The sequence below is a fragment of the Psittacula echo genome, assembly GCF_963264785.1.
Source record: "Psittacula echo genome assembly, chromosome: 4".
Lineage (NCBI taxonomy): Eukaryota > Metazoa > Chordata > Aves > Psittaciformes > Psittacidae > Psittacula > Psittacula echo.
Window position 1 is genome coordinate 17,338,603 of NC_137738.1, and position 72,089 is coordinate 17,410,691.

The following is a 72,089-nucleotide window of genomic DNA, read 5'->3' on the forward strand; positions in this document are numbered from 1 at the left end:
ACAGGGTGTTCCATACCACAGTAGGTTACCTTCCAGTTACCTGGAAGGGCTAGATTGCTGCTTGGGTCAGGCTGGGTATCAGTTGGTGTGTGGTGAGCAGTTGTATTCTCTTCCCTTGTTATTTCCCTTATCATTATTATTATTATTGGTGGTAGCAGTAGTGGCTTTGTGTTATACCTTAGTTACAGGACTGTTCTTATCTCAACCCATGGGAGTTACATTCTTTCGATTCTCTTCTCCATCCCTCCAGGAGCAGGGGAAAGAAAGGGGGAGGCAATTTCTGAGCAGCTGCATGGTTCTGAACTACCGGCTGGGCTTAAACCACGACAATAAACAAGATTAGTTGTCCTTTCATTTTCAAGCTATAGACTTAGTTTCTATACTAACTAGTCTCGAGTTCAACAGCAGCATCAGTACAGACAGCTGAAATTCAGTAATCCTTAAGCTCCTGCTAACAATGGTTGTGTGTATCACAGGCTAACAAACAGAAATCTGGAATCCCTTAAACCTTATTTTTCTATCCTCTTATGTGATCTGAAAGTATGAAACAGCTGCTCTCCAATGTCCCACAATACATCAAGTGTGTAATTAATCATGTTTGACATGTGACAGCAGGCACCACAGAAAATCTGACCATAAACCTAAGTTTTTTGGTTTATTTACCTTTTTCTCTGCCCCTCCAAATCCCCATCCTTAATTAAACCTAAAAATGGTACCTCAGTGGCCAATACCTTCACCAAATATACTGATCTAATTGACAATAATTTTGAACTAGGAGAATTAAAATAAATTTTATTCCCAAAAACAAGTACTCAAAAAAACTAGTTTTGAAAGACCTTCAGTCAGGAAGGTTAGCTGTGAGATTCAGGAAGTGAATAAAAATTTGCTATTGCATGCCTATGCATAGATATGTTCCAAGATGTTAAGATACACTGAGTGGTAGCCTGCTTCGTGGGAAGAAACGCTCCTCAGATTTCAACATGGTCTTTAAGCTTACCAAGGGCTAAAAACAAATTACCAGTGCCTTTACTTTTCTGGTCTCTGCTGCCAGAAATCCCCACTTCAGGTAAGCTGGCAATGAAAATGCAAGGTGAGCCCCCAGCTACTCAATCTTACTGTTTGTGTGCCTACCACAGGGCTCATTCTTTACTTGTAATGTAACTACATGTAGGTTTTCGGGTTCTTTTCTTTTATCTAATTTATGCACTCACCTATGTCCCTGTTTTCAGCCTGGCTGAGGTTTTGTAATCTATTAGTTTTGCAGGAGTACACAATTGCACTTTTGTTGACTTACAGCTTCAAATACCATGGAGCAGCCTAGGGACCTGCCTCGTAGAGAGAAAGACCCCACAGAGTGAAGGACAACGGGTCATTTTGAAACCAAGCGTGATGGTCCCTGGAGGGTGTCTGTTTCTGCTTAGAGTAGTTTTGGCATGGGCAGGACTGCAGTTATGTATGAACACAAAGGGGAGCTGAAATATTTCAAAGAGAAAGCCAGAAGTACATCAGAGCCTCAGACTTCTTTCCATTTCCTTTGATTAACATCTTCATTGCACTGAAGCCATCAATATGCTAGTTTGGGGGAAAAGAAGGGCAATTTTCCATTCAGAAAGACTTCAGAATGAATGATTACAAGTTCAGACTGAAACTTTCATACTCTAAATGTCATCTTGCTTCATTGAGAACAAAGTGAGATGCATGCACATAATTAATGAAGTTAATAGAATTTAGTGCCATTCTTAATATTAGAAGCAACTTATCTATAGATGTTACATTCTATTCCTTGTGTTTCTTTTAATACAGGTACACAATTGATGTTATTATATTATACCTAATTTTATAATGTTAACAATTAAGAGTGCAGTCATGCAGTAATGTGGTTATAAACATTTATGTGGAATGTTATAGATATAAACTGCAATGAAAAGGCAGGGAACCAACAGCTGAACCTGATTTACATACCCACATACACACACAAAGACAAAATGAAAAAAGAAAGAGTTGGGAATGATATTGCTTTTCAAAATGGAACTAATGTTAGTGTGCAGGTGTTATCACTTATAAAATGTAAATGACGTTGCTGACAACATACAGCTCCTATCCTAGAACTACATGTGCTTTTCCTGAAGTCAACAAAATCCACAGAGCACTGGCAGCTAATGCAGAGCCACTTGCAAGGACTGCACACTTTACAGCCTTCCTGGTTAGACTGGTATGTAGCCACAGAGCTTGTCCTCCTGAAGAGCCTTACTCCACACTCGGTCAACTTTTTTGGCCAACTCCCAGTGGGAAATTGGAGTCCTCCAACAAAACAAGAAGGGTAAAATCTCCAAGTTGTGGATTAACTCAACTGAGACTAGAAGCACATCTGAGAGACAAAGACTCTTTCATAAAGTTCATTACTAATTCCCCAACCTCCCTTGGGGTGAATTTGCTTAAATTTCATCACTCCTGCTGAAAATTATCTTGACAAAGTGATCTTCCAGGAAACCATGGCCCAAATTATCAAGAGATTCAAGAATTAAAAAAGCAGCACTATAAATTCCCCCAGATCCAAGTAGGGCTTGAACACCTCCTGGCCAGTGTCAGAACACTCAAAAACCCTTGGGAAAAGTACCCACCCCACAGAAGATCAGTTCCTGCTGAGCAGAGACCATCATGTAAGACCAAATCCAAGGGGCTTCTCTCCCAGGTCTTTATTCCTTCTCTCTGCTCTGCTGGAAAAGACCTGCTTAAAGCCAGTTATAGAGAGGAGGAGGAGGGGGAGCTGATGTCAGCCATGCTAATCAGGCTGATTTATATTCTGATGCAATCAACCACAATCACAAAATCCACTTTGCTGGGTGAGGACTCCAGCTACTTTGTTCAATTACTCAATTATCATATTCCATTTAATCCCCAAATCAATTCCTGTATTTAGAATTATTAAGATGCTTCAGCAATTATACCCCATTAGGTTCTATCAGTAAATTAAATAAACGATGCGATGTGCCAATCAGATGGCTGCAATGGTAGCTGAAGGAAAAGGAGCTCCTTCCTAAATCTTCTGCTTCAGCTGAAGATGCAAATGATTGTTTGGGTGTTACAAAACCATTTGTTATTGGATTGGTGAGATGAAAACCACACAAAGCCAGATCTGTTGTTAACAATACAATCACTTGAGGGCTGTGCCACCTCAGACAACTGCAAATATAACGACTGCTCCTTTTGTCCATTTCATTTCCCAGCTTAATATTTATAAAATGCTCTAAAGAGATAAAACATAAGAGGTAAGCCTCTGATTTTCCCATTATCAGAAACCTCTATCCTGTGTGTTGGGGGAAGAGAGGGGAAATGTGTTTAGACCAGTTTCAGAGGAGAAAGGGCAAGCAAGTGTAGACTGGCTTAGTAATAGAGAAGAAACTTCCCATTGGAAGAAGAGGCAGCGTTCCCCATCCCCACAGTGATGCCGTGCAGGCTCACTGGCCAGAGGCATATGACCGCATCCCCTCCAGCCTTGTGCAACCTTTTTCCACAGCCAGACTGGGCTGTTTCAGGGTCTCCTGACTTCACTAAGCCCACAGTTTTGTACAGCCTGTCACCATTGTGAGCATGCTTTACTATAGGAACAGCTTCCAATTTTGAAAATATCAGCTCTTCTTTTTGGCCATTTTACTTAATTCTCATAGCCTTTACTTTATATCCAGTTTGGATATCTGGCTTTCAGGCACAGAAAATGATTTATATAATTCCATCCCATGTCACCTTGTAAAGCAACAGGTTTTAAAGCAGGGACCAATAATGCCGAAGTGCAGCTTTCTACAGCTTGAATTGAAAAGCAACTCCGTTAGCTGGTAGCATGAGCAGATTATTATCTACCACACATTTTAAAAGAAACATGATGTGGCATACAAAGCTATGACGTTTCTGTTAAAAAAGAAGCTTTATTTTAAAAAGAAGGTTGTTTTATCATCTGTCCCCATGTTGCACAGAAAAATGGTAGAACTGAATGACTGGCCAGCATCTTTTTCAGCTGCTGAGCACAAATACCATGCAAAAATACTCACATGTAGAGACTCTGTGAGGGGATTACTGGAGAACATCATGTAATTACTAGCTGCAATAATGACAGAAATTCGTGAGATTTGGCAAAACTATTACAGTTGGTGGCTTTAAAAGTCACTGTGAGGTAGCCTTTTCTCCCAGTTAGAGAGCATAAAGTGTCAGCCTGGGGAGCTAACCCCACAGCAGCCACATGCACTGTCTAGTGGATGGTGCTTGGCTCACATTATACAGTGAGTGCTGGGAGAAAAGGCTGCCTGGATCCCTTTTTTATCAAGCCCATGTACATAAAAATGCACTTGTTCCTTTTTGGTGCCTGTATTTCCCCTAGAAAAAAGCAAAAGAAGCCTGAAACTCTTTTCATTTAGGCTTATATAGGTCAGGAATGACTCATGGGGCTCAGTGAGGTAAATGGTATCAGCAATAAACCTCCTTGTACACTGACCAGAGCATGTAATTAAATAGCTAATGGTTAGCTGTCAATTGCAGTTAATCTGTGTTCCTGTAATTTGAAGTGTTATTGTGGGGGAGATTGTCTTTTGCTATCAGCCTTTCAATTTGTCTTCCTGTTGGACATCGAGAAATGTCCTCAAGCGAATGCTCGGCTTGCAGCAGAATGAGCTTCCTTGACACGCTGCCCACCAGCTCCCAGCAGAGCTCCTACACAGCCCATGGCACAAAGTCAGCTCCTTGCCAGCAGCTGGGCACAAATATTTGTTCGTGGAAGTTCAAACCCAGGTGGCGGTTCCTTCAGCTCCTGTGTTTAGTGGAGGACTTACAAGAAAGTACATTTTTCTCAGGCTTTTGGAGCAGTATCCAAATTCACTTTGACCAAGCTGGCAAATAATGGGGTTGAAGCTAAGAAAACATTCAGACCACTTAAGGACAGGAAAGTACCTTGTCCATAGAAGCTGGTCCTCTGCAATCTGACTTGTGACAGGTCAGAGACCAAGTATGCTATCTGACCACTTCTTTTGACATTTTTTGAGCACTGATACAACAACACAGGGCAAAAGACAGATTTGCCAACTGAGAGATTGTTCAAAAGAAAATTGGTTATCAGTAATGAATGGCAGGATGGCTTTATATATATAGATAAGCCATTGAGTGTCAGCAAACTAATGAGATACTTATATCCCTGTACCATAACATTTATCGATGTGGTTGTGGAAAACAAAGGAGACTGTATTTTATGGTTTTATTAGAATTAATTAGAGTTTGTGAACCAGAATATCTCCCTCCACTAAATATGTCAGCTGCACAAATCAGATATTTTTGATGGCTTTTCTCTGAGGCTTTGTGGGAAAATCATTTAAGAAATGTAGAAATGACTGAGTAGTCAAAATTTAACCCATTTTCCTCATGCATATTCTTTCTTCATTCTGCATTACTTTGTCTTTTTGAAACAGTAATTGAGTTAGATGCTTATCTTCTTGTGGCATTGGCTAAACCAGTTCAGCTTTCTTCTTTCCTTCCTAAAAGCTGTTAGAAAAACCACTCCTGAAATTAATATACTATGTAGACCTATGGACTTCAGAAGTTTGTAAAAATAATCATCCAGGAAGACTGGCACCGAAGAACATCAGAGAAGTTGTCTTCTTAGATACCCATCAGCATCCTGAGCTGGACAGGCAGTATGCATCCAGAAATCCTTTCCTTGTTTTGTTAGGTCTTAGTGCCTCAGTGGAAAGAGGGCTGCTGGCATTAGGAAGGATTTTGAGTGCCTGCAGTTGCAGTCAGTTTTCATTAAAAGCCTGGGAGAACCTAGCTGTGAAAGGTTCTTGATGGTAACATCTGAACTGCTTAACTGCTAAGCCTGTTTATTCCCTACTACGCTAGAGCAGCATCACTGTCTGAGGGGAGATGAGAACCCCTGAGCTGTTTCCACCCATCACTTTCCAGGCAGCTCTCATTGTTCTCCTGTTACTAGCACAGAAGTCTGTAGCTGGCAGGTATGTGCTTCCTATGAAAGGCTTAAGATATATGAATGCTGTGTTAATGTCTGACCTTTATCTCTGTGTAAAGATGGGGACATTCATCCTCTGTACATTTCTATAAAAAATAATGGGTCCTCACACTGGCGCCTCTAGTTCTTCCACATATCTGAGAAGTGATTAACATAACAAAGTAGCTAATTAAACATTTTGTCAGTGTGGCATTCAGAAATAATTGAGATTTCTAACATTGGTGCTGTGATAAATGAAGGAGTTAAGGTATTCCTATGGCACCCAGACAATGCGGATGAAACTATCAACCTGCATCTTGGTTCCTCTTCTGAGCATCCATTCCGCTTGTCCTTCCCCCCCCTCCCTGAATTTCTGCTTCTCCTCAGAGAAGCTGTTATGGAGCTGAAGATGCTGAGATCTGCCCCAGCTGGGTATCTCAGTAGAAATAACTTGAAAATAATAGATACCTATTTGTGGTCCTCCTAAGCTCCCAGAGGATACTGCCCCTGGGAAGAGGCTTGATCCCATTGTACCTGCAGTATCCAGAACCCCCCTTCAAAATCATTTCTTTGTAGTAGTGTGGGGAGCAGGCAGAAGCAAAAGCAGGGTAGAAACAAGAGGAGAAGAGACACGAATACAGTCACACATATGCAGGAATGCACAAGCACAGCTCACCACACAGCCATCTAAATAGGAGGAAACAACCACTGGCTGGCTGGAGAAACATGAGGTTTTTATTGTTTTCCTCTGCTTCCAACAAGCTAAAGAAAACCCCAGCAAACCATGGGAGGGAAAGTACATCTGATGAAATTTAAGGGGGTAGCGTCTGCTTTGCTTTGTGCTGGTGCAAATACTGGTGTGGCCTGACTGAGCCACCTAGCAGATGCACCTGGTTCAACATACTGAGGACTTTGGCCCTGAAAGGCTGTAGGAAACCAGATTTTGCTGCAGCTGTGGGGCGATTGTGTAAAAAAGAGTACATTAATTAAATTCTGAATGGCATTTTTAAGAGTCTGTGAGTAAATGTGGTACTTTACCTCCCTTCTGGTGTGTGCATGAATTTATTGCTCACAGAGTGAGTGGGCAGAGCTTGAGGCTAAATTCTGTTTATTCATGATGTTCTAGTAACAACATCATCACCACTGCTGTTGTCCTAATGAGCCCTGTCAGCATCCTGGGACAAAGACATTTACCCACAGGATAAGCCTGGCCTATGATAGGATTATAACCGTGCCTTCATCCTTCCTTCTCTTCAACTCCCAGACACTCTAATTCTAGATTTCAAAAATGTTTTCTGTCCAATACTTTGTTGAATTCAAGCGTATCCCAAGAAGAATAGTAGTTTTGATGAATCAATGCTTTCACTGAAAAGCTGATTTCCAGACTAGCTGTAGTGAGGGCAAATTCATTAATATATTCCTTTGAGCCTGCTTTGTTTCAGGTGTCACAGGAAGATAAATGCTCTAAAGTTTCTCCTGCTTCAGGTGATGTGTACAGCTACTATTCCACCAGGGCCATGCTAGAATTGAGATGAAATGTGATTGTGGAGGTCCAGGCAGGAGCTGAGTAGCTGGAGGTGGCTGATAGTCACTGCTACTCTTGGTCAAATGCATGCTGGAACTGCTGCTGGTTTTGGAGGCATCAGGTGCGGGACTGTAATCTGTGACCGGACAGTGCATTCTGCTTTGAGCAGGGGTGGGGTTCTGTCTCATGCTTTTATCTGACAGAGGTGAATACAGATGCTGCTGTGATAGATGGCAGCTGCTGTGAACTGAATAACATTTCAGGTTGACACTTATTTCTGCTGGCTTTCCTATTAAAGATGAAGGTAATGGGCAACGACTGGCTCTTGCTTTGGTCTTCAGTAACACCTGGAGATCAGTGCAAGCTTGTGTGTTGTCATGGTTTGTACATTGTGGGCTGGGAAAAAAAAGATCATACATGATAAGTCACCCTTCATCTCCCTTGCACCTATTTCTAGATATTGTGATTATTGCAGTGTTGCTGCTAATTCTTTGCATTCCAGATGCAAAGAAGAATAACAAAAAAGAAAAAGAGCTGCCTCATGCAGACTCTTAGAATTTAAGCATAGCAGTGTTCACTGCTTGCTGTTGTTTGTTGTATTTCACATTTATGATTAGCACACAGCGCTGCACAATCAAATGCAGAATCTCAACAGAGGGTTTTCACTAAGCCTTGGACTGTGTGTGTAGCTGAAGACTTGACTCTGGGTAATCGCAAGCAGACAGTGTTTGCAAGGTATCACGTGAAGGGCTTTATTGAAGAAAATGCCTTGGCAGAAAAAATATAAGGACTCCCATTGTAAGGTTCAGGGCAAGAAGCACTTAGAACACACAGTAAAACTAAAGGAAAGCATTTATTGGAGCAACAAAAGCATACACTTTTATTCCATAGTATATAACAGACACATGGAATTAACTGCCTCATGATAGATAGGCAACACATTTCAAAGGATGGGTAGAGACATCAGTGAAAAACAGTCTGTTCTCCAGAGTTAAACTCTGTCAAAGGTAGCACCCACTGTTTATTAATCATTTATCAATGAACAACTTCTGTGCTTATCTGGAGCTTCACTGTAGCAGGTGTTACATTGATGCATGGAGAGACTTAGTCCCAGTTGCATTGTGTTAAAAATCTACATATGAATTCAAAGAAGGGATGGGTGTATTGGTAGCCAAATGTCATTGTAGTTCCACACTTTATGTATTGCTGTTTGTGCTTTATTTTTGAAGCAAAAAGGGGGTTGGGAAGAAACTTTCCTGAAAGAGAATAGACAAATAACATATCCAATAGGTATTCAGATATTGGAGAGTAATGGAAGGACATTACTTTTCCTATGATGTTTCAGGTGGTGGTTGCAAGACGCTGGACAAAAGACACTGTTGTCTAATACAGGCCTTCTTCTGTTTCTGTTGATAGAAATTGAACATAGCCAAAACTTGGAAAAACAAGACAAGAAGACGTAGTATTCATCAAATTGTCTTATATTTGCAATGCTAATTAATCAGACACTGTGAGATCAACCCTCTGTAATCACAAGACTACCTTTAACAAATCAAGAGGCTTTGAAATGATAAATGTTCACTTTATTTGTTTCCAGTTGTTTCATCCTTCAGAGTTCACACCCTGTATTTTTAGTCAAACCTGGTGTTGCCTTACTGTTCAGCCCCTGCTACATCAAACACTCTGCATGGGAAATGGCTGTGCCATTCCAGAGAGACTCAGGAAAGACTCAAGCTGTCTGGTGTTGCTGCATTTCCAGCTGCTGCTGAAGAGGAAGGCAGAGCTGTTTATCTATCTGTTTTTTGCCTTCAGAGCTAGCTACAGTCCACCATCCATCAGGCTGTCTCCCAAAGGGCTCATGTTCAATGTGAGCTGAGAACAAGCACGTGTATGGGGTAGTTTTTGGGGCTGTCTGATTTCATTGCAAGCAGAGGCAACACCAGACTCAGTAGGGAGCATAAGACTTGAAATGAATTGCTGGGGTGAGTAGCTTGAGAGAGGACACCTGCAACATCAGAGTGGAGCGTGGGGAGATCAGCCTCCAGAAGCCTCACCTCAGAGTGACAAGAGCCACCGAGGAGGGAGCCTGAAGTCCTCAACAGGACTTGCCCAGGAGCCGGCAGCTCAGCTCACGCGAGGAGCTGACTCACTGGGGACGAAGCCAGGAGGAGCGGCACCAGCTGTGAGTGGTTAAAAACCTGCCCAGGGAGCGCGAGCGACCAGGAGCGCGGCAAACAGAGCGGGTCGAGGCAGTCTGTGCGGCAGTTCTTGCGGGCAGGAGAGCAGGATAACCATCTGATCAAGAGGACTCGCCTGGAGTGCAGGAGGAGGAAGGACTGCTTGCTTGTGCGCAGAGACGTAGACGGACCGATCGACCAGATAGATCATGGTCACAACACGATCAAAAGCTGTAGTGAGGAATAATGTGGCTACCCAGACTGAGACCTTCCCGCAGACATGCGGCCGTGCAGGTCTCTGGCTGCAGCGAATGCCTGAGCCTGGCACTGGTGTTGGAGGGAGCCAGTGACACCGCTTGTGTGAGGTGTGAGCCAATAAATGATGTGCTCAGGCAGGTGGTTGAACTGAGGGAGGAGGTAGAAAGTTTGAAAGCCATCAGAGAATGCGAAAGTGAAATAGATTGGTGGAGCCACACCCTAAGGCAAGGGCAGAGGGAAGTGGCTGAACAAGTGATGGATCCCCTTCCCTCCTACCATCAGATAGAAGGAGTGAACTTAAGGGACAAGGAGGTATGGAGGGAGGTCCCTCCTTGGAGAGGTAAGCAAAAACCCTCGCAATCCTTTCCTCCCTCCCAGTTGCCCTTGAATGACAGGTATGAGGTCTTGGAACTACAGGGCCAGGTAAATGGAGATGAAGGGGTAGGTCTATCTAGTGACTCACCTAGGGCTTGTCACTCACCCCCATGCCTTAGAACTTCCTCAACAAAGAAGAAAAGAAGAGTAATTGTGGTGGGTGACTCCCTTCTGAGGGGAACAGAAGAGCCCATTTGTCGACCAGATCCATCCCACAGGGAAGTCTGCTGCCTACCTGGGGCTCAGATTAGAGATGTTAAAAGGAAACTCTCTGATCTTGCACAGCCCTCTGACTACTATCCGCTGCTGGTTTTTCAGGTTGGCAGTGATGAAATTATTACAAGGAGGGCAAGGGCAATGAAGAGGGAATTCAGGGCCCTGGGACAGCTGGTTAGAGGGTCTGGAGTGCAAGTGGTGTTTGCCTCCATACCTGTTACAAGCAAGGGTGAAGAGATAAATAGAAGAGTCTGCAGATTAATGTATGGCTATGTGACTGGTGCCAAAGATACGGGTTTGGGTTTTTCAATCATGGGCTGCTATATAAGACACCTGGTTTGCTGGTGGCAGGTGGGATACACCAGTCCCAGAGGGGGAAAAGGCTTTTGGGGCAGGAGTTAGCAGGGCTCATTGACAGGGCTTTAAACTAGATATGAAGGGGGAAGGGGAGATAACTGGGCCTGTTAGGGACAAGCCCAAGAGAAACATGCTAGGGCTTGAAGGATGGCGGACTAGGGAGGACTCTCAATCTATTGTTTCATTTGAGGGAAAGGATAGTTGTTTAGATCCTGTCCCGCAGGGGAAAAAGGGTACTAGGGCAAGAGTTAGCAGAGCTCACTCACAGAGCTTTAGGTTAGATTCAAAGTGCGAGGGGGTTGTAGCTGGGTTCGAACTAGTGGGGCATTGTTCTAGTATTAATGAAGACCAGAAGGCCTCCCGCCTCCCAAGGGTGCCATTAGCATGCTCTGCTCGCTCCCTGAAATGCCTGTACGCCAATGCACGCAGCATGGGGAATAAACAGGAGTTAGAAGTCTGTGTGTGGTCTAAAGGTTATGATCTGGTGGCAATTACAGAGACATGGTGGGACAGCTCACATGACTGGAATGTGGCCATGGATGGCTATGTCCTTTTTAGGAAAGATAGGTCAGCAAAGTGAGGTGGTGGCGTTGCCCTTTATGTGAGAGAGCAACTAGAATGTATTGAGTTCTGTCCAGGGGCAGATGAGGGGCAAGTGGAAAGTCTGTGGGTACGAATTAAGGGACAGGCTGGTACAGGTGATACAGTTGTGGGGGTCTGTTGTAGACTTCCTGATCAGGACGAAGGAGTTGATGAGGCTTTCTACAGGCAACTGAAAGCAGCCTCGCAACTACATGCCTTGGTCCTTATGGGGGATTTTAACTACCCCGATATTTGCTGGAAGACTCACACAGCCAATCATTCACAGTCTAGGAGGTTCCTCCAGTGCATTGATGATAACTTCTTAATGCAAATGGTGGACAAACCAACTAGGAGAGGAGCGCTGCTGGATCTAGTACTCACCAACAAGGAGGGTCTGGTTGAAGTGGTGATGATCAATGGCAACCTTGGCTGCAGTGACCATGAGATGGTGGAGTTTAGGATCCTGTGTGGGAGGAATACCTAGCAAGGCCACAATTCTGGATTTCCGAAGGGCCAACTTTGGCCTCTTCAATCAATTGCTAAGGGAAGTCTCATGGGAAAGGGTACTAGGTGGTAAAGGGGCTCAAGATAGTTGGTCAGCATTCAAGGACCACTTCTTCCAAGCTCAGGATCAGAGTGTCCCAATGGGTAGGAAATCAAGTAAGGGAGCCAGGAGACCAGCATGGTTAAACAAAGAACTGCTGGGCAAACTCATGTGGAAAAAGAGAATCTATGGATTATGGAAGGAGGGGCTGGCCACTTGGGAGGAATATAGGACAGTTGTTAGAGGATGTAGGGAGGCAATTAGGACAGCTAAGGCCTCCTTGGAACTTAATCTTGCAAGTCAGGTTAAGGACAATAGAAAGGGCTTCTTCAAATACATAGTGGATAAAACTAACACAAGAGGCAATATAGGCCCACTGCTGAACGAGGTGGGTGCCCTGGAGACAGAGGATCTAAAGAAGGCAGAGGTGTTGAATGCCTTTTTTGCCTCTGTCTTTACTCCTGCATACTCTCCCCGGGGGCCCCAGATTCCTATAGCCCCAGAAGGAGTCAGGATAAAGGAGTTTGCTTTGGTAGATGAGGATTGGGTTAGGGATCAGTTAAGCAATCTGGACATCTATAAATCGATGGGTCCGGATGGAATACACCCACGAGTGCTGAGGGAGCTGGCAGAGGTCATTGCTAGGCCACTCTCCATCATCTTTGGTAAGTCGTGGGAAACAGGAGAGGTGCCTGAGGATTGGAGGATGGCAAATGTCACGCCAGTCTATAAGAAGGGCAAGAAGGAGGACCCGGGTAGTTATAGACCGGTCAGTCTTACCTCCATCCCTGGAAAGGTGATGGGACAACTTATTCTTGACACCATCTCTAGACATATCAAGGATGAGGGGGTCATTAAGAGTAGCCAACATGGTTTTACCAAGGGGAAGTCATGTTTGACCAACCTTATAGCCTTCTATGAGGAAGTAACTAGGTGGATGGATGATGGTAGAGCGGTAGATGTGGTTTTTCTTGATTTCAGTAAGGCATTTGATACTGTCTCCCACAGCATCCTCATAGATAAGCTAAGGAAGTGTGGGCTTGATGATCAGGTAGTGAGGTGGATCAAGAACTGGTTGAAAGGAAGAAAGCAGAGAGTTGTGGTCAATGGGGCAGAATCTAGCTGAAGGTCTGTGACTAGTGGAGTCCCTCAGGGGTCGGTGCTGGGACCAGTGCTGTTTAATATTTTCATCAACGACCTGGATGAGGGAACTGAGTGTACCCTCAGCAAGTTCGCTGATGACACTAAACTGGGAGGAGTGGCTGACACACCAGAAGGCTGTGTTGCCATTCAGAGAGACCTGGACTGGCTGGAGAGTTGGGCAGGGAGAAACTTGATGAAATTCAACAAGGGCAAGTGTAGAGTCTTGCATCTGGGGAGGAACTACCCCATGTACCAGTACAGGTTGGGGGTTGACCTGCTGGAAAGTAGTGAAGGGGAAAGGGACCTGGGGGTCCTGGTGGATAGGAGGATGACCATGAGCCAGCAATGTGCACTTGTGGCCAAGAAGGCCAATGGCATCCTAGGGTGCATTAGAAAGGGTGTGGTTAGTAGGTCAAGAGAGGTTCTCCTCCCCGTCTACTCTGCCCTGGTGAGACCGCATCTGGAATATTGTGTCCAGTTCTGGGCCCCTCAGTTCAAGAAGGACAGGGAATTGTTTGAAAGAGTCCAGCGCAGAGCCACAAAGATGATTAGGGGAGTGGAACATCTCCCTTATGAGGAGAGGCTGAGGGAGCTGGGTCTCTTTAGCTTGGAGAAGAGGAGACTGAGGGATGACCTCATCAATGTTTACAAATATGTAAAGGGTGAGTGTCAGGATGATGGAGCTAGGTTTTTTTCAGTGATGTCCAGTGATAGCGCAAGGGGTAATGGGTGTAAACTGGAGCAAAAGAGGTTCCATGTGAACATCAGGAAAAACTTGTTTACTGTGAGAGTGACAGAGCACTGGAACAGGCTGCCCAGGGGGTTGTGGAGTCTCCTACATTGGAGATATTCCAGGCCCGCCTGGACAAGTTCCTGTGTGATGTACTCTAGGTTACCATGCTCTTGCAGAGGGGGTTGGACTAGATGATCTTTTGAGGTCCCTTCCAACCCTCGGAATTCTGTGATTCTGTGAGCAGAGGGGAGTCAAGGTAAGTCAGCTCTCTCTGGGACAGAAACCAGTACTCAGTACTGACATCCAACTGCTGCATACCATCCATTTGAGTGTCTCAGCAGAGATGAAGTTGTATTTAGAATCATAAAGTTATAGAATGGTTTGGGTTGAAAAGGACCTTAAGATCATCTAGTTCCAAACCCCCTGTCATGGGCAGGAATGCTCTCACAGGGTGGCAGTCTTGTCACAAAAGTGCCAGATGCCAAGATGAAGAAACGGGAAGAAGTGGTCTATCTACTGTCCTAGAGATGCTTTTATTTTCAACTTCTATCATTTTCAGCTATCTCAGTGAATTTACATCAAATAGTCTGCTATGCGGTTTAGTCCAGATAACATCATGCTGTAGAAAACACTTGTTGAATAGCATCAAGGTAAGGGTGATGGCATTTATTGTATTTCTGCTGCCCTACAACTTGTGTGCAGCCCCTTTCGAAGGCAGTATGAGATGTGACCAAGCATGGCAAATGTGACTGAGCACAGTCCGAGCTCCATGCTCTGGCTGCTAGTGAGCCTCTGAAACTGGCCATCACTGCTTTGTTTGCTCTCAGTGAACATGGAGAAAAAATCCTTCCTGCATCAATGAGCTACCACAGAAGCAGCTAAACAGCAGTGGAAATAACATAGAGAGGAAGATTTTGGTTATCTCATCAGTGGGAAGACCATGATTAATTTTACACCCTGGGTATAAAGGTGTTTAGCATTTGGCATGAAGACTGGGAATTTATGCAAGCACCCTGTCTGGTAAGGGTTGCTGTCGCACCTGCTAGACTGTGAGGTTTCTATCCTTCCCCTGCCTAGGTAAATCCTCAGCTAAAGGCTTTTCCTTCCCTTAGAGGGAGTTCAAATGTTAGATTCCTCTGACCTCTTAAGCGGACAATTCAGGAGATTAAGTAGATGTGAATCTAGCTTGTGTCTTTCCCCTGACCTGAGGCTCTCTACCATCGCCTTCTCTTTCCTGGTGTCCCCATCTGCACCTCTGCCTTGAAAGCCCCTTATCACAAAACCTGATCCTTATCCTGTGATTCTCCTGTCTACAGCTACACCAAAGCTCTTAGGACTCACATATGCCTCAGGCAATGATCTGGTCTCATCTCAGCTGGCTTTGAAAACCTCTTCAGGAAGAACAAGCACAATGGATCTGAACTGGAGCAGCATGGACTTAAACATGACCCTTGAAGGCACAGGCTGGCTTGGCATGAAGACCTTAAACATCGACACACGTGTGTGCATACGTGGCGAGTCACATTCATGTGTGTTTTTTTCTCATGACATATATTTAAGTCTTTTTCTAAAAAATAAAGATTGTTCATAAAAAAAAAAAAAGCACTGAACAAAAAAATGCTTCCTTTCCCCCCCCTCCCCCCCAATATTTTTCATATAGAAAAGATGCTGCACAGGAAACATAATTTTTGTCAGAAGACTAATCCAATGGGAAATTTTAGCATCTCAGAGAAGCTTCCTGGCTCTTTACTGATCCTTCGAGTGATCAGACCTCTACCTCTAATTCTTTCCTTTATGCTGTTTTCGGTTTTTACATATTGTCATTAAGGCACTATAGATATTGAGGATTATCTTACTAAGTCTGTAATTCAAATTTCAGATAGAGCCTTTCTCTTTCTTTCAGATGTAGTCATGAATATTCATGGCTGTGGCAAATACTGTCCAGGTGTTTGCCTATTCACAAATTGTTGTTGTCTGTGAGAACAAATCTGCATTTTAAATCTGCATTATCTAAGCATGAATGTGAAATTGTCCAGCTAGATCATGAATGCTAATTGTATAAATAGACTCTGAATTGCCCATAAAATGTCTCACATTTCAGCAGCTTGATCTAAAGTTTCTTTCATGAGGAGTCCACAGCTTTACAAGTCAGCTCAGAATGGAGACAATAAAATTTATCATCATGTGTAGTAGTTACTCATGATGTTCTGATCAACATATGAAACAATCACAGAGTCATTCTGCATTTTCTTAGTGTATAAAATGAGCGGGAAGAAGGTTCTGTTAACCTCCACTCCAAACTCCATATTGTTTGTTTTGTTTCTTGATTTTCTCTAAGTTGAGCTTGTTTGCTTTATAAATCAGGCCAAGATAATCTTTATCCCAGAACTACAGACAGTGGGGCTGTGTCACTTTGTATTACTGTAAGAGAGCAGCTGTGGTGTCATGCAATGAAGAATTAATCCCAGAAAATTTAGAAAAAGTGTAAGGCCCTGCTTATTTCTGTGTTTGTGCTAAAGCTGTTTTGGAAACCAGAAGGAACTGGTTTATTCCCAGACTGCTTGAAGGCTATTTGGTGCCATTTGAAAATCACCAGCATCAATGTTTTTCTGCTCCATGCATGCAGGACCCCTGTCTCACTTGGTAAACATCTTCTATCAGATACTCACACAATGAGGCAGGATCTATAGGAAGAAGATAATATCTTGTATTGGAAAAATCACTCAAACTTTTGAGCTTTTAGGTATCTATAGTGCTCTAAAAGTACTTGTGGGGTTTTCTTCCAGAAAAAGAGTATTAGGATGTCTGGATCGTGTGCAAGTGTCTATGTTGTTTAATCCATAGATGTTTAAAGAAATTATTCCTGCTCTCTGTTGCCTTTTGGTGAAGTGGGTAGTTGTTCATTGTCCTTTCCCATCAGCTGAGGAGGAATATGCTATGGCATGAGGTGCTCAGAGATGGAAATAGCAAGTGTGAGTAGAAAAGGCTTACGGATACTGTAGATAAATCGATAGAACAACCAAAACTGCCAGAAACTCTGGATCAGAGCTTGGCCCAGTAAAACTAGTGTGAACTTGGCTCACTGACCCAAAATCCTGGTCAGGCTGGGATGTACATCCATCCTTTGCATGGGCCTCTGTCCCAAGTTGGTGTTAGATGAAAACCAGTATGAAAGCCCAGTGCAATAAAAGTAATGCTCCATTCACAGTATTGGAGCAAAATATTTCTTTCTGCTTTGTGTGCTTTGCAGGGTTGCTGTATTGCTTTTTGTCTCTGTCTTTGAGAATGCAGGAAGGTGACAGGCACAGGACGAGGGGAGGTGAGATGATGGTTCAATTTTGCACTTATGTTCTCAGTGCCAGCAGTAGAGTACTAGTGACTTCATTGAAGACATAATTGTGGGAAGTCCCTCTCCATTGCAGTTTAATAGAAACTCAGAAGGTTTTGGTTTTCTCCCTCAGATATATCCAGCCTAGTCAACCGTTGCATTTCCTCCATCGCTCCTGCTTCCTTTGTGAAGTGCTCTCTGGGTAGCGTGGGGCACAAATCACTAGCCAACATAGTGGCGGGGCTGGATGCACTCCATTCCAAGTCTTCTAGTGCCCACTAGTGTAAGCAAAAGTAAAATTGTGCCGTACCAGTCAGGATACTGTGACTACCTAAAAATGCAAAGATGTCAGGAATAAGCTGGCAGTGTTTACTTTGATGGTACAATCCTTCTAACATGCTTTTTCCTTGATGGAGGGTTTCTTGTAAAGGAACTGGGTGCAGCAAAAGTTCCTGAGATTCATCAGTAACTACAAGGTTAATATCACTGTAATAGACATGATAGACCTCAGAGAAGCATTGATGAGACACGATTTACTTGGGAAATGAGAGCCCTTGACCCACAGATTGATTTAACTTAATTTCTAATGGCATTTGTTCTGTTTGCCATTGCATAAATTTAGGGTGCTGTATTTTTCTGGCTTACCTTTTTAACTGGAACTGAGCTCTGACAGAACGTGAGATGCAAAGCAGGTAAAATCCTGAATTGCTGGACAGTAAACAGCACCACATTTTGCAGCACTTTTGGCTGGCAAAATAACAAACAGTGGCCTAAAATCCCCCTAGGGATGAGATGCAGAGAGAAAAAGGAAGAACAGACATAAGAGCTTCCCAGAGACAAAGCAGAGATGAGCAGTTTACCAACTCATGCCTGCAGGATGGTGACATCACAGTATCACAGTATCACAGTATCACAGTATGTTAGAGATTGGAAGGGACCTCAAGAGATCATCTAGTCCAATCCCCCTGCCAGAGCAGGAACACCTAGATAAGGTTACACAGGAATGTGTCCAGGCGGGTTTTGAACGTCTCCAGAGAAGGAGACTCCACAACCTCCCTGGGCAGCCTGTTCCAGTGTTCTGTCACCCTCACTGAGAAGAAGTTTCTTCTCAAGTTTAAGTGGAACCTCTTGTGTTCCAGTTTATACCCATTACCCCTTGTCTTATCATAGTTTGCCATTGAGAAGAGCCTGGCTCCATCCTCATGACACTCCCCCTTTATATATTTATATACACTAATAAGGTCCCCCCGCAGTCTCCTCTTCTCCAAACTATAGAGACCCAGCTCCCTCAGCCTTTCCTCATAAGGGAGATGCTCCACTCCCTTAATCATCTTTGTCGCCCTGCGCTGGACTCTCTCCAGCAGGTCCCTGTCCTTCTTGAACTGAGGGGCCCAGAACTGGACACAATATTCCAGATGCGGTCTCACCAGGGCAGAGTAGAGGGGAAGGAGGACCTCTGAATCACCTTTTTAAAGAAGGAACTCTAAAAAAAGAGAAAAGGTTAAGGATTAAAAAAAGGCTGTGTATCTTCCTCAGGAAAAAGCTAACAAGCTAAACCCCAGAGGAACCAGGGTGATCTGACAGGATCCTGCCCATGTCCCTGGGAGGCATTAGCTGTCCAGGCTTTTGAGTGTACAGCAGCAGGATGGAAAAGAATGCATTTGTGTTAAGAATCGCAATCTGTTCTCAAAAGCCATACAAGACTTCACTTAAATGTGAAGAAGGTCATGATTACACCTCTCCAAGACTCAATGCAGATGCTAAGTAAAATCTCATTACTTTTAATGATGTTTCATATCCTAAAGCTGCCTCCCAGGTCACTTCTACCATCCCAGGGTATTCATGGCTGCATTATAGCATACAATAACTTGGGCTGGCAGATGAGAAATTCTGCATGTCCCAAAAAAGGGAGTGGGGTGGACTAGCAGCTGGGTTGGAAGCAACTGGCTATAGCAGGACTGGCTGCAAAAGCCACTCTGGTGTGTAAACTAAACACTGAAAACATGGCAAAATCATAACTTTGCAAAGCCTGGACTCAGTAAAAGTACAATTTTGTTTCCTGAATCTCAACACAGACAACTGTTCAGCAAAGCCCTAAAAGAGGAGTGTCTATATGATTGAGTCAGAGCACATAATTGTTGAGTTGCACGTCTTCTACCTTACTGCACAAAAACTGCTCAGAAAATGTCCTTTTCAGCTGTGCTTAAATTAGGGACTGCCAAGCTTTCCTTCTGGGGAGCTATATTTAAACTGACAAGTTTTCAGCTCTTTCTCTAGGAATAAATATTTACAACTTCAGAAGGTGCTGTATACCACTAGGAAGTGTTTCCACTTGAAGAAGTTGATGAGTATTGAACATTGATTTCACTGGAAGCAGGATTTGGCCTGCTGTTGGCTGAGGATGCTCAAGACAGTACTTTTACAAGGATAAACTGTCATAAGAAGCCTTTAAATAGTTTGTATTCTCTGTTGTTTTCAGATAAAAACAGCAGCTTGAGATTTTTCAGTCTTCTGTGTTAGGGAGCAGACCTTGTGTTTTCCCCTAGCAAACAGTAGGACTGTAATTTGAACATTGTTTCTGTGTTCAAACTGATGGAGAGCTGAGGATTAACTGTGATATTGACCATGTCCTTTCAACATTTTGATTGGCACGTCTCTACCTCCTGCCACTCACAATACCCAGGGAGAAAGCTATCTCATTAACAACAAAGGAAGAAAAAAAAACTGAAGACCATTGCCTTGTGTTGTCTGAGCACAAGTTATAAGACTGCTGACACATGCAAGATAGAATAAACACCTGCATTTCAATTACTCGTAAGTCTGTGTGTATGCTTGAGGTTCAGAATTCAAATGGTCTGTGCAGGTGGTTCCTACGAAAAAACTAACAGTCAGCTTAAGACAGAAAAGCAAGTATAGTCATCCAATTGTGCTCTCCCTAGGAAGAGAGAGATTGGTGACATATATTTTAGAGGATATCAGGCTCTACATACTACCAAAGCACAGAGAGCATCAGGCAGAACATCCTGTAGTTTGTAAGTAATAAAAAGTAGGTTTATGTTGCTGTAAAGTGGAATTATGCAGTTTGAACGGGACATCTAAAAGAGCAGAGCCCAGCCTGATGCTTCCCCTACCCCTAAGACTTGCTCAGAGAAGGAGACACATCTCAGCTCTCCCCAGGGACCATGAGCACTTGAGGTATTGTACCAAGATGTGGAGCACATTGCTGAGGACTGTCTGAAAACAGTGGGGCCAGGGTATGCTGTGGATGTGCAAAGGAAGAGGAGAGAAACCGCCACAGGAAACAAACCAATTCAAATGCACCAGCAGTATAGTGCTTCCAGCCTGCCTGCCAAGGGCAATGGCAGATCCAGGTGCCCTTTCACAACCTCTGAAGCAGCACATAGCACATAACAGCAGAAAGAGAAATTAAGTCCCTCAAAGTGAAACTGAGGAGCATGGAAATTAAAACTGAAAGGAGAAGTGAGGACAAATTGCTGAGTAACCCTTTGGAGCTGGTACATTCAGAAGTGTATTGCAATTCTGGGTGGTGAGCTGCAGGCATGGGTACCTGTAGCAGTCCATGAAATTCTTGAATTAAGTTGTCTGGTTTTACTATGTTGCCCCAGATAATATCTTCCTTGCTCAAGTTTGAAGTGACAATTCTCTATTCTTCAGACCAAAACAGATTCAGCCTGTTGATTAGTTTCTTTTTCTTTTTTATTTCATTTTTTTAATCACCAAGCTTTTTCTTTACGGAAAAATAAAATAAACTTACCTATTCTGTGATTAAAATTCAGGTTAATCTTCCTGGACAGCTGTTTGCGCACTTCTTTAAATATATGTAACAATTATTAAGAGAGAAGCTAGAAGGAAGAAGGGTTTTGTTACTACTTTTTCCTGGTGCTGCTTTTCTCAAAGGACTTTAGCAAAATTTTTTCAGTCACCTGCCACTTAGTATTCCACTTTTTTTTTTTTTTTTAGTATTCCACTTTTAATCTCTTAAGAAATATCATGCTTAAGAGAATCTCAGAAATATTTCCAGTATGGAAAGCAGAAGCATGAAAATAATGTAAAAATAGCCCCTTTCTTCACAGTGTGAGCAATAGCAGTTTAAGCTTCCTCTTCCCCACCTTACTGATGGGCCCTTTCTCTGATGTATCCAAATCAGCTCTTAAAAAGAAATTGGCTGTTGTGCCCATTGACTTTTTGTTCTGCATACAGTTTCTGACTTGTTTTTTTGTGGTTTTGTCCACACCACACGCATACTAGAGGGGTCAACGTGCGTCATTATTCATTTCAGGCTGATATTGTTAAATGGAGGGCTTCAGTCCAAAGATAGATTCAAGCCTTTATGGAGGTTTTGGTAGCAGTGGTGCCCAGCAGGTGATCACTGGAGCTGGACACTTCTGCTGGGTTCCCAGCCCCTTCACAAGCCTGTATCTGCATCATTGCTTCCAGTTGCTTTAGGTGGTGGTGTCCTCTGGGAGGGAATTAATTTTTTTGAGACTGTGGTAGGGTGCTCAGAGCCTGGGGCAAAAGCTAAAGGCATGGGCGTGGTGTCCATCACTAGCTGCATTGTGTCCCATAAACTGGTAATTTGGTTTCAAGCCAGAATCAGCTGTTTTGCTTTTGCTATTCTGAGCCTTTTTAAGCTTTTATTTTTTTTAAGTTGCAGAGCATAGGGTGAGCCATGACGAGTTCTCGGAGTCTTTTGCTTTTATACTGCTTTATCTTCCATAATAAGTTCCTGTTCTCTCCACAGTCCCTGCTTGTCTTGCAGGGAAGAAGCAGCAGGCAGTGCAATGGCATAGGGGTAAATAATAACTCCTAAATTAATCCCAAAGCAAGATGACTTCAGTTACTACATTCTTTTCCACTCTCTTTTCTTGCTTTAATGAAAAATGAAAGAGATTCACACCCCACTGGAAATGCAGGCTACTTTCTGAAGGCACTAATACCATCTTATGGTAGCATCATTATCTTGACAGCTTAAAGGAAAGACCTGAAAAGATATCTGTTGTATTACCTAGTGTGCTTTGCACATCAGCATGGGTTCTTTCTGTTTCTCCTGTTTTTGTTTGTAGAAGAATTGATCTGATCTTAAACAAATGCCAAGGATTAAGCTAAACTAGCGCCACTTTCTCACCTTGCTCTCTGGCTTTTTAAAAGCCAGGATACACTAAAGACCAGCTGGCAGCTGGCCACTAATGGCTGTCCCTACCAAGTGGGAAGAATGTCTTTCTTGGAGATGGAAACAGTTATTTGGGTGAGAACAGCAAGAATGAGAGTTCCCTTAGGATTTTATCCTGCTGTATAGCTGACCAAGGCAGTGTCAAAACTTTTCTAGTAGCTTGCTTTTACAAAGACAAGGGAGCTGCAGCTGTACCAACATCTAGAGAACGTCAGCCGATGCAGTGGCATTTCAAGTAGTCTGCTTTTAATATTCCCCCATCACAGTATAATAGATGCACTTGCTGGAGAAAACTCAGAAAATTATATGGTGGGTTGACTCCGGCTGAACACAAGGTGCCCATTAAAGCCACTCTATCACTGCCCTCCTCAGCTGGACAGGACAGAGAAAATACAACAGAAGGTTCACGGGTTAAGACAAGGACAGGGGAAGATCACTCACCAACTACAATCATGGGCAAAATAGACTCTACTTGAGGAAATTAATTTACTGCCAATCAGATCAGAGAAAGATAATGAGAAATAAAACCAAATCTTGAAACTCACCCCTGTCTTCTTCATGGGATTAACTTTACCCCCATTTTCTCTACAAGCAATGGAGCTGTGGTCAGTTCATCACGTATTGTTTGTGCTGCTTCTTCCTCTATGGGAGAAGGACTCCTCACTCATTTAAAAGATTCATGTCAACTCAAAGAAGCCAGGTATCTGGGCCTAAAGCTGCTGCTGCTGTCAGTTTTCCAGGTACTATGGCTAAACCTGCAAGAGCGCAAGCGCCTCTTGAACTTGCAGATCAAATCTAGTGGGCATTGGAGGGATGTCTGACAATTAACAGTAAAAATGTTCATAAGATGAAACACAAAATTCACTAGGCTTTTGAAAAACTGTGCTTGGGAAAAGCATGTAGATGAGTGGGTAGCTTGGCATAGCTCTTCTCCTTTTACAAAGGCATATGGATGTAGATGGTGGGCTGTGTTTTCTGAAGTTGATGGCAGCAGAGAAAAGCCTGGACTATTTCCCAGGTCACCTCTGTGCTCCTAAAGGCCATCTTGGTGGAGTGACTTCAGCACATGGAAAATTATGCAGTGCACTGGGAAAAGCATGGGAATTCTCTGAAGTCCAATTCAGCTGGTGTGAGCTACCCTTCGGGCTTCCCTCCTTTCACCTTCACCTACAGAGACAGCCTACACCCTCTGCTTTAGCTCCCTAAGAAAAGTGACCCTCAGCATCTCATTCCCTTTCCTGTGCCATTTTTACAGCAGAGCTGAGCTATAATAGCTGAGGAATTTTTTTGGCCATTTTCTTCATCACTTTCCTTTCTTTAATGCCTAAAAGATGTCGTTTGTGATGTTAGTCCACTCGCCTGCTCCGCTTGCTTTAGGAAAGCGACATTTGATGTACTGAGTAATAAAGATGCAACCACATTTTTTCTACATTCATAAACTGTAATTCTTATTTTGTCACTTTGTGGGGGCCCATGAAGAGCACTACAGCCATAGCATCACATTATCCCATGAATCCACCTTCCCCCTTGTGACTGCAGCTGTTTCTGTGCTAATTACCCTGCTTAGCTCGGTTGAGTGCTTTTTTTATTAAATAAAAACTGCTGTTGTATCATCTTCTAGTAAATTTCTGGAAGCACTACCTGAACACTTGGAGCATCCTGCTGTCTCTACCTCTTGTGGGATAGATGTGGGAGTATTATTTGGTAGATGTATGTTTTTATAATAATACATTCATATTTTTAAAATAACTTTTGTAAGTGGAGGTTTTCTTTTTTTTTTTTTTTTTAATTTCCATTGGACTCCTGCTCTTTGTTGCTGTTCAAACTTTCTTATTTCCCAGGGGTTCAAAGTTTCTTATTTCCCAAGGGTCTGTATTTTCTGTGTTAACATTTCTTACCAGGAGAGCATGTGGTGGGCTCTTTCCACTTATGCAGGACGGCTAAACCACAAAATATGTATTTTGTGTTTCTACAAGGTAAAGAATGTCTCTGAAAAAATGATGGACTTCTATCACTATGTAAGTGGAGATGTATGTAGAAACAAAATTGCAAACCCAACTCCTAATGGTTTATATACCCAGTTTGTTCAGGCTCAACATGAAATGGCCTTGTTACCTCCTTTTCTCTTGGCTTGATCTGGCAGCATTTGACTTCGGCTTTGCTAGTTAGCTTTCGAGACCCAGGGAACTGGCAAATTGAACCAGCATGTGATACTTTAACCCAGACTGTTTAACACATTGTTGCCAGCCATGATCAACCTGCCTCTGGAATTTAGAGATCACTCCAGTTACTGTGTGGTACAGCTGGTTGAATAAAGAGAATACTTGTATGGCTCTGTGGTTCTGCATGAGATTCCTGGCTATTTGCAAAATCACTACAACTCATTATTCACCAATATCCTAGTGACTGCTGGGAATTTATGACAATGTTTGCAAATTGTAAATGTTGCAAGACTACATTCTGGAAATGAGTTATTTGCTATTTGTCATTCACTGGTCTCATGGTTGGAGGCATATCTCACATACAAGTTTCAGTCATTGAGTTCAAGAACGAAAATTATGGTGTATGACTATTCACGCATCATGATTGACTGGGAACCAAACTGAGCCATTTGTGAACAAATTACATTTTGGAAATTATTTATCTGTACTAACTGGAAAAGATTTATAAACACGAGCTGAATTGTGCATGTTTGGAGCAAATCAGTACTTTTCCCTAATGTTTTCTTCTTCTGTCCAAAAATCTCATCTTCCATTAAGATAGATGATACATAAGCACATTAAATTTTAGTCTCTTGCCTGTGCCATTGTGAGCAAAAACTTCAAAATATGAGCAGGATATAACCAATAAAGTAACGTCTTTCTGAGCCCACAAATAACGCAGTCCCTGCAAGGCATGTGAACTGCCTCATTCATCTCAGCTGAACCCAATATCTGAAACTTAATGAACTTGATAATGATGATGACTCAAATATTAACATTAGTATTTTAGTGTTTATTAAGGCCTGCAGAAAAGGTGTGCATGGGAGATGGCCACATTTGAAAGACTAGGAAAACCTGGAACAAACAGCAATTTACAAGTAAGATGAGCCTGCAAGATGAGTGGAAATTGAGAATATTTCCTTCACTTGATTTTCCTATCTTCACTCCCTGCTTATGAATATTTAATGCTTTGACTAGTTTATGAATGAGTTATCAACACAAGCACACACAGAGAGCAAAACTGGGAAAATGTTTGCTTTCATGGATTTTGTTTAACCACTGTTTTGCTTGGGACAGAACAGAACTCAAGGTGCATGGAAGAATTGCCAATGAGGTGCAGCTCCTGCAAGTCTCATGGAAAGTTTAGTTTTGAATACTACTTGTCCTTCCATGGATGGCTAGTGGTGGTTAGTGGTCACTTTTCTGTCCTGATGGATAGAGCATACAAACAGATAGCTCTCATGCAGCAGGTCATTTTCTTTTCCTCCTCATAGAAGTTTGAATGACAGTACAAGGAGTGTTGGTTTGCTCATGTATTTCTGTTGCAATGCAGTTGTACCTCATCTCTGCCTTAATAATCTCACTCGTTATTTTCAAACAAGCAAACGAGATGCTGAGGGAAGAAGAGTATCCCATGAACTCTGGGCTGGGATAAAACAAGTGCTTTAATGCTGTGTATTCTTTTAGTCAGGTCTTGAAGAAATTACTGTCTCTCTGCGCAGTCCAGTTCTAGCCCCTATCAGTTTTCCAGCAGGACTGGGGATGAGGTGGTGATAACTGGGAGTCAGATCATGTTCTGTGTTCACAGCAGAGCAGAGGCATAACTAGAAGTAATCAAACATCTTATGCATCTTCTAACTTACGGGATGAAGTCCAGTGCTGGGGATGTATCCACCATAAGGGATCATGTAATAGAATGCTCCACTTGCACACAAGTGGTGTCTGGGACCCTGGCATGAGAGAGCTACCACAGTGGTGAGGCAGAGGGCAAGACACAGCCCAAGCTGGCAGGAGCCCACTGTTAGAGGGCTATGGTTTGTGCCTGGCACTTTGCAGCTGCAGTGATAGGGCTGGTGCTGAAAGGCTGCAAAGCTGTGTCTGAATATAACTGCCAGTGGACAGGAGCTGTGATATCTGTTTCTGACTGCCAGCTTAATGTCTTTTCTTTCCCCAACCCATCCGCACAACAAGGGTAATGACAGTTACCCACCTTTTAGGAAGAGAGAGGAACAAGTCTGTGAAGAGTAAGCAAAAGAGTAGTCAGTTCAAATAGGAGGGAGCACCTTATGAGGAAATCTTTCAGTGTAGAAGTGAAGCAAAGAAGATTCTGAAATTAGATGTTTGGAGTGTATAAGGTCAACCAGAGAAAAACTGGGAAATGATGGAACAGATGATGTGCAGAAAAATGGTACATCGTTTCAGGAGATGAGATGAGGAACTGGATAAAGAATGGAAAGACTTTTCTGTCTTTAAAGTCTTTGATTGCATAAATGGGTGACTGTTTGCCCTGTTGTTGCTGGCTCCAGTTTAATGATGGCCACAACATTTTTGTGTGTAGCTGGGCAAAAAAGAGTAATAGAACCATCTGGAAATAATGAGTCAAGAATAATGTAAGATGACAGTAATTAATTCTTAGAAACAAAATTCCACAAGGGGTAAGAAAACAAGCAGAAGGAGGGTTAAGAATTATGCCAACTAAGAAGCCCAGGGGGTGATTCTGGGAGCATACAAACTTCAAATCCTTTGGAAATTCATGTACACACTTACAGAAGAACCAAAGCTCATCTGAAAGTTCACAGTATAATGTTTGGGTTTGTAGGTTGAGTTGTCTGTTTTGCCTGGACAGTATCACTGAAGTATAGATATCTGCCATGCTTAACATCTTCCAACAACAGTGTTTGGCTGGTTGGTTTATAAAAGAATGTTTTGGGGGATCAGAAGCAGAGCACATTCTGGAGGATTCTACACTGAAAACCAGCCTAGGTCCCTGGTCCTGATCTCCTGGTTGTTCACGTTGCGTATACGTTAGCTTGTTTGTCCCTAAATCAGTCTGATATCTGGCCTGTTTAGACAAAACTCCCACTTAATTTGATTTTAAAAGTTGTAACTCATATTTTTAATGTTTTATTTTGGTTTGGTTTGTTGGTTTTTTTTTTTTTCAATTAAATGCAATGTTGCAATGTTTGAAATGTTTTTGGTGGCTGCCTTTTTGGTGTCAGCCTGGAGCTGCTAGAACTCCTCTGGTGGTCAGATATAGAGGTAGTGAGCAAATCCAGTAAAGCATATTGTCAGACTTTTCAGGACCTTGAGTGGCAGGATCACCACCCACTTGTTCTGCTGACCTTTAAGTTAAAAGCCTTCCTCTATGGCTCAAAAAAGGACAAAATGCTCAGGGATTTCCATCCCTTTTATTGATGGCTTAATTTGCCATACCTAAATGGGACCAATCCTGGAGGAGCAGGGTTTGCCATCTGTGGTCACAGTCTGTGTTGCAGATGCAATGACCTGAGTCAGTCTTCATTTATGGCTTCAGGGTCCTTATTGCTCTGAGATCACTTCTCCATGGAAGAGAATGGTGTGCATCTGTATACACTGAAGTTCAAACTCCTTCTGAAACTAGAAGAGATCAAGACAGTAGTTATGATAACGCTAACTCTAGACATTGTCAGGAAGGCTTGGTAGGAGTCTTTATCAACCTCAGTATACAGAACTCTATAATTTGGCCTAAAGTAATCTGTCTGAGGGCTGGCAGCAGCACTATGCTGTGGTTTGCAACGTAGAGGAGTTACCACAGGATGAATTAACACACATTTACAAGCTATTTATTTCTGGCACTCTGAAATGAAACCTCAGAGCTCACCTTTTTTTGTTTTAGAAGAGTAACAAGAGGTTGCGGCAAAGAAGATGAGTGCTAGAAACAGAAGGAAGGATGCCTAGGCTGTATGTGTGCTGTGCAGTATGGGAAATCTACCTCCAAAACCTACTGATGGGTGCAATTCATTTTGCCTAGAACTGTTTGATACTAAAAACATTCACATGGGACTGGCAGGTATATTGTGTGGATGCCTCAGTTACCAAAGGCAATTAGAGAGCTGTGCTTAATAGCCAAATGACTACTAAGGCAGATCTGCAGTGGTTGTAAGGAACATGTCCAAAGCTGGATGGGAACATGGGCGCCATAAGTTTCCCAGGCTATTTTAGCATCAAGTTATTAATGTCAGCCTAGAGACAGAAGATTCCTTATTCCTCCCCAAAAACAGTTGGAAATTTAGCCTCACCCCACAATGCTTCTCTCAAAATCATCAAAGCTGAGAGCAGCATCATTCTTCTGCATCCTGCCTGCTGCAGGTTCTGGTTCCCCACAGATGGAGTTTTCATTTAATCAAACTCAGACTGAAGGAAGCAGCACTATTAATTAAGCAATGGACCATCTGGTGCATTGCAAATATCTACAACACTGAGAGATTAATATCAATTATATCAGAAGATGGTGGGATGTTAAGACCTGTGGAGACACACTGTTTGGTTGTGTTAGAAACCAGACAGGGGAAGAGTATGGTCCAGTGGAGAGATCTGTGTGCAGGGAGCAGGGAATATCTGATCCTGTTGCAAGCTGTGATGCTGGTATTTTTGTACGGCTGGACAAGCCATTCCTACCAAGGTTTCTTCAGGTGAAGTTCAAGGAGAATTTGGTGTGTCATTCCCAATTGTACATTTAAAAATACATCCTGCATTCCTGTGCCCCAGAACTCCTCCATTATAAAATGCTGTAATAATATTCTCCTTTCTTCAAAATATGCTTTCGGAGCGGTAGAGAAATGTCTACAAGGACTATAGGTAAAATGCTTCAACACCTGGTATCAACTCCCTATTTGCAGGGTGTTGGTTCAATGTGTTGTTTTCTGTCTCCCACCCAGAAACTCTCCTCTTATCAGTTGGACAGTTCTTGCTCTAAGCTCATACTTTGGAGAATGCTGATTTGAGAACCAGAATACTTTTTTTACTGACATGGCTCAGATATCCGAGATCTCTTATATGCATCATTTTATAACAGCAGCTATCCAGAAATCCAAGAAGGTTGATTACTGTGGAGGAGCAGAGCTGATTGCTGTCACATGTGCAATGAGTCTGGCACATCTGTCACTAAAACTGTATGGATGAAATGAAACCGTTGTTGGACATACTGAACCTTCACTTTTGACTGTGGTGGCAGTGGTGGGTCTGTGTGAAATTTAACTACAGATTAGCATGTCACTGGATTTGCTTGTGAGAGCACAAAGAGATGGGACTAAAATTTAAAAAAAAAAAAAAAAGAAAACGAAAAGAAAAGAAAATAAGCTAGGTCTGTGGTGGGGTTTTTTGTTTGGTTTTTTGTTTGTTTTTTTTTTTTTTTAGAGCATCTAGTTTTATCAAGGCAATAAATTATGTGCAATAAATATTCAATGGCTGTGATGAATAGCTATTCAGAGATGGAGAAGTGTCACTTCCCAGTAAGAAAGGAAAACCTATGTCTGTGCTAGAAACAGTGGCAGTGTATTTGTTATCAGATGTATGAGCTTTATTATCTTCCATGTTTAGCTTTCAGGGACACTTAAAGGTCACAACGAAGGCTTCTTAAAAAAAAAGGCCACTGTCCCCATCTGAGTCCCCCCGGCTCACACTGGCCCTTGTTTCCCTGGAAGGCAAAACTGATTTATAATTGAAGGTCAGCAGAGATTTGCTTGAAAGGGAATTTAGTCATTTAGATGCCTTTTATTTTTTTTTCCCCTCCCTTAATAGATTTCAGTAACTATTTTGCCTTTGGGCTAAGTAAATACATCAGACACATTGGCCTGCTCAGATTTAAAGCCACTTTGGACAGATGGAATAAAGCAAGGGTGGGATAACTGAGTAGGAATAAATAGAAATTGTCCCAATCCTCAGATTCAATAGTCATCCTGGCTTGACAGGGTTTGGAGGCTAGAGGAATGCTTAGATGAATAAATGTTCTTTCGCATTTCCCCACTCCTGAAAGGCTCCTCACAAATTTCCTGTCCATAGAAGAAGCCATAGATGGGCAGATACATCAGGGCCTTTGATGGGAATGCTGCTCCCCACACTGGAGAAACTGGTTCATGAGCTGGTCACACAACTTTGTGCTGCTCAGAGGTGCAGCCTCACATACGCTTGTAAAGGTATGAAAAGAAATTAGCTTTGGGTTTCAGTCTGCAGTCTCCAGCTTGTAATAGATCCTGCTGTGTAACTCTTGTTGGAATGCAACTACAGCCCAGGGAAGTTACCTCTGGGAAATGGGTTATGGAAAAGGATTTTGATGTAGTTGTCCATATTATCCTGCAAACATTTTGCTAAATTTCCTTTGCTTTTCAGGGGTTAAGGACATAGGGACAGCCGTTCTTCAACAGACAGTCTTTCCCTTCTCCCTTTGCTGGGGATTTGAAGAGAAGGATAGGTCATGTTTGCAGGCTACAGAGCTGCCAGCCCTCTTGTGATCCCTGTATGCAGGGGAATTGTTCTTGGCTTGACCCAGGGACACTTGAATGTGGCTGGTTGTTCCTGCAGAAATCATATTCCCTGCTTCACAGTCTGTAAGGCAAAAATCTCCCTTTTTGGCTTACTTTTAGCCTCTTCCTCTGTAGAATTTATTTATTTTATTTTATTTTATTTTATTTTATTTTATTTTATTTTATTTTATTTTATTTTATTAGGTTTAGGCCTCAGAAAGATGGGAAAGAACAGTTAAGTGAGAACTGCCTAGAAAAAAGGAGTGTAAGGCAATAGAGGCTCAGATTTTAGCTGTAATACTTTCTTCTTTGTGCTCTGGGCATTCCTGAGAGGAAAAACTGAGCAGGCAGTTGTAGCTGAGGAAACCACCAGAGAACTGGCATCTCTTTCCAGATCTAAGATCATGAGGTACAAAGAAATAAAGTTGACTTTGTAGGTGCATCAAACCTATGCAGGATTCTGTGAGATTTCCAGGTGAAAGCATTAGTAGATCTAATGCAAAACAGGGAAAAGGACTTGCGTGTGCCCAGGCTAATGGTGTAGATCAAAGTAGGTTAATTATTTCCTGCCAATGTCATCGATCTGAGGTCAAACCTCTGCTCTTGACTAATCGAGGCTATGGCTTCCTTAGCAGAGCCAAGGGATTGTAGCCACTTCTGAAGTAAGACTTGGGGATGGTATGCAGTGATTTGGAGAAAACTCCAGGGACAAACTTGCCAACAAAGTTTTCAAGTTGACAAGCAAGTATTCTTTATTGCAGCGCCAGGAGACACGGGGAATAGCTCCTCCTAACGTGTGTCCCCGTATTGCTAGACAAGCTGTCCTTATATAGTCACTGGGCATACATACATATTCATGAGGCTATGTATGAATTGCATCATTTTCCTGAAACTTTCCTGCATGCGTATAAAAATGTGGTGGTTGTCTCTGAGGGTCGTTTACTTCTTCCAACAATCTTCATCATTTCTGGCAGCTTTTGAAGCACCCGCAGTAGATGTTTACACCAGCTTAATTAACACTACAGACATAGCAATCATTCTGTCCTTCTACTTATCAGTTTATTTAACTGCACCCATCCTGGACATCTACTAGTCCCAGATGCTCCCCATCATCAGATCCTGTTTTTCTATCCTGTTTATCTTGCACTTTTTGTACTAAGGTCATAAAGACCTAAAACTATGTCAACTACAATGGTTTATCTTCATGCATCTCAGTAATTTTCCATTGCTACTGTTACAAAGCCATCAAACTTAAGGTTACTTAAAACTGATTCCACTTATTTACAAACGTTTATGTACCATTTTCTGCTTTTGTGCCTCCTTGTCTCAGCAGCCATGTAGAATTTGTTTGCACATCTGTCCCCTTGCAAAATCTACATATTTATCTTTATTGATGCTTTTACAGTTTGGCAAATATTTTTCTATGAACTGAAACAATTAACTTAAGTCATTTATATTAACCAGAAGAGGGAAAAATCATGCAAAACGGGCAATTTTGCACTGAACAAGTTGGGTATCCTAATGAATATAGATGATGCTGATCCATGTGTTTATGTGAAATAAACATTGGACTGGGGGGGTGTGGAGAAAGGAAACAGCCAAGGAAAATAAACTGTTAAATGATGTTCTATGGCTTCTGTGGAGTCCTGCTCAAGAGGTGTTTCTAATGTAAATGCAAGTTTTCAGTGTGCTTATTGAGACTAAATTACTCAGAAGGACAAAGCAACACATCATCAGATTCTCTGTTCTAAATGATGGGCTGACCTTCAGTCCAACAAATGACCAGCACTGATAGATGTTTTCACTCTTTTGCTTGACTGGGATTTGTTGGACAAGGATATATTTCTACCAGGGAGATGATGCGTTTTGCGAGACAGCAAACTCTGACATTAAACTCACTACCTTCTCTCCAGGACTTGCATCAGAAAAAGCATAGGGTTGAAATGCCAACCTCATGGAATTAGTGGGTTAGACTCACCTGTAATGCACTGAGTAGCTGTACAACCAGGTGCTATACACATGGAGGGGAATTCTCTCTGATCCCACTTGATGTCCTAAAGTGTGAATATTGAAGGCACTGTAAGTGTATATGTACTGAAAAGCGTCATGCTCTTTTAAAGAATTGCTAAAGCTTGTAGGAACAAATGATTTACCTTCAAAGACACATCTAGCGAATAAAAGACAGACTAGGGATAACGTAGGCCCCCTCCGGAAGATATCAGGAGAACTGGCTACCCGGGATTTGGAGAAAGCTGAGATTCTTAATGACTTTTTTGTCTCGGTCTTCACTGGCAAGGGCTCTGACCTCACCACCCAAGTCTTGGAAGGCGGACGCAGGGAATGTAAGAATGAAGACCTTAGGTCCACTGTAGGAGAGGATCTGGTTGTGGAGACATGGTTAGCAAGCAAAGGTCATGTTCCCATGTCTGAGCTTAATTAAGCACAGATTCTGTGAAAGTGAGAAAAAACACCAGTTGTGTACAGTTGCCAGAAGTGGAAAAACCCTGGAAGTTAACCAATAGAGATAGAAGACCAGCTGGCCAACCTTGTAGCTAAAAATTGTCTGTGAACTAGGAGCAGAGACCTTGAGAGGAGGATGTGTATATGAGCAGGGGAAAGCACCGAAAGTGCACCTGGAATGTACCCAATGCTGTATATGCCAACCAATCACTATGGGAAGCTGTGTGTACGTGGCAGTTTGACACTATATATACCCATTATTTGAGCACAATAAACGGATCACTTTTATCAATCATATTGATTGTGCATGTGTTCCCTCCGTGCGCGACGACATATTGGCGCCCGAACAGGGACCAACAGAGGAACCCGGGTACCCGTAGCGGCTGGGAGAATTGCGCACAGAGCGGGAAAGCACCGGAGAAGCAGCATCCGGAGGGCTGAAAGAAGAAAAAAAAAATGCTCGGTTTTGCTGATCAAAGATGCCGGGCAGAGAACGGGCAGTGAAAGAAGAAAAAAGAGGCCAATCCTGAAAGAGAAGAGGAGCCTAAGAAAAAAGAGGCCAATCCTGAAAGAGAAGAGGAGCCTATGATAAAAAAAAAGAATCGGACTACTAAGTAGTCCTAAGGTAAAGCCCGGAGAAGAGACAGAGGTCAATCCTGAAAGAGAATAGGAGCCTCTGAGCCTGGAGGACGAAGAGGGAGCCTCCGCCGCCCGCTGAGTTGGCCTGCTTGCTGGTGAGCTGCATTGGTACCAAAACTTAAAAAAGAGAGAGTAGTGAAAAATGGAAAGACAAGCGGCCTTTGATTTATTTAAGTGCTTCTTAGAGAAGTGGGATCTAGGAAAAGGGCTTACTGCCCTCTTTGATTATGTAAGGAGACGTGGGTTGCTATCGAGAAAGTTATCTCCAGGAGAGGAGCTGCTGGAGCGGCTGCGGGACACGGAGGCGCTGCGAGTGGAGGAGCCGCGGGTGCAGACCTTTGCACGGGAGCTGTGGAGGAAGGTGCCCCGGGAGGCGTGGCCGGACCTCTCGGGCCGCGCAGCCGAGCAGACAGCGCTGGAGCTGCAGCGCGACTGCCAGAAACTGTGGCAACGGCAACAGCAACAATGGCAGCCGCAGGAAAACTTGAAGTGGAGCGTTGTGAGTCCTGGTAACACTCCCCTTTGTGCGACAGGGCAAGGGACAGGGGGGTTCCCCACAACGAGCTACAGCAACCCTCAAAGTCTACCCTGGGGGAATCCTCCCTGCTGACGACAAATTGGCCCCTACAAAAAAAAGAAAAAAAAAGAAAAAAAAAGAAAAAAAAAAAAAAAAAAGAGTGCCCTTATAGCCTCTTGAATATGTTATATGAGTACTGTGGCAGGCTGTGGACTTGAAACCCCATATACAACTCATTTGATAGTCTCTCTGTGATCCACATGTACTAGAACTTGGGAAAAATATATCCATGTATATCTATGTTTCTGTTAGCCCTTGGAGACTTTTTAAGGATATTGCTGACCACTTCTTCCCATGTAGGCTGGCCACCTGCATCGGAATGAGTGTGCATTTTGGTCAGTGTAAAAGCCCAAGGCTCATGCGATGTGGGGGAGGCAGAGCCTCTGCGGGGACGCCCGCTAAAGTTGAGCCTGCCACCTCACACTGTGATGATGCTGCTTGGAGCTGATTTTTGATTGTCTTCACAGGGTCCTTACGCCACGTTCCGTATGAGGGACTGTGTAGTGGAAGTAATGTTTGTCTGGGCTTTGTGTTTTGAATATTGTAGTTGTATGGAGTGTGCTTGTGGGATCCCATGTGTGTGTATGTGTGTGTGTGTGTGTTGAGGACAGACAGTGTTCTGTGTATTTTTTGTTGTTGGGTTTGTGTAAAAGTTTTAATGGGTAGCAGATTAACATTTTGGGCAAGAAAGGGTTAATGTAAAAGTGTGGTTGCTGGCAGGTATTTATGGCTGCTGATAAGCAGGCAGGCAGTTGTAGCTTCACATTCCTTTTCCCATCAGAATGTCTTTGAATCACTCTAACCCAGCTCCTTCTCAGGAGCTGAGAGGGGGTATGTTTGTATCCTCCTACCTATAGATCCATGGTGGCTACCTGCAGAGTTTGTTAACCCTTACCATAAGCTGGACAGACAAGTGGAGAAACCCAATGCCTCAGCTATAGGAGCTGACAGTAAATACCCCAAGCAGAATGAGATAGAGGAAGAGAAAAATAAATGATTGCAGGACATCACTTGGGGGCAACTGAAAAGTAACAACTTGAATATGTGTGCTTGCAACGTAGCTATTATTAGAGGCTGTGATTTTGTGTATAAAACCACCTGTATTTACTACCCAGTTACTAATGAGAAACTATACCTTGTGTTGTGTGGATTTGTTACTTGTAAAAGAGATGTTAGAGCATGCAAATTTGCAGCAGCTACTAGAAAATGCTAAGACAAAAACTAGAAAGATTGTAATACAATGGCAGTGTAGAGGGTGAAAAAAAAAAAAAAAACAACGTCTTCACCATGCTGCACAAGAAGCTGCACCAGTAGACCTGGACGAGAGCCTGAACATCTGGACTCTTATCAACCATAAACCTTGAAAGAAGTGAAAGGGACAAGTTGGGAAGAACCGGAGAAAGAACATCGGGTGGAACCGAAGAGAGAACAGCAAGATAATTTCTGAGGACTGTAAATTTGGAAACAGGAGGATGCTTAAGACATGATAAAGAATGTGTAGTCGAGGGGAAGTGAAAGTTTCGATATAATGAGTAGTGATGGCAAAGAACTATGTTTAGAAATAACTGGTCAAGCAAAAGTGCGTGGACAGTAATGTGATTGGCTGAGAAAGTGCGTGATCAATAAGATTGTTTCGTGATGGAAAAGTACCAAAGGAACTAACCACTACTAACCACTAGGCAGAATACTATAAAAGCCTGTAAGCTCACTCAATAAGGGATTTTGTTTGTAGCCAGAAACGGAGTCTGTGCCTTAGTTGCCACAGGATCGGGCCTGGCAGGGGGTGCCGTCCCATATAAAGTCCCATATAATTGCCCATGTACAGTAGGTATCTTAGGCATGTTTATCCCTAATAGCACTATGATAATATACAAAAGAGGATTGTGTTCTTGAAGGTCAAAGCATGCTTTTTATTTGAGCTGTGATGACAAAGTAAATTTTGGAACCTGGGTGAAATAATAGCTGCCTCATTTTTAGCTCCCAAAGTAGCTAGAGCTCAAGCTTTAGCAACATTAAATAAACTAGGCTGTTGGCTTGCAAGACAGACAAATGCTACTATGCTTGCACTAAGTGGACTTTTAACTGATGTCGGTAGTATTCGTCATGCCACCTTACAGAATAGAGCAGCAATCGATTTTTTGTTGTTGGCACAAGGACATGGTTGCGCAGAGTTTGAAGGGATGTGCTGTATGAATTTGTTAGATCATTCGGAGTCAATTTATAAAAGTATACAACAATTAAGAGAAGGGGTCAAGCGACTAATGAAAGATGATGGTTTGGACTGGCTGGCAAAACTCTTTAGAGGATGGGGAATTTCTGGATGGCTTCAAGATTTGTTTATGCAAGGTGCAACTATATTATGTGCAGTAGTCTTATTCGTATTAATAGCAAGTTGTATGCTGCGATGTGTGATGTCAATGCTCAAGAAAAGTGTAGCATCCGTCTAACTTGCTCAAAAAGAAAAAGGGGGAATTGTGGAGACATGGTTAGCAAGCAAAGGTCATGTTCCCATGTCTGAGCTTAATTAAGCACAGATTCTGTGAAAGTGAGAAAAAACACTAGTTGTGTACAGTTGCCAGAAGTGGAAAAACCCTGGAAGTTAACCAATAGAGATAGAAGACCAGCTGGCCAACCTTGTAGCTAAAAATTGTCTGTGAACTAGGAGCAGAGACCTTGAGAGGAGGATGTGTATATGAGCAGGGGAAAGCACCGAAAGTGCACCTGGAATGTACCCAATGCTGTATATGCCAACCAATCACTATGGGAAGCTGTGTGTACGTGGCAGTTTGACACTATATATACCCATTATTTGAGCACAATAAACGGATCACTTTTATCAATCATATTGATTGTGCATGTGTTCCCTCCGTGCGCGACGACATCTGGTCTGAGACTGTCTTAAAAACCTTAATGTACACAAGTCCATGAGACCTGATGACATCTATCTGCAGGTCCTGAAGGAGCTGGCGAATGAAGTTCCTAAGCCACTGGCCATCATATTTGAAAAATCATGGCAGTCAGTTGAAGTTCCTGACGACTGAAAAAAGGGAAATATAACCCCCATTTTCATGAAGGGGAAAATGGATGACCCAGGGAATTACAGACCAGTCAGTCTCACCTCTGTGCCTGGCAAACTCTTGGAGCAGATTCTCCTGGAAGACATGCTAAGGCACATGAAAAACAAGGAGGTGGTTGTTGACAGCCAGCATGGCTTCACTAAGCGGAAATCCTGCCTGACCAATCTGGTGGCCTTCTATGATGGGGCTACAGAACTGATGGACAGAGGCAGAGAGGTTGGCGTCATCTACCTGGACTTGTGCAAAGCGTTTGACACTGTCCCACACGACATTCTTGTCTCTAAATTGAAGAGACATCAATTTGATGGATGGACCACTCGGTGGATAAAGAACTGGCTGAATGGCCATGTGCAAAGAGTTGTGGTCAATGGCTCAATGTCTGGCTGGAGACTGGTAACGAGTGGTGTCCCTCAGGGATCGGTGTTGGGACCGGTCTTGTTCAACATCTTTGTCGGTGACACGGACAGGGGGATTGAGCGTGTCCTCAGCAAGTTTGCCGATGACACCAAGCTGTGTGGTTCAGTTGATACACCGGAGGGAAGGGATGCCATCCAGAGGGACCTTGACACACTTGTGAGGTGGGCTGATGCCAACCTGATGAAGTTTAACCATGCCAAGTGCAAGGTCCTACACCTGGGTTGGAGCAATCCCAGGCACAGCTACAAGTTGGGCAGAGAAGAGATTCAGAGCAGCCCTGCGGAGAAGGGCTTGGGGGTGTTGGTCAATGAGAAAATTAACATGAGCCAGCAGTGCGCGCTCACAGCCCAGAAAGCCAACCGTATCCTGGGCTGCATCAAAAGAAGTGTGACCAGCAGGTCAAAGGAGGTGATCCTGCCCCTCTACTCTGCTCTCGTGAGACCTCACTTGGAGTATTGTGTGCAGTTCTGGTGTCCTCAACATAAAAAGGACATGGAACTGTTGGAACAAGTCCAGAGGAGGGCCACAAGGATGATCAGGGGACTGGAGCACCTCCCGTATGGAGACAGGCTGAGAAAGTTGGGGCTGTTCAGCCTGGAGAAGAGAAGGCTGCGTGGAGACCTCATAGCAGCCTCCCAGTATCTGAAGGGGGCCTACAAGGATGCTGGGGATGGACTATTCATCAGGGACTGTAGTGACAGGACAAGGGGTAACGGGTTCAAACTTAAACAGGGGAAGTTTAGATCAGATATAAGGAAGAAATTCTTTACTGTTAGGGTGGTGAGGCACTGGAATGGGTTGCCCAGGGAGGTTGTGAATGCTCCATCCTTGGCGGTGTTCAAGGCCAGGTTGGATGAGGCCTTGGGTGACATGGTTTAGTGTGGGGTGTCCCTGCCCACGGCAGGGGGATTGGAACTAGATGATCTTAAGGTCCTTTCCAACCCTAACTATTCTATGATTCTATGATCTTAGACCTTACAATGGCTCTTGAAACCTCAGGGGAAAGTTAAGTAATTCCTTATGTACCCCAGCAGTTGCAAAATGGGCTCTGCCATGTTTCTTCTTCCCTTAATGAAACAGGGGAAACCCAGACATAAGTCTTTTCTTAGCTTCATATCTCCAAGAAGAGTAATTACATTAACTATTCAATGCCCTTTTATCAGAACCTGTCACATCTCTGAACGTGGCTTCTCACATTCACAGCTTTGATTGCTCAGGTTGCCTAATATAAGTTATGATTTTGGAGTAATATTTTAGTCATCTTTTAAACAATCAATAATTAGAAGCAATAAACTTTGTTGGAAAGCTCCTTTTATCATAGAGAATTTCAAAGAGGTTTGCAGACTGCTTGTAGGAAGCACAGAGCCACCTCTGTGCCTTCACAAGGCAGCAGTTTAACAGTGCACAGCTTAGTGTGTTGGAAAGTAAATGAAAAATATAATTTTCTACTTCATCCTCAGCAGAAAAGGTGAGGATGTGAAATACAATGAACCAGTATTGTTTCTGCAGGCATTTGTCCCAGACTGCAAAACACTGATACTGCTGTAGTGAGGGTAGGATTTGGGTGCTACCGAAAGTAAATTCAGCTTTAGAATATCAGCCCATTTGTAGCTTTTAAGGCTTGTTGCCTGTCCTCACGGATGTGGGGATACGGCAGGTATGGGTGCATTTCCCCAGTGCCTTCAGCAGGAGGCATCTGGCATCACTGAGGCAGGCACCTCCAAAGGTTAGATCTAAAAACATTTTTACCTGTAGTGATTATTAAGTACAGGTATTAGGTACTATGGTAAAAGATTGCTTCTCCATCACAAAAGCATTGCGGTGCAGACTGGATGTTTTCCAAAGATCAGGCCAAACAGAAATGAATCAGGGAAGCCCTAATGTTTCTGTGATGTGGAAGGCTGGACTAGCTAACCAGGATAGCTCTTCTCTCTGGCTCTGTTGTTTGCAATATGCTTCACAGTTCAGGCTTACAGTCCTTTTGGATTCCAAATAGTTTTGTTCTCAAAAAGGAGGGATCCATGCCAGCGGTTAATTTTCAATACCATTTGCTATAATGTTGCAGTTCAGCCTTTTCTGCAAATACGTTCTAAGGACTGTCCATTTTTATTTCAGTCTCAAAAGCTTCTGAATAGTTTATTCAGAGAGATTTAATGAAGAATAAAATGTAAGTGCTGCCCACAGGCAGAGAACAGGCCCGGAAATCTTAACCGGAAAGCTTCTCACTACCATAAACTTTTGAAAGACCTGATGGCTTGCTGGGATCTGAGCCATTTTTTCACTGTCCCAAGCCTAGTGTTGGTAGTGATAAAAGATTTACAGGGAGTTGTAAGAGGCAAACCGCTCTGTCTGCTAACATGTCTTATATCCCTTGTGTTAAACATGGTAGACACCTTGAAAGAATGAGCAAAACTAGCATATGATGGGGCACAAACACTGACAACTTGGACTGTTAGATTACCATGTGATCCAAGCTCACTGTAAGCCTCTTTCTGTACTTCTGCAGGGTGTGGATGATTTTCTGGCAAAGAAAGGCCACATACCCAGACCAGAAAGTGCCTACGTGGAGTTCGACATGAACCAAGGAACAACTAAAGGTGAAGGAGAATGGGAATGAGGCGCTGGGAGTAACAATCCCAGCAAGATAAGAAGGAGCTGGAATTTACTGAGTTGCTAAATTGTGGACTGTGGGCAAGCTTTGAAGGTCAGGTTCTCACACCTGTGCTTAACCAATTATATGTTAGCTGTTAAGGGCCATAAAGATATGTATCCAATCACAATGTGCCAAGTTATTGTAAGCAACTTTAAGCAATAGTATATAAAGAGTTAGTTTTCTATAATAAATGGCTTTTGTCTGATCACATTGATGTCTGACTGCGTCCATTCCGCGACAGCAGGGTATCTTTATTGAGGTTTCATAGTAGTGCAAGGAGATAACTTCAATCTGCATCTGTGAAAACCTTTTGAACCTAGGCAAAACCTGAACTATTGCTCTGGTGCAAGTCATGTCACATCAGGCATATTGTTGTTGTTTGTTATTACTAAATCTGTTCACCACAGGCAATGACCGGTGGTTTGGAGTGCACAGTTATCTGTGGGAATCTCAGTGCCAGCAGACCATTGGAACAGAAACAGACAAAAGCTGCTTAACAATAAATTCAGTGCTTTGTGATTTATGTACATTTGCAGAAGTCCCAGAGAAATGCTACTTGTTGCTTTGCTGTTTACCGCCTTCAGACAAAGAACACAAGATCCTGTGAAAATAGTCCCTTTTTATTGCTGTCAGAATAGCTATCAGTTTTCCCCCAGTGTTTAGCTACCCAGTTGTCTCTTTCTGCCTTTCAGTAAACAGGTAAGTGGCGTTGCACTGTAGATAAGTGGTGTTGCCTGTGAGCAGGTTCTGCTGATGTCAGCTCTGTGCAGCTAAGGTGGCACAGTCTGGAGGGTGCTCTGCTTTTTGACTCAGAAGTGGGGTTAACACTGGCTGGTGGGAGTTAGAAAACCCCAAACTTGGTTTATATTTCAGAATAGGTTTTGATTAGATTATTACTCCTATAGAGGTCCAGCTGCATTGTCTGAATTTTTACATCTCTCTTTAAACACTGCCACCTATTTCTGTTCCTCCTTCCCTCTTATCTTATGATCCTGGCAGTGGCTTTGTCCTTGAATTTTTCTACAGCTGAGGTGGTCTCTGCATCATACTGACTCCTGGTGTTTTCTGTCCTCCACATTTCATATTTCAGCAGCCAGGGGAATCACTAAACTTATTTCTCATCTGAAGAGAGTTGCTAAGAGTAATAACCAGACTACAGCAGAGCTTTTGATTTCCAAAGTGCTTTGCCTACACTCACATATCAGATGACAGTTAATTGGTGACAGTATTTATTTTTCCAACTTGAGGAAAAACTGCCTGTCAGTGCTGAAAGGAATACATCACTGTCCTGGGTTCAGCAGTAGCAGTCATTTTTCTCCTTCTTAGTAGCTGGTGCAGTGCTGTGGTTTTGACTTTCGGCCTGGGAATAATACTGATAAAACCGATGTTTTCAGTTGCTGGTCAGAATGTTTACCCTAACCAAGGACTTTGTGAGTCTCATGCTCTGCCAGGGAGGAGGGGAAGCCGGGAGGAAGCAGGGACAGGACACCTGACCCAAACTAGCCAAAGAGGTATTCCATACCACAGCACATCATGCCCTGGGATGTAACTGGGAGTTACCCGGAAAGGCACGCTCTCTGCTCTGTCGGACTCATTTTCGACGGGTGATATTGTATTCTCTTCCCTTGTTATTTCCCTTATAATTATTATTATTGGTGGTAGCAGCAGTGATTTGTGTTATACCTTAGTTACTGAACTGTTCTTATCTCAACCCGTGGGAGTTACATTCTTTCGATTCTCGTCCCCATCCCTCCAACTGGCTTAAACCAAGACAATCACCCATTGCTTGTGGGTGAAGTGCCATGCCAAGGGCCATGCTGTGCATGACAGAAATGGTCTTATATCTGTAGACACACTTCTTCAAACTGTAACGAGACTAAGTAGTCATACATGGTCCCATACAACACAAGAAACCCTTGACTAGGACAACTTAAGGGCTGCTCACAATCTTTTGATGTCTTTCTTTTGCATGTGCTGTATAGTTTTGCCCATCACTGAACAGACTTGAAAAACAAGGCCCATTCCTGAAAATTTGTGATCATGAATACTGCTGGAAATGCATCTAGCTTGCTAGATGTGTTATCTCAGTTGAATTTCTATTTAGAAAAAGATGGCAAATATTAGTCAAAAAGTTTGTCCTGAGGAAATGGTGTCACACTGGGCTTATATGCCTCTTAAAATATATTTGGCAAAAAGGTGCAAAAAGACAATTTCACCATCATTATTTTAGCTGATTATGATTTTATTAAAACTTTACACTTACAGTCACATTTCATCAATAGATCTCACATTATTGTGCAAGTATGAGCAAATAATACCATTATTTATGTTTTACAGATAAACTATGGCACAAAAGAGGAAAATGGTAAACTGAAGTTTAACTCTAGACTGGAGTTCTGGCCTTTTTTCATTTATCTTTGCTACCCCTAAAAATTCCCTTATGTTTTCTCTCTTCTTCCTCCTTGAATTTTTCACTTTGTATTCTTGTATGCTCCCTTGAGGGGTATCACTCAGGTGGTCATTTTGTCCGTGTTTCAGACTATATGGAGCATTTTTGAGGCTTTTCCATAAAAAAACAAAAACAAACACACAAACAAACAAAAAAACCAAACACCCCCCCCAAAAACAAACAAACAAACAAAAAAAAAGAGCCATCAGTGTCACTCAGAATTTCATGTGCAAGGATCTACAACAACAATGGGGAAAAGGCTGCAGGTTTTTGTCTTTTTTTTAACAGGAAACTGACTACTAAAGTGGTATATTTCTGATCAAATGGATTGTGCATGGTTTTTGTTGCTTTTAGTTGTGAGTGTCTCTTGACTAGTATAAACCAAGCACAGTTTCTGAGGTTATCAGATGTGCTTATTCATCTGTTTCTTGTGTAGCTTTAAAATTCTACCTTCATCTAGTGCTTCACCTAAAAAGTGAGTTCTAACACTGTTCACTGGCAGAATAGGAGCAACAAAACTATTAGCATCCCTGTTAGATGTAGTTTCTCGCTACTTGTGTGGTGAGGGACGGAAGCACTAGTTCCCTCCGAACTAGGGCTGAGACATAGAGCATTCACGGAATGCGGGTCATCAACAATTTATTGCACAGTTAGAATTCCTTATATTTGCCGCCCAAGCACCTCCCCAGAGTCAGCTGGTTCCTGTCCCTCCTGGCAACCTCCCGTCCATGCACCAATCCCTACATTTCCCCCGCCTCAAGACTAGAAAACTCAGGGTTTTAACAGCTATTCCAGATAACAACTTATAACTCTAATTAACTAAGTAAGACAGGTTTGTGCCACTGAGTATTCACACACAGCGCATATTACATAACTCTAATTAACCAAGTAAGAAAGGTTTGTGCCACTGAGTATTCAAACATGGTGCGTATTACATAATCAAACGAGAAGGAAACAAACATCCTAATACTAATAAACACAGAGCGTCAGCCTAAAGGGACCTAAGACGCAGGTGTTTCCGGCCTGAGTGATGTCGTATTCAACGGCCGGCCACAAAGTTCGTAAGGCACGTCGTGACTGGATCTGTGAGTGAAGTCATCTGGACACATAAGGGCCATGGATGTCATTTCACACCTCTTTCCATCACTCTCTCCCAGATACAGCCGAGCGCCAATCACCACCTGTAAAATATAGCTCAAATACAAACTTACAACTACAAATACAGTAATAGTCATTTTGCCGGTACCCAGCGTAGCCCAGTCTCCCCCTCTACACAGGCATAGCCTCGTCCGTGAGCACGTAGGGCAAACGGACCTATCTTACCCTTTTCCAGATCTTTCACCCGCACCTGTGGATACGGGGGTTTGTCTAGAGGTGGAGCAAAGTGCGAGCTCATCGGGGATTGTTCACTTGATCCATGCGAGAATTGATTTAAACTAGTCAGAGCAGAAAGTAAAAGTCAGCGCACACGGACTGCGGGAGTTTCTCCGGGTACAGACTCCCCCGCCTCAAGACACCTGAGGCGAGCTTTCAAAGTCCGGTGCGCGCATTCGACGATAGTTTGGCCAGTGCTGTTATGACAACCGGTCTGATGCTCAATGCCCCACTGTTGTAAAAACAAAGCCACCAGTTGACTTGAATATGCTGGGCCGTTGTCGGTCTTGATCTGGCTAGGGACTCCCAAAATCGCCATGACGTCGCGCCAATGCAAAATGGCTGCCTTAGCGTCTTGCTTGCGTTGTGACGTAGCCAAGATGACACTGCTACAGGTATCAACCGTGACATGTAAATAACACATAAAAACTGGAGCGCAACAGTCAGGGACTGGCAGACCTTGTGCAACACGGTCTGCACTATTGTTACCTTCAGTTAGGAGTCCAGGGATGTGCGAATGACTATTACAGTGATTTGGGCAAATTTCAGCAGCTCGCTCAGACAAAGCCTGAAAAAGGACTTGCGCACACTCCATCGTAGCCTCAATGGCTAATGGGGTCCGCAGACCACTGTTGTAGCACAGTAGCTACAGTATATGCTTCCAGAAATTGAACTGCTATTGGCTAGACGTAACCAATATAGATTGTGATTGGCTCAGAAGTGCAGTCCACACATTTTGAAGCAGACAACAAGCTAGCTAAAATTATCCATTCACTGCCTTTCTCACATAACTTGCAGTTTCACCATCCCGCTCCCACATCTTGTTAGCCTTGAGCAAATGCCAAGTTCCTTATTCTACTGCACGTAACTGTCCTTTAGTAACCTAAGGCTAGGCCTCACAGCCTGAGTAACTTGAGTTCAGGCCTTGCAACTTAATTCAGAGTTTGGCTAAGACCAAACAGCTGGGATTGCTCACATGTCCATTGTTCAGCTCTATTCTTCATAACCACCATCTCCTAAGGCTAAGACCTCTGGGTTGGTCACGAAACATCCACCGTCCCTTAGCCACTCCACAATTCCCTCTTTTTGTTTTTGAGCAAACCAGACAGATGTTACATTTCTCTTAACCATAGATATCACACACCGCAACATATAACTTGCTACTAATACAAATAAAACTAACACACATAATATAGCTACTCCATCCATCATCTTTCATTAGCCATTTAACCCCCTCTTTCAATTGTTGCACACTCTTATAAATTGATTCCAAATGACCTGACAAATTCATGCAGCACATCCCCTCAAATTCAGCACAACCATGTCCCTGTGCCAACAATAAAAAGTCGATTGCTGCCCTATTTGTAAGGTGGCATGACGAACACTATCAACACCAGTCAAGAGCCCACTTAGTGCAAGCATAGTAGCATTTGTCAGTCCCTTCTTATCTTGCTGGGATTCCTTCAGCTTTTGTTGCCCCTTGGTTCATGTCCGACTCCACATAGGCACTTGCTGGTCTGGGTACATGGCTGTTCTTTGCCAGAAAGTCATCCACATCTCCGCCTTTTTCTTTCTATACAAGCCAAACATGCTTTGTAGCACTCATTATCATTTGCTGGATACATTAAAAAATACACAGCAACAAAATCAAAATCGTTAAAATGACAATAAACACCATTAGTCCACCTTTTACTAGAGCAACCAGCCAACCTGTCAGTCCCCATTCACCTAACAAATTGTCCAGCCAAAAGGCTTGCCCATCCTCATACACCATGTGTAAGATCTTAGCATGTTTCCATATTTCTTCAACATAGGTCAATCATAGGCTGCTGGGTCTGCCCTTTTTCTCCTGGATGTCTCTCTGATAACAGGGGAGGCCATCCCCTCACATCAAGGTCTGGCATGGCATGTGTCCCCACCGCTCCACGCCTGCTGGGTTGCAGCCAACAGCAGAGCTAAAGGTTCTTGGTGGCAAACACAGAGGCCAACCCAGTCTTGCCCTTGACTGTGGCAGCAGGCATTTGGTCAACCTCAGTTCTTGTACCTCGTTGTCAATGCAGAGTTTCACCTGCTTCATCCAGTAACAAGTTGGTATTGTGGCAAAGCATACACAGATTTACATTACCAGAGTAACTATTAGAGGTTACAGCAGCATGTTGAAGATGCTGATGGCAGTGAGAAACCAGCCAAAGAACTTTCTTACCAGTGGAGGTCTCCCACCATCTTAATTTTTTCCATTACCTGTTTTATAACACTACCATCATATTAGAATCTTTCTAGCTTTTGTCTTAGCATTTTTTAGCAGCTGCTGCAAATTTGCATGCTCTAACATCTTTTACAAGTAACAAATGCACACAATACAAGGTATAGTTTCTCATTAGCAACTGGCTAGTAAATACAAGTGGTTTTATACACAAAATCACAGCCTCTAATAACAGCTACGTTACAAGCACACATATTCAAGTTGTTACTTTTCAGTTGCCCTCAAGTGATGTCCTGTAATCATTTATATTTCTCCTCCTCTATCTCATTCTGCTCGGGGTATTCACTGTCAGCTCCTGTAGCTGAGGCATTGGGTTCCTCCACTTGTCTGTCCAGCTCATGGCAAGGCTTTGCAAACTTTGCAGGCAGCTGCCATGGACCTGTAGGTAGAAAGACACAAACATACCTCCTCTCCCACACTATCAGCTCCTGAGAAGGAGCTGGGTTAAAGTGATTCAAAGGCATTCTGATGGAAAGGAATGTGAAGCTACAACTGCCTGCCTGCCTGCTTATCAGCAGCCATAAATACCTGCCAGCAACAGCACTTTGCATTAACCCTTTCTTGCCCAAAATGTTAATCTGTTACCCATTAAAACTTTTACACAAACCCAACAACAAAAAATATACAGAACACTGTCCACCCTCAACACACACACATATATGCATGGGATCCCACAAGCAAACTCCATACAATTACAATATTTGAAATGCAAAACCCAGACAACCATTACTCCCACTACACGGTCCCTCATACGGAACGTGGCATAAGGACCCTGTGAAGACAATCAAAAATCAGCTCCAAGCAGCATCATCACAGTGTGAGGTGGCAGGCTCAACTTTAGCGGGCATCCCCGCAGAGGCTCTTCCTCCCCCACATCGCATGAGCCTTGGGCTTTCACACTGACCAAAATGCACACTCATTCCGATGCAGGTGGCCAGCCTACATGGGAAGAAGTGGTCAGCAATATCCTTAAAAAGTCTCCAAGGGCTAACAGAAACATGGATATATTTTTCCCAAGTTCTAGTACATGTGGATCACAGAGAGACTACCAAATGAGTTGTATATGGGGTCCCAAGTCCATAGCCCACCACGGCACTCACACAATGTGTTCAAAAGGCTATAAGGGTACATTAAATAGCTGTGGTTTTATTTTGTGGGTTTTTTTTTTTTTTTTTTTTTTTTTTCTTTCTAGAAAATCAAAAACAAACTGAACACTCCTGCCTGGTAGCCAAGGATAAAGACAATGTCGTTAGTAGGGAGGATTCCCCCAGGGTAGGCTTCGAGGGTTGTTGCCGCTCGTTGTGAGGAACCCCCCTGTCCCTTGCCCTGTCGCACAAAGGGGAGTGTTACCAGGGCTCACAACGCTCCATTTCACGTTTTCCTGCGGCTGACGTTGTTGCTGTTGCTGCGGCCGCGGTTTCTGGCAGTCGCGCTGCAGCTCCAGCGCTGTCTGTTCGGCCGCGCAGCCCGGGGGCTCCGGCCGCGCCTCCCGGGGCACCTTCCTCCACAGCTCCCGCGCAAAGGTCTGCACCTGCAGCTCCTCCACTCGCAGCGCCTTGGTGTCCCGCAGTCGCTCCAGCAGCTCCTCTCCTGGAGATAACTTTTCTCGATGGCACCCCACGTCTCCCCCAGATCTCCTGCTTTCTTTTCCCCAGCCAAGACCGCTTCCAAAAGCTCTTGGCAGATCCGTCCCCATCGGGAGGTATCTAATACGTCCATGGGGGTCTCCACCGCCCCCCGGCATCGCAACCATTGGGTGCAGTGGCGCGCTGGCCCCGAGTGTATCGCCTTCGGCAACCCAGCTTGCTGCACGAGGGCCTCCAGTACCTGTACCACGTGGCTCACATCCATCGCTATCACGTCGGGGTCACCACCTGTAGTTTCTCGCTACTCGTGTGGTGAAGGACGGAAGCACTAGTTCCGTCCGAACTAGGGCTGAGACATAGAGCATTCACGGAATATGGGTCATCAATGATTTATTGCGCAGTTAGAATTCCTTATATTTGCCTCCCAAGCACCCCCCCAGATTCAGCTGGTTCCTGTCCCTCCTAGCAGCTTCCCATCCATGCACCAATCTCTACAGTTAGATGCTCTTGAGCAACTGCAAACTGGAGGTGGGTTTTTGACAAGTGAGGGGCTTTTGCCATCAAAGAAGATAAGCTCATCCAAGACTGAACGGACAATGCATTCATATTCCCATACCATCACTCAGATATTCTCAGACAATTAAGCAGGGGAAATGAATTTAAAATTGAATACTCTTTGGTACAGCTTCTTGAAATTATTTTTATTAATCAACATTGATTTTTAAAACATTTTTTACATGATAGTGTCATAGCTTTTCATCTTAAAGAGAGCAGCAGGGAACCTGGTAAAAGGTTGGGAACTATTGAATCTGATTTTGTATTCCACATGTCATGGCCTAGAAGCCAGGCTATGAAAGATCTCTTTATTAAACCCTCAGGCAGGCTCTTTGTGAGAGTCATTTTGTAAATGAAGGTTTGTAAACTGTGACCATAGAAGAGGATCATTGTCCATAATAGTGGGTGGTTCAAGGGCCTGATTAATAGTAGTAAACAAAGGATTTCACCTTGAAGGTCACCCATTCAGACTGAGCTCAGTCTGACAGTGACAGCAGCTTCTTAGCTTCTCAGAGCCATAAGGGACAAGAACGATGGACAGAAACTCGGGCAGAAAATTGTGCTACAAAAATATACACTGAGGGCAAGAAGGGAATACTTGCATCTCTAAGGTTGTCTAGTATAAGGGCTGAATTTGTCTGTTTATCTCCCCAGGACCAATCGTATTAGAAGGCTCTGCAATGGCTATAGGAGAACACCACCCCACCAGTGAGGAGGCTGGGGGTCTACAATGAGTTGGGAGGAGACACAGCTGGGACAGTTGACCACAGCAGACCCAAAGGATATTCCACACTGTATGATGTCATGCTCAGCAATATCGAGCTGGGAGGGGGGAAGAAGAAGGAAGAGGAGGTGTTTGGAGTGATGGGATTTTATCTTTCAAAGTACGCATTATGTATAATTAAGCCCTGCCTTCCTGGAGATGCTGAACACCAGCCCACCAAAGGGAAGTGGTGAATGAATTCTTTGGTTTGCTTTGCTTGCGTGCACCACTTTTGCTTTACTTATTAAAACTGTCTTCATCTCAACCCACAAGTTTTCTCAATTTTAGCATTCAGATTCTCTCCCTTATCCTGCCGAGAAGGAGTGAGCAACTGGTTGCACAGGACTGAGCTGCTGGCTGGGGTTAGACCATGACAACTGGCAAAACTGATTCTAGTTCTTTCTCTGCATATTGGCCTCATGTTTTCTTCTCTGTTTGCAGTGGATGCTTGTCAAAACATTTCAGTCTTCTTTTTCAGCCTATGTGGTGACTGGAGATGATCCCAGCTCCTCCCTGGCCTCCTGCCTTGTTTTGACTTGGAAAGCATAACATTTTAAGGTAACAGAAGCTTGGCTGCATAAATGCCACCTATAATGGGAACTAATCGCTGAAATGGAAAGGGAGCATTAGCTGGGGCTTTGAGATGTCAGGTCTGAAAACAGAGTGGAAGTGTTCTGGCAGCTGTCTCAGTCAGAGTCAGGCTGGGAGGGTTGCCATGGCAATCAGCTTGTTTATCACATCAAGGTCCCCATAATGGAACAACAAAAGATGTGATTCAGAGAGCATTGAAAGTAAAATGTACACATCAGTGTATATTAGGTCACAAGAAAAGTGAGCAAGAGATTGAACTGTCTCAGTGGTTTATGAATAAATGGGAAGACTGAACCTCCATTTGGTTTGAATAAAATAAACAGCAGATTTTTCAGCAGTTCAGTGTCAAGAGGTGATACTGATCAAAATACAGATATTGTTGTGCACACGTACAGACTGAGAGGTATTCGGATGTACAAACTAAACTCATACTCATTTCACAGGAAGAATTACTCTGTGTTGTTTAATGATAGCTTTTCTGTTCCTCCCATTTTCACTAAAAGAAAATGTTCAGGCAATCAGAAAGTAGTGCTAATTTTGGCCTTGGTTTAAGTGGAGTGAAATAACTCATAAAAGCTGTGATGGCTTATTGCAAAAGACAGTATTTGCCTATAAAATCTAGATCACCTTGTGAGATGATCCAATTTTAAGAACAAGAAGATTTTAAGATTTTAAGAATAAGAAGAATAAGAAGCTATGGGATAGTAATGGATGCTAAAAATTTTGTTAATTTTTGCAGTTATTGATACAAGCACAACCTTATCCTATGCAAGTTCCTATACAAATTTAACTGATTACAAAGTGTAGCAGGATCAGCCACTTAGTTCAGGTTGGAAGAAAAGCAATAGATTTGATTGAAAGAAGGGGCCAGCTCCAGGTACCACTTGGTATGAGACGTCTGCTTTCTAGGCACTAACCTTCTTAATTAGGCTTCAAAGGTTAGGCCAATGTTATTGGAAACACCATTCCCCTTGGATTCATGAAAGGTTCCTGCATTTCACCAGTGACTTCAGATTCAGTAGGTACAAATGAGCAAAATGTGAGTAACAGACAAGAGCTGGAGCCCTTGAGCAGGGGGACACAGGTGGAGACTCTTACCCTGCCCATGGGCCCTGGGACCTCAGGTGTCTCTGCAGACTCTCTGCCTCCCCATGCAAATGACCTTCACGCAGCCTGCTGACTGGACATTTGCACACATTGCTGCTTTAGTTTGCCCTGGAAAGCTTCAGAAAAAGAGAAAGGAGCATGCATGATAGAAATTGAAAGCTGACAGTTAAGGTTTGCTATGGCACTCTCCTCATAAGGGAAGACAGAGAGGTCTGCAGGGGTTATAAATACACACAGCTAAATAAGTCTAAAACATGCATCAAAATATAATGTTATTATTGAGTAAATTATATGCTTCAAAAGATCCCTGCTTACATATTTAGTCAGTGCGGGGTGTGCATCTACTCACGCCATACTGTGTGTATTTGAGTGACTGGAACAATTCTGGAGGTTTAATTACCAGACTAACCGAAAGGCCTTGACTCATTTATTGCTGATGGAGACCACTGTACTTATTCTTCAAATTTATCAAGTAAACACAATTATGCTGGCCATGACACATGGCTTGACTAATAGTACAGACTTATTGGACTAAAAATACCTCATTTGGCGTGTGTCTCTCAACCATGGAGAAACTCATGCACTGTAAAATTGGAGCTGATACAGGAGGGAAAGTAATGCCCACCAACTAGATATTCCCTCTGATGCCTTTCTTTTAAATTATGTTGCATAACTAGAAACTACAGAAGTATATCACATCATCTTTCTTGGAAGCTTGGGATATGTTTGCAGATTGCTCTCGCTATGTGGATTTCTGATTGACAAGTGGTCAATAAGTGGGATAAGTGCACATCGCTGAGGTCTTTGAGATGGCGTCTGAATCAGCTGCCAGTGAACTTCCACTATAGTTTTCAGGGAACAAGACCTATGAATATCTGGAGAAGAACGGCTCCAAGCCACCCAAGAAGCACGATGCAACCTGCTGATCTAACATTTATCAGTCTTTGCAAAGACTGGCAGATACGCAGTTGGTCTAACTGCATGTCAAGGGGCCACTGCCTTATGAATCCAAATTTCTTCTCACCAGCTCACCTTCTCTTCAAGCCAGTGTCACTGCTTCATCTTCTTGCCTTTCACTGCACATTGCTGCACCCTGCACAACTGTTCTTATTCAAATGGTTTCTCCAGGAGGAACTTTCTTTCCTTAAAGTGAATATCTATCTCTTTAAGTATTCATTCTGAGAAACACACACAAAATTACAATTAAATTAAATACAAAATTACAGTTCAGTCAGCTGATCGGAGCTAGCCCAGCTAGAGCCAGAGCAGGCATGATTCAGCGACCGCGAGGTTCAGCAGAGATTAGGAAAATCAGAGGGGACAGCGCAGAGACATCGCGATTCCCGACATCTCCCGATCCCCGAAGCCCCAGCAGCCCTTGCGAGAGAGCGGCTGACGTGGTGGTGGGCGTTCCCACGGTGACAGCAACAACACCCCTGCCCCTTGCCTTGAAAGAGCCTTTGGGAGGGCAGCGCCCGGTCGCTGCCCACCGGGCGCAGGGAGGAACAAGCAGGTCGTGTTGCGAACCCTGTTGCTGGTGTCCCAAACTGCTGACCAATATGGTTGCCTCTAGAAGGAGAGCTTGCAGTAAGGAGACTGTAGCAACTCAGACAGAGACCCCGTCCCAAACCGTGGCTGTTCAGGTCTCTGGCTGCAGGGAGTGCCAGAGCCTGCTGCTGCTGAGGGAGGGAGGCCAGCATTCCACCTGTGTGAGGTGTGAGCAGGTAGAAGATCTGCTTAGATTGGTGGCAGAACTTAAAGAGGAGGTCGAGACGCTGAGGAGCATCAGGGACTGTGAAAGGGAGATCGACTGGTGGAGTAACTCCCTGGCGTGCCAGTTGGAATGGTTTCAGGGAGATACCCCCCAAAAGGGGATGGACCCCCTGTCCTCTCAGACAGAGGGGGATGGCCCCAGACAGCCCCTGCCCTGTAGCTGTCGCGCAGAGGTAGGGGACCAAAAAGACGATGAGGGCTGGAAGCAAGTTCCAGTTCGGAACCGTGGGCAACCTTCCTCCCTTCCTGCCCTGCTTTCCCAGGTGCCCCTCCATAATAGGTTTGAGGCCCTGGATCTTGAAGGAGAGGTAGGTGAGGATGTGGTGCAAGGCCGGCCTACAAGGTCACATAGGAAAAGGCGGTCGACTTCGCACCTCAAGACTGCCTCTGACAAGAAAGAAAGAAAGGTCATTGTAGTAGGCGATTCCCTTCTGAGAGGAACAGAGGGCCCGATATGCAGAGTTGGCCCTCATCATAGGGAAGTGTGTAGTCTGCCTGGAGCCCGGATCAGGGATATCACCAGGGCGCTCCCCAACCTGGTGCACCCGACAGACTACTACCCACTGCTGGTCTTCCAGACAGGTGAGGGGTAAGCTGCTTCCCGCAGTCTGAGGGGGATGAAGAAAGACTACAGGGCCTTGGGGCGGATGGTGAAAGAGTCTGGGGCTCAAGTGATCTTCTCCTCACTCCTTCCATCTTCCAGTGATGATGTGGGACTGAATGGGAAAATTCAGTCCGTAAACAATTGACTACAAGACTGGTGCTTTAGGCAGGGCTTTGGATTCTTTGATAATAGCTGGTTTTATAAGGCTCCAGTCCGGATAATGGCACGTGGGAAGTTTATCTCACAGAGGCAAAAGTATGCTGGGGCACGAATTAGCAGGGCTCATTTGGAGAGCTTTAAACTAGATTCGAAGGGGGATGGGGTTGTAACTGGGCTTGCCCCAGTGGGGCAGCACTCTAGAACTGATGAAGACTGGGAGGCCTCCTATAATCCTAGGGTGAAATCGGCGAGCTCAGCTCCCTCCTTGAAATGCCTGTACACCAATGCGCGCAGCATGGGAAATAAGCAGGAGGAGTTAGAGACCTGTGTTAAGTCAGGAGATTATGATCTGGTGGCAATTACAGAGACGTGGTGGGACAGCTCACATGACTGGAATATACTCATGGAGGGCTATGTCCTTTTCAGGAAAGACAGGCCAGCCAGGCGGGGTGGTGGAGTTGCTCTTTATGTGCGAGAGCAGCTGCAATGTACTGAGTTCTGTCCAGGGACAGGGGACGAGCGAGTTGAGTCTGTGGGAGAGAATTAAGGGGCAGGCTGGCAGGGGTGATACTGTTGTGGGTGTCTGTTACAGGCCACCAGATCAGGGTGAGGAAGTTGATGAGGCCTTCTACAGGCAGCTGAGAGCGGCCTCACAGTCACAGGACGTGGTCGTCGTGGGGGATTTTAACTTCCCTGATGTTTGCTGGAAGGACTACTCAGCAACCCAGCCACAGACCAGGAGGTTCCTCCAGTGTATGGATGATAACTTCCTCATGCAAATGGTGGATCAGCCAACCAGGAGAGGAGCGCTGCTGGATCTCATCCTCACTAACAAGGAGGGTCTGGTCGAAGCAGTAAAGGTTGAGGGCTGCCTTGGTTGCAGCAACCATGAGATGGTGGAATTCAGGATCTTGTGTGGTAGGACCACTAGAATAGCAAGTAGAATTGCAACCCTGGACTTTAGCAGGGCAAACTTTGGCCTCTTCAAGCAATTGCTAGGGGAAATCCCATGGGCAAGGCTGCTTGAAGGTAAAGGGGCCCAAGATAGTTGGTTGGCATTCAAGGATTGCTTATTCCGAGCTCAAGATCAGAGCATCCCGACATGTAGGATGTCAAGGAAGAGGACCAGGAGACCTGCGTGGCTAAATAAGGAACTGCTGGGTATGCTCAAGTGGAAGAGGAGAGTTTACAGGTCATGGAAGGAGGGGCTGGCCACTTGGGAGGAATATAAGGCTGCTGCTAGAGGATGTAGGAAGGCAGCTAGGATGTCTAAGGCCTCCTTAGAATTAAATCTGGCGAGAGGGGTCAAGGACAGCAGAAAGAGCTTTTTCAAATACATAGCTGACAAAACTAACACCAGAGGCAAGGTTGGCCCACTGGTGAATGGGATGGGTGCCCTGGTGACAGAAGATACAGAGATGGCAGAGTTATTGAATGCCTTCTTTGTCTCTGTCTACTCTGCCGGAGGCAGTCCTCAAGAGCCCTGTACCCCTGTGACCTCAGATGAAGTCAGGTCAACGGAGCAGTTTGCCTTAGTCGATGAGGAATGGGTTAGAGACCAGTTGAGCAATCTGGACATCCATAAATCCATGGGTCCAGATGGGATGCACCTGTGGGTGCTGAGGGAACTGGCGGAAGTCATTGCTAGACCACTCTCCATCATCTTTACCGAGTCTTGGGAAACAGGAGAGGTGCCTGAGGACTGGAGGAAAGCAAATGTCACTCCAGTCTTCAAAAAGGGCAAGAAGGAGGACCCGGGTAACTACAGACCGGTCAGCCTCACCTCCATCCCTGGGAAAGTGATGGAACACCTTATCCTTGGTGCCATCTTACGGCATATCAAGGATAAGAGGGTTATGAGGGGCAGTCAACATGGCTTTACCAAGGGGAAGTCATGCTTGACCAACCTCATAGCCTTTTATGAGGAAATAACATTGTGGATGGATGATGGCAGAGCGGTGGATGTGGTCTACCTTGACTTCAGCGAAGCATTTGACACAGTGTCTCACAGCATCCTCATAGCTAAACTGAGGAAATGTGGTCTGGATGATCAGGTAGTGAGGTGGACTGTGAACTGGCTGAAGGAGAGAAGCCAGAGTTTTGTAGTCTATGGGGCAGAGTCTAGTTAGAGGCCTGTATCTAGTGGAGTGCCTCAAGGGTCAGTACTGGGACCAGTATTATTTAATATATTCATCAATGATTTAGATGAGGGAATTGAGTGTACTATCAGCAAGTTTGCTGATGACACTAAGCTGGGAGGAGTGGCTGACACGCCAGAAGGCTGTGCTGCCATCCAGCGGGACCTGGACAGGCTGGAGAGTTGGGCAGGGAATAACTTGATGAAATATAACAAGGGAAAGTGTAGCGTCCTGCATCTGAGCAGGAACAACCCCAGGTTCCAGTATAGGTTGGGGAACAACCTGTTAGAGAGCAGTGTAGGGGAGAGGGACCTGGGGGTCCTGGTGGATAGGAGGATGACCATGAGCCAGCACTGTGCACTTGTGGCCAGGAAGGCCAATGGCATCCTGGGGTGTATTAGAAGGGGGGTGGTCAGTAGGTCGAGAGAGGTCCTCCTTCCCCTCTACTCTGCCCTGGTGAGACCGCATCTGGAATATTGTGTCCAGTTCTGGGCCCCTCAGTTCAAGAAGGACAGGGACCTGCTGGAGAGAGTCCAGCGCAGGGCAACTAAGATGATTGAGGGAGAGGAGCACTTTCCTTATGAGGAAAGGCTGAGGGAGCTGGGTCTCTATAGTTTGGAGAAGAGGAGACTGCGGGGGGACCTTATTAGTGTATATAAATATATAAAGGGGGAGTGTCACGAGGATGGAGCCAGGCTCTTCTCAGTGGCAAACAATGATAGGACAAGGGGTAATGGGTACAAACGGGAACACAAGAGGTTCCACTTAAACTTGAGAAGAAACGTCTTCTCAGTGAGGGTGACAGAACACTGGAACAGGCTGCCCAGGGGGGTTGTGGAGTCTCCTTCTCTGGAGACATTCAAAACCCACCTGGACACATTCCTGTGTAACCTCATCTAGGTGTTCCTGCTCTGGCAGGGGGATTGGACTAGATGATCTTTTGAGGTCCCTTCCAATCTCTAGCACACTGTGATACTGTGATACAAACCTGTAAACAGATATGAAGGCAGGACAATGAACCTATCATTTCCAAGATAGGTGAATTTATAGTTTGAAAGCCTTCTTCAGTTCTCAGGTAATAATAATTATATTTTTTAAAAATGTGATTATGTTCCTAAACCAACCCTAACTTAGGTGTGCAGTTATGGACATTCCTACTGAATAGAGCCCTTAAATATATGATTAAAGCCTACTAAAGCCCATTTGCAAGAGTTTACCTGAAGTGGCACTTAATTTATTCCTGCTTTAACAGACCCTCCACAAAGCCTATCTAAATATGAAATAATGAAGCAGAAATCATCATCCATAACACCAGAATGATGCCATTTATTAACAGAGGTAGTCCTGAGCACCACCTACTTTTAGAATAGCTTTTCCTTCTTGGTTAACTGAGGCCTCGTCCTGGCTGCCCTGTAGGAGCATTGGCTTGTAGCACCTTTGACATTAAATTTCTCAGCCTCATGTATCATTCTGGCTGTGAAGGTGATGGCAGTAGAGGTGTAGTACCAGCTTTTGGGCACCCCATCGTGTTCCATACAGGACCCTGGCAGCAATTGCAGCACTTGGGTGCCAGCTGTTGGGATGCTTGTGGAGACATCTAACCCACAAGTAGGGATGTGGCTGGTGCAGGTTTCACCAGTCTTCCCTGTTACTGTTGGGTTCACATCCTGAACTTCATTTCCCACTGCTAGCTCTCTGTGACTGCACTTGCTTGGGCTTTGCTTTTGGTTGGAAAAGTTAAATGGGACAGCCTGGGTGTCAGGCAGCTGCCCAGGAAGTTTGGGACCTGATGGCAGAGCTAATGTAGGAATAATTGAGCTAAGAAGCTTGAGAAATGCTGATTCAGAGTAATAAGTTTCAAAAAGAAAAGAGAAGAGAAGAAAGAAGAAAAGAAAAGAAAAGAAAAGAAAGAAAGAAAATGAAAAGAAAAGAAAAGAAAAGAAAAGAAAAGAAAAGAAAAGAAAAGAAAAGAAAAGAAAAGAAAAGAAAAGAAAAGAAAGAAAATAAAAAAGAAAATAAAAAAGAAAAGAAAAGAAAAGAAAAGAAAAGAAAAGAAAAGAAAAGAAAAGAAAAGAAAAGAAAAGAAAAGAAAAAAGAGAAACGAAAATGCCTTTGAAGCCTGGACAGGCTTTATGATGATCCTTTAGGCTTTGATCATGTGGGTGTTTCATATAGCAGGATTTGGCAGTAAAGCCAGCCCTGCTTTCTTTACAATATCTTTATTTTCTGGAAGACCTGGTCCAATTTAGCAATAAAAAAGACAATGTAATTTTGACAATTGTTTAAAGAAAGAAGAAAAGGGGAATAGAAAAAAGGTTTAAAGCACTTGTTTGCTCTATAGAGATTTATTTTTATGTGCTTTTGTGATCACACGACTGCTCTGCCAAACCTGCCCTGGTCACAGCTATCATTCTCCTTTTTTGAGAACTGGTGTGAATGAAAGTTTCAGTCATTTGCTGGAGTGAAAAGCATTTTTTCTCTCTAAGTAGAAGACAAACTGCAGTATGCCAAGGAGAAAGTCAAGGAGAAAATAACATTCAAAACACTTAGCTGTCCTTATGTGACACTGCTGAGAGCTGAGATCATCTGTCTCTTCAATAAACTTTCACATCTTCACTGGCTGTGGATCACCACTGGCCTAGGGAGCTGCACTTGTTTCCCAAACTTGGTAGATGTTTCCTGGCTCTATCTCCCATGAATTATTCTCCCTGAGCCTGAGTTATTGCCCCACATCCTGTGAAGACTTAGGGATGCTATGGCTGAACTATCCTAATAATTCAGGTTTGCTATAATTTACAATCCTAATTAGATCCCTCTTTGCATTATGACTGATTCTCTAGTTGTGGGATGGCCTGCTATGCTTTTCAACAGGATTTCTGTCTCATTCAGTGAACCTGATTAGTCCTGCTGGGGGCAGGGGGAGTAGGGGGTGGGGAAGGGAGGGAGTCCTCGTGAGGACTCGTTTCCAGTCCTCAGATAGCCTCTGAGTCTGCGAGTCTGAGTACAAACCTTGTGCCCAGAGTGCACATTAAGGGAAAGATTTAGATGTATATCAACCCCTTCTTATGTCCTGATTTCCCCAGTAAGGAAACCCTGGCACACAACAGAGAAGGAAACTACTGTATTCTCCCCAGAAAAGTGCCCAGCCTGGATACTGAGGCAAACAGAGGTTTTGAGTGTTTCTGCAAGGCAAAGAACCACTTACATGACCTCCATGTTTCCCTGTTGTGGTTGTTGGGAGGAAATGTTCACAGCAAATGCAGTAGTGACCTGGAGAAGATGGTAGATGAGTCATCATGGCTGAATCAGTGTGATGTTGCCTTTGTGCAGCAGGGCCTCTTTGTGATGCTGGGCAGAGAGATACTAACGCTGTGTTTTCAATTTCCTGCCTGTGCGTGATGCAAGCTGTGGAGTCTGCTAATAAAACAGAGGAGAGAAGTCAGTGACCATGCTCAAAGCAATTAAAGTGTGACAAAACCTAGTGTCCCATACTAAATCAGGACTTTCAAATGAAACACCCAGCACTGCTGGACATTTCGGATGTAGTATCTCTCTGTCTCAGATGTCATCTCCGTACGAAGTAACACAGTACTGCATCATTTCTGAAGATTTCTGGTGTACATCAATTAATGAGTTTTTGCAAACCACTCAAACACTGCATGATGAATGCTTTAAAGAATTTATGATTAATGTTGTCTTCAGATTAAGTCTTCACAGCGTACATAAATAAGGCCTGGGGCTATACACAGAAAAATTAATATAAAATGAAATGTTGAACAGCTGCTTCTAGGAGGAGCAGATCCCTATTCTGCACCCCAGGTAGTGAGGGTGATCACAGGTAGCCTATGTGGGCATGAAATTAAAGACTATGACATATGCTTTGCCCACACAGTACTAAATTAAGCTTGCACAGACCTTTTTTGTTGTTGTTTTGATTGGGGTTTTTTTGATGGTTTTTTTTATTGTTTTGAGTCTGCAACTTTTCAACTTTTTAATTCATTTAATGTGTTTGTTTTTTTCATGTACTTCACGTACCAAGAGAGAGACAGAACTCAAAGAGCTAATTTATTTATGTCTGGGTACACAGAGTACTTTTAAAAAGGAAGAAAACAACCATCTTACATAAATAACTATAACAGATGCTGGAAGTTGCATGGCTGGTAGTGACATGCTAGTGCAGTTATGTCATGAATACTATGGTGAACATGGTCCTGGTTGAGAAGTATCAATATAATATTTTTTCCCAGATCATGTTGCATAGCATCCCTATCCAAACTCCTGCCTCCAGCCCCTTGTACCTGTGGGAATCCACGGGATTATGTCAGCATTCCTGGGCAAGGAGCCACAACTGTGCAGTTTGTTGACTTTCTGAGGAAACACTGACAATCCAGCTTTCCCCTCTATCTTGTCTGCTTTTGAGGGCTAACATGGTACCTTGGCTTTCTCCCTGCTGTTGGCAGTTTGATTTCAATTTAGTGTGAACACAAGCCACATGGATGCCAGCAGCATTAAATCACTGATCCATGCTTTCTGGCTCAGCTCAGGAGTCTCAGAAAGCCTGCAGCAAGTGCTTCCCAGGCACAAGAGGCACAGTCACCCAAGAGCTGGCACCAGCCCTGCATCCCCACATTTCAGTGCTGGGTGGCAGCTGATGGGGAGTGCTGCTCCTGTGGACATGGCAACTGAGCTGGTGCTGCTGGTGGGAAGTTCCAGGGAAGAAACACAGAATATCTCAGGCATCTGTGAAGCATGGTCTGGGCTAGTGATGAATTAGCAAGCAGGAGCCAGTAAACTTCTAACCCTGAGGTTCAGCATTCATACTAAAGGCTAAATGAGGTAAGGATGCAATCCAGCTGAAGCTTAGGTGTCTTCTGTCCTGGCTTCCTTCACTCGGATACACGAAAAATGAGTGGTCAAATAATCCAGTGGTGTCCTAGCCTCAAAGATCCTCCACAGGATAGCAAACTGAGCACCTCACTTGCTGAAGGCTTGAGGCATTTTTTCCTTAGTAAAGCTTCTGCTATAGCACTTCCTGAAACACCAAACACAGAATTAGCGATGCTGGATTTTGTTCCCATCTGCCTTTCCTGTCACATGCCCTGTCTTGCTGCACAAGATCTGAGCACCTTTTTGCTGCTCAGGGAATTCAACCTATACTAAATTACCACTAGGCCAATCAGAGCTTGTCAGTTCAGTTAAAAACCAAACAATCCCATCTAAATTTCTGCATGTATGTTTTTCCTGCATATATGTGACTGCAGTCATCCTGATGATATACTGCATCTGCTAGCTTATGCCATTAGGGAAGTGCTGGCCTGACTGCAGTTCTGGGTACCTATGGGGCCACATTCCAGCACCAGGTACAAATCTGTGACAGTGCCACTGGTTTTTCACTTCAGGAAAGCTAACCTGGGGTACTGTACTGGCACTGCTGTGGCCTGAGTATACTGGAAATGCAGTCTGATAACCCACTCCCACACCTACCGGATTATCGTTCACTGGCAGCTGCATCATGTCCCAGATATGCTCCCAACGAATCAATGATACTTTGTCTTTGACCTTGAATCTTTGTAGCTTAGATAAAACTGGTGCATTTGGCAAAGATTTTGTTTAAAAAACAAATCTCCTTACCTCCTTTAAAGTCTAACATAAATAAAATCTGACTTTCAGACTTACTACTTTCCCCTACAACCCTTGCTTTGCCTCCTGACAAAATCAATATCCTAAAACTAAATAAATAAGCATACAGTGTGAGCATCTAAATTGAAAAGCAGTAGTTGGCAGAGCCATGCATCTTTAATCTGGATGTAGTCAGCCAGATAGAGCAAAGCTTGGCAAGACCCCTCAGGCAAAGTATTCAACAAACTTATTGTACTGCACATAAGAAGTGGTTCAGGCCAGTCCTTTCCCCTTTGCACAGGTATAAAAGAGCCACAAGGCAGGAATGCTTCTGGTCACCTCTCCCATAGCTCCCCTCAGCCTCTCTCCTGGATAGTGGAGGGGGACAGTGGTGGCAGTTGCCTGAGGCTTATTGTGTCAACGCAAAGGAGGGCACTGGAGCTGGTGGTGAGATGAGATGGGGTGAAGCTGGAAAAGCAGGCTGCAGATGCAAACGCCTGTGTCAGTTTCATTGAGATCCTTGCATGGTTTCAGCCCCTCTCTGAGAGGAAATGCATTTCCAAAGGAGGGTCCTGTTTCCATAGAGCATGTTTCCTTTTCATCTGAGGAGAACCATATGGGGAGGAGTCAGGGATGATGACTTAAGCAGGGCTGCTCTTCTTATTGCATCTATAGCATTCCTAGTGCTGCCAGTCAAGAACTGCACAAATATGTAACAGAAAGATGCTTTCAGCTGCTCAGTTCCTCACCCCTCCCATTACCAGAGAATTTTGACTGTGACCCTTTTCTGTGAATAGCTATTTCTACTAATCAAGAAAAAATATTCTAATGGGAGAAGGAAGAGAGTAGAAAAAATGTATGTTATACAACACTCAGGGAACTAAAACCTATCTGAATGCAGACATCACAGTGATGGACAATGAATAAGTCAGTGAGCAGAGCTTGTAGGATTTTACACCAATCTGTTTGTTTCCTTGGGCTTCTCACTGAGTTTTCAACACACAGTTTAGCTAAGATTCAATGGCTGTTTTGCACTGAAATATTTATCAGAGCAAGAGGTAAGTTTGAGCTGTCCTGAGATCTCAGCTGAGGTTCTCCTGTGACATATTGGAGATGGGTCCGAGCTTTGCAAAAATGTGAATATTTTCAGGAAAGATTTTGAAGGCAGAAAATATTAGCACTTAAAGGGGAAGGAATCTTGTGCATAGAACTAGCAGGGAATGAGTGACAAAACCAAGAGAGAAATGCTTTTTCTTGCACAGAAATAAATATTTCCTAGCAGCCCCTGGATAATGGCTCAGAAAGTAGATGAGATTTGTTTGTCCTTTTAACATGTTCATGGCTGTGTAGCTCTGTGTCGCTTGCACTAGCTGCTCTGGCAACCTTGGCATCAGACTCTAAAAATGTTTTCATAATTGGATTTTTGTGTTTGCTGCTTTTGGCCTGATGAAGCTATAATACCAAAGAAGTTCAAAGGCAGCAGGTGCTGAACCCTGGTTCTTCTTATGTTTTTTCACAGATGGATGCAAATATCAGCTGTCAGTTACAGCTTATGCAAAATAACTCCTTCCAAGCAACAAGAATAAATACTTTTCAAACATCTGCATGAAGATGGAAAACAGAAGAGGATAACAATCAGAAAGATGGGGTGGCAAGGACAGCATAAACACAAAAAATATCTGGGTAGATCTGGAAAAAATTGCATGCTTTGTGTGCCGTGTTGCTATAAGTGCTGTATGCTATAAACAAGAGTGCTTGCTTTCCCCTTATCATCATCACTGCTGCTCAGATAAGTCCTGCCCTCCTGTCCCACCTCTGCAGCTCAGCAAAAGGGATTTGTAAGTGTCTGGAGACATCTCATTTTTCAAGCCTCAGATTCAATTTAGTTTCCAAATGTTCTTCATAAAATTTGAGATTTCATATTTAAAGATGCTTATTCAACTGTAAAGACCAATGCTTTAGTTTTTCAAAAAGTCTCAATGAATTTAGAGTGGTTGTTGAGGGGGCTTTATGTTTAAAGGAAAATATTGAATATTTTGACACATTTTGAAGTTGTTTGGCTTTTTATTCTAATTAAGAAATGCAATGAAAATACAGTTTTCTTGAGCAAAATTCCTGACCTATTCTGCACATGTTTGTTTTCCAGCAACAAACAGCCCTCTGGGATCATGGGGGAAATCTTGTCTTTTCCTCTGCCTTACTCTATTCCTCCTGGCTAGAATCTACTATACAGTGTAGCATAAGATTTTATTTTTTGTTCTCTTTCTTCCTTCTCCAGTCTTGCAGCATACAGTCTCACACTGTTCTCACTCTTACTAGTCTTTCCGCTTTGTCTGCATTTCTGCAAATGAATAATTTTTTTGCATCTGTTTTTATGAAAAGGAAAAAACAAAGGAAAACAAATGAGCTCTGTGAAATGTCAAGGAGGCTGTTAAACAACAGGCTTGAAAACGGTGCCTTAATTGTATCACTAATGGGAGTTTTTATCTAATTGAAAAGCAACAAAGCAGATAATTTTTTTGGTTGTTGTTTCCATTAAACACTGCCTGAGAAGTGGAGAAATGAAGAGGAACCACAATACAAATTTTTACAAAGGCTGGGGATCTTGTTGACAGAGAGACGAATGTGTGTCCTTGGGGACCTGGCTGCCTGTCTTACTTGCCATCGGAATCATGGATGTCTACAAAATCCAGTGGAAGGTTTTAGCAGCCATGGAGAGGGGTGGTGGGCATTGAAGAGATCAAGAGATGTGTATGCATCAAAGCCATCTACTTGCAGGATGGTATAATACCAGGTGTAGAGAACTACAGGTATTTCTGTGTTCAAGTAGTTCTGGTGTTTGCAGAGCCTGTTTTTATAAAAGTTTCATTGCTTGACATTGTCTACCTGGAGCAGCTGATGTGGGCAGTTGCAGTATAAACTTTATTTTTTTATAAACTTTAATGAAACCTTGTACCATAGATTGAAGCACACAAAAAACCACTCTGTACTTAGAACACCTATGGGATCCTGTATCAGGCTTACTGCCCATGTGAAGGCTGACTCTCACGTATATGTGAGGGCCTGACATATCTGTCAAACACTGCAATTACTGACTCTAGGGTCCACTGGGGCTGCCGTCCCTCTGCAAGTCCATTTCTTAAAATACATGCACCAACAATCAACATTTCTCCCATGAGAGTGGATAAGCATGTGAAAATTGATCTGTACTTGTCCAGTAAGACTTGCCCTCCCATTTCAATAAAACCTTTACAGATTCAATCAATTCCACAACAACCAGCAAGCTGACATTAAAACTAGAGAAACAATGGCATTGCACATCCAGCATTTAAAAATGTGGTCCTTCGGGAAAGAAAGTGAGATGGGATTCCTACCTGTGTTCTGTGCTCCTTTGAGAAAGAAGTATACTGTTTTAAGGGCTCTTTTCGGCTATGGGGATGGGAAATAAGGGAACCCTCTCGTCTAGTAAGTTAACACCATTGTGCCAACTGCATTAGCAATCGGGCTTTGGAAAGGATATGGGACTTCATCAGTATCTCTTTTTGTTCCCTTTTAGGGGTACAAGTCACCACATTTAGTGCTAGGGCTGAACACCTAACTCTGTTTGCTTCTACCTGAGCTACTAAAAGAGAAGCCGTATGGTTTTCTTTCTGTTGGATGTGATTTCTGTTTGAAAGTAGATATCACAACAAATTGGTCTGGAGGTTTAGAGCTTATTCACACTAATATTTATGAGTGCTTGTGGTGCATAAGTGAAACAAATGGTAGCCTACTGGAAGAATATGAAGGATCAACTCAGCAAACAAAACAGGCTCTGATCCTGTTAACTGTACAAATACACACAAAGCACGCTCAGAGAATAATAAATATCTCCTATTTCAGCAGCTTCTTTCACTCCCTGAAGCTCTCCCTAGGAACTGTGTACCCAGACAGAGATCGCATGGGGCACCTCTTTGGCTATGTATGCTAACTGCAAGTTATATATACAACATCCTTCCAGCAGCCTGTCTTGCAGGTGCTGCACAATTTACCCAAATTACATATAAGTGCAAATTGAGTAACAGAGTAGCAATTGAGTAGCTGCTCAATTGTCCAAGCAAAGGAGGACAGACTACCCAGTGAACTGGCTGTGGAGAGGCTAGCAGAGCGCAGCTCCCTGTGTGGGGAGGTGGTGCAGATAATATTCTTTGTGGAAAAGCCTAGGAACTTTGAGTGATAATGAATAGGTAAGAAAACTCAGAATTTGTGTCTCATGTAAAAGACCTCTGTGCCAACAGTGGACCCTGGTTTGTAATGATACAGTAGGAAGATGTTTTACTATAGACTCTGGTAGTAACACTGTTTACTTTTTCACCTGTACCCCTTCCCATGCCAGTGTGTTTATTTTCCTGAGAAATACTCTGGCTGCTGTCAGTAGAACAGGCTAAGCAGAATTTTGCAATAATTAATAAAACTAACTGGGAAAATTAATTTTGCTAAAAAAAAAATTAAATCATGATTGGGATAAAAAGTCCTCAGGGGAATTCTGTGCAATTACCTTTTGATATTCCTCACATTTTCCAGAAGCAGAAATCCTGCAGTGTTTCTGAAATAGATACTGCTGTGCCTGCTTCCTCCATGCAGCCTGGCTCCACAGCAGCTTCCAGATGTGCTGCTGGGGGTCTGCAGCTCCCAAAGCTTTCAGGCATCACTGCTGTGCATCATATCCTATTGCTGCACTACAGAGGAGTTACTTGGTATTAGACAGTGGCCTGGGCTGTGGGACTGGGATTTAGGGGTGGTTTTCGGACAGATTCCTTGAGCTGAACATTATGGATGGTGATTTTGGGGCAATCTCTGACATTTGTCATGGTCTGTCGTTACAGCTCCAAGGATCAGAAAAGGGCTATGCTGGGGACCATTGTCATGGTTTAAGCCAGTCGGCAAGTCAGCCATGCAGTTTCTACTCCTCCCCACCCCACCCCCCCCAGAGGGATGGGGAAGAGAATCGAAAGAATGTAACTCCCACGGGTTGAGATAAAAACAGTCCAGTAACTAAGGTATAACACAAATCGCTACTGCTGCCACCAATAATAATAATGATAAGAGAAATAACAAGGGAAGAGAATACGATACCGCCCGCCGAAAATGAGTCCTACAGAGCAGAGGGCGTGCCCTTCTGGGTAACTCCCAGTTACATCCCAGGGCGTGGTGTGCTGTGGTATGGAATACCTCTTTGGCTAGTTTGGGTCAGGTGTCCTGTCCCTGCTTCCTCCCAGCTTCCCCTCCTCCGTGGCAGAGCATGAGACTCACAAAGTCCTTGGTCAGAGTAAACATTCTGATCAGCAACTGAAAACATTGGTTTTATCAGTATTATTCCCAGGCTGAAAGCCAAAAACCACAGCTCTGCACCAGCTACTAAGAAGGAGAAAAAGTGACTGCTGCTGCTGAACCCAGGACAAACATGAATATAACAGAGTGGTGGCACGGAGGGATCTGCTGCTTTTTCCCTCCTCAAGTGGTCAACCTATGACGGAGACATTCCCTTACGTTCCCAGCTCCCCCTCCAGACTATTTACAGAATCATTTGAAAGTTCTGAAGGTTTTGAATGGCCTTTGCATAGGCTTGAGACCTGCCTGCTGATTGTGATGGGGATCACCACCTTGGCACACATACAGAGTGTTTTACCCATGACTATTTCATCTGATCTCAAAAGTTAAGCAGAGTCAGGTTTGAGTCTTGTCTAGGGTTAGACGACAATATAGGAGGACCGAGAGATTTTCCCCGATGCTGGACAGTTATGAGTGGCAGGGTGTGTGGGGTAGTATGGGCAAGTATGTAGGCCACTGGACCACTCCAGTGCTTTGGAACTTCATCAGTGAACAAGTGCAAAATCCGGAAATACTAGTAAAACACTTAAATGAGGTGTGTTGTCATCCTGGTCATACCAGAGAGGGACAAATCATGGCAACGTGCTGGGGCTTGGGCTATGCTTACAGAGCCCAGTTAAGACACTATCCAGCACCTTCAAAGGAAAAAAAATGCCTCTGAATCTGACGGCAAAGCAACACAATGCAGCTACTCCAACTCCAAACACAGCAGCTACACCAACTCCAAACACAGCAGCTACACCAAACCCGGTGAAAAATACAGCAGCTACTCAAACCTTGACAGCAACAGACAGTGCAGCTACTGGTGCTACTCAAACCCCAACACAGAGGCTGCACTAACACCAACAACAGATACTGCAGCCACTCCAACCACAGTGATAATCACTGCAGCTAAACCAAAGGACCAATTCGTGCCAATATCGGTTGCTGCTGTACGCAAGGGGAAAAGCAAACAAGAGGCACAAACAGCAAACCATACAGTGAAGAAAGATGAAGAACTGATGCACTTACTACAAGACACAGCATCTGATCAGGAGTTATTATTACATGAACAAGAGGAAGAAGAAGAGGTGAGTGACTTCTTGACCCTAGACCTCCACCAAGCTAAGGAATACGCGAAATGATTTTACCTGTCATCCAGGGGAGCACATCATCACCTGGTTGCTCCAATGCTGGGACAATGGGGCCGATGGTCATGAACTGGAAGGCAGGAAAGCTAAGCAGCTGGGATCACTTACCAGGGAAGGGGGAACTGACAAAACAATTGCTAAAGAGAAACAGTCCCTCAGACTTTGGAGGCGGCTCTTGGCAGCTGTGAAAGAAAGGTTTCCATACAAGGACGATGTTATGAGTTGTTCAGCCAAGTGGACTACACTAGAGAAAGGCATCCAGTCTCTGAGGGAATCAGCCATTGTGGAGATGATCTATTGCAGGCTGGATGTGGGGAATTCACCTGTAGATCCAGATGAAGTCAAAAGGACATGACCCATATGGTGGAAATTTACACGGAGTGCACCATCATCATATGCCCAATCATTGGCAGCAATAATCTGGAATGATATAGTATCACCAACAGTGGATGAAATGATTTGTCAACTCTGAGAACTTGAAGACAGTCTCACCCCTTCCATCATTTCAGGTGTGGAAAAACTGCCCCAGGAGTTCAGACAGTTGAGAGACAATCTATCCAATCTATCTAGCTCCCCATGTGTATCAATCCATGTCTCAGCTATTAAGAAAAAGGCATCCTACTGCTCGAGAGAGACGATTTAGGAGGTATATGCCACAGGCCACTCTATGGTTTTACCTGCAGGATCACGGAGAAGACATGAGAAAGCGAGATGGAAAACTTACCTCAGCTCTGGAGGAACGAGTACGGGAAGGATGATCCTCCCGTGAAAACTGTGGCTTCAGTCTCTGGTGAGCAGGTTCCCAGATGGAGTTCCTCTTCTGAGCTGATTTTACTCTAGCTTCTGTGATAAAGAAGACTTATCCCTTTCTGCGAGACGTAAGTGACCAACGTTGTGATGACTATTAAAGGGGCCCTGCCTCTAGCCAGGTGGAGGTAGGGGACAATCAGATTTACTGGACTGTGCAGATCAGATGGCCTGGCACATCTGTCCCACAGAAGTATAAGGCTCTAGTAGATACCGGTGCACAGTGTACCCTGATGTCATCAAGCTGTCAAGGGGTGGAAGCCATTTCTATTTCTGGAGTGAAAGGAGGATCCCAAGAGTTGACTGTACGGGAGGCTGAAAAAAGCCTGACTGGGAGGAAGTGGCAAAAGCACCCCATTGTGACTAGTCCAGAGGCTCCATGCATCCTTGGCAGTACTTGGCAGTACTACCTCAGGAGAGGGTACTTCAAAGACCCAAAAGGGTACCGATGGGCTTTTGGTATTTCTGCTTTGGAGACTGAGGAAATTGAGCAGCTGTCCACCTTGCCTGGTCTCTCAGAGGATCCTTCTGTTGTGGGGTTGCTGAAGGTCGAAGAACAGCAAGTGCCAATTGCGACTACAGCAGTGCACCAACAGCAACATTGCACCAGCTGAGACTCTCTGATTCCCATCCATAAGCTGATCTGTAGAATGGAGAGCCAAGGAGTGATCAGTAGGACCCGCTCACACTTTAATAGCCCCATATGGCCAGTGCAAAAGTCTAGCGGAGAGTGGAGACTAACAGTAGACTATTGTGGCCTGAAAGAAGTCACACCACCATTGAGTGCTGCGGTACCGGACATGCTAGAACTTCAGTATGAACTGGAGTCAAAGGCAGCCAAGTGATATGGCACAACTGATATTGCCAATGCATTTTTCTCAATTCCTTTGGCAGCAGAGTGCAGGCCACAGTTCACTTTTACTTGGAGGGGTGGCCAGTTCACTTGGAACTGACTGCGCCAAGGGTAAAACAAAGCCCTACCATCTGCCACAGACTCATCTAGACTGCAAGCTCCAGAACACCTGCAATACATTGATGACGTTATCGAGTGGGGTGATACAGTGGAAGAAGTTTTTGAGAAAGGGAGGAAAATAATCCAAATCCTGCTGAAAGCTGGTTTTGCCATAAAATGGAGTAAGGTCACGGGACTTCCACAGGAGATTCAATTTTTGGGAATAAAATGGCAAGATGGACATTGCCAGATCCCCATAGATGTGATCAACAAGATAACAGCGATGTCTCCACCAACTAATAAGAAAGAAACACAAGCTTTCTTGTGTGCTGTGGGATTCTGGAGAATGCACATCACAGTATCACAGTATCGCAGTATGTTAGAGACTGGAAGGGACCTCAGAAGATCATCTAGTCCAATCCCCCTGCCAGAGCAGGAACACCTAGATAAGGTTACACAGGAATGTGTCCAGGCGGGTTTTGAATGTCTCCAGAGAAAGAGACTCCACAACCTCCCTGGGCAGCCTGTTCCAGTGTTCTGTCACCCTCACTGAGAAGAAGTTTCTTCTCAAGTTTAAGTGGAACCTCTTGTGTTCCTGTTTGTACCCATTACCCCTTGTCCTAACATCCCAAATTATAGTTTGATTGTAAGCCCTCTTTATCATGTGACCCAGAAGAAGAATGATTTCAAATGGGGCCATGAGCAACAACAAGCCTTTGAGCAAACTAAGTGAGAGATAGTTCATGCAGTAGCCCTTGAACCAGTCCACAGTGAGCCAGATGTAAGAAATGTACTCTACATTGCAGCTGGGAAAAACGATCCTACCTGTAACTTCTGGCAGAAAGCTCCAGGGGAGCCTCGAGGTTACCCCCTTGGCTTTTGGAGTCAGGAATACAGAGGATCTGAGGCCAGCTATACCCCAACTAAGAAAGAGATACTGGCAGCCTATGAAGGGGTTTGAGCTGCTTCAGAAGAGATTGGCACTGAAGCACAGCTCCTCCTGGCACCCTGGTTGCCCGTGCTGGGCTGGATGCTCAAAGGCAGCATCTCCTCTACACATCGTGCATCCGATGCTACATGGAATAAGTGGACTGCACTAATTATACAATGAGCTTGAATAGGAAATCCCAGTCATCCAGGAATTCTAGAAGTCATCATGGACTGGCCAGAGGCAAAGATTTTGGAATGTCACCAGAGCAGGAGGTGATGCGTGCTGAAGAGGCCCCACCATATAATAAACTGTCAGAAAGTGAAAAAGCAGTATGCCTTGCTTACTGATGGGTCCTGCTGTGTACTGGGAAAGCGTCGGAGATGGAAGACAGAGGTATGGAGTCCTTGACGACAAGTTGCAGAAACTGCTGAAGGACAGGGTGAATCGAGTCAGTTTGCCAAGGTGAAAGCCATCCAGCTGGCCTTGGACATTGCTGAATGAAAAAGGTTGCCAGTACTTTATTTCTATACTGACTCATGGATGGTAGCAAATGCCCTGTGGGGGTGACTGCAGCAATGGAAGCAGAGCAACTGGCAACGCAGAGGTAAACCCATCTGGGCTGCTGCACTGTGGCAAGATATCGCTGCCCAGGTGCACAATCTGGTGGTGAAGGTACGCCATGTGGACGCCCATGTACCCAGGAGTCGGGCCACTGAGGAACACCAGGACAACCAACAAGTGGATAAAGCTGCTAAGATTGAAGAGGCTGAGATGGACTTAGATTGGCAACATAAAGGTGAATTATTTTTGGCCTGGTGGGTCCATGACGCTTCAGGCCATGAGGGCAGAGATGCAGTATATAGATGGGCTCATTATCGAGGGGTGGACTTAACAATGGATACTATTGTCTGGGTTATTCACAACTGTGAAACATGTGCTGCAATTAGCAAGCCAAACAGTTAAAGTTTCTTTGGTATGGAGGATGATGGCTGAAGTACAAATACGGGGAGGCCTGGGAGATTGACTCTATCACACTCCCACCAACCCACCAAGGCAAGCGCTGTGTGCTTACCATGGTGGAAGCAACCACCGGGTGGCTGGAAACATATGCTTGCCCCACACCACTGCCTGGAACACTATCCTGGACCTTGAGAAACAAATTTTGTGGCAACATGGCATCCCAGTGTCAGACAATGGG